The following is a 72,089-nucleotide window of genomic DNA, read 5'->3' on the forward strand; positions in this document are numbered from 1 at the left end:
TTGTGTAGGTGGGCTTGAAAATGAGGGAGTGGTGGCAGTTTAGAAATCATGTCCTGATTTGTCAGCTTTTGCCAGCTCACACTCTAGTTTTGAACATTTTGCCATTCATTCCTATGGGACCAATTTCGCCACAAGAACGACGATATTCGGTGAAATGTTCCGCAAAGTAATGCTATGAAAGAACACTTAATATATATGTGAGATAACATTAAGTAGTCTTGCTATGCAAGAACACTTAATAAATATCTCCCTTAATCTCCAGTGTAGCTCAATTCTGCAACAAAGTATCTGGAAAAACTGGATGAGTATAATGGCAGAGACCTTGTGATTGGATAACTCGAGACAAGGTGCTACAGCTATTAAAGAAAATTAATGTAAATAAAGCTCCGGGGCCTGATGGTATCCACCCACGAGTACTTAAGGAGCTAAGTGGGGAAATAAGTGAACCTCTGTATTTAATATTTCAAGATTCTTTTGTTTCAGGTATTGTACCGGAGGATTGGAGGAAGGCAGATGTTGTTCCTATATTTAAAAAGGGTTCAAAATCCTTGCCTGGAAATTATAGACCTGTGAGCATAGCTTCTGTGACTGGGAAATTATTTGAACGGTTATTAAAGCGGCACGGTCCTGGCCGAATCCCGTTTCTTTTTTTTAACCCCCCTCCCGCCTCCACTACATCTAACTGAACCCCTAGTCACCCCCAAATGCCCCTAAGCCCCCCATATTACCTATTTATTAATCTTTATTTTCTGCCCCGATCTATATTCAGGGCGCCGCCATCTTTGTGTGGGTAGGTGAAGTCCCTGTGGAACACGTCATCTGCCCACACTAGATAGACTGTGAGATTCCCGCACATGCCCAGTGAAACACCTGGACATGCGAACGGGAATTTCATCTATTCATTCATCAGACAGACGAATGAATGCACACTGTGTATCAGTGTTCGCTTGTTCGTTCAGTTTGTTACAAGGAGGGAGCCACCGCCACGCAGCTCCCTCCTTGTAATGTGTAAAGATAGAAGCAGCAGGGAGCAGTGCTCCCCGCCACTTCATAAGCCCCCCAGGTCCCCCTTTCACTCTATGGGGGTCAATATGACCCCCATAATAGCACAAGGGAGATTAAAATCTCCCAAATGCCCCTACTCGCTATACCGCTATATAAACAATAAAGGGGGGGACCTACTGTCCTCCCCCCTGGCCCCCACCCCTGAGGGGTGGGTTGGGGGCTCTAGAAAAACAATAAGGGGGGGGGACCAACTGTCCTCCCACCTGGCCCCCAACCCTGAGCGGTGGGTGGGGGCCCTAGAAAAACAATAAGGGGGGGCTTACTGTCCTCCCCCCCTGGCCCCCACCCCTGAGCGGTGGGTGAGGGCCCTAATAAACAATAAGGGGGGACCTACTGTCCTCCTCCCCCACTCCAGTGGAACTGAGCAGCTAGAGTGATTATAGCTTAGTCCCAAACATCAGCTGCAGCTTGATGAAGGGTAAAACAAGTACAACTTTTATTTGCAAACTCACACGTTTTTATACATACATTCCCAAGAGGGGGTCATCAAACAGAACACTACAATACCACAATGACGATTTGGTGTCTGGGGCATAACTTCATCAGAGGCCGGATAGTTTAACTACCTGACACTAAGGCACAATAAAACCGCATCCCAAAAACATTGTATTTCCAAACTGTTATCCCTAAGTACCATACATCCCTCTATAGCTCTGGTGTAAGACGGCAACTTTTCAAAAATCACTCTGACCGGAGATGTCAAGTCAGAGTAATCACTGGTTAAACTTTTTAGCAGGCCTGCTACTATCCACTGATCTGATGCAGACAGTTTGTTAGTCCTGGTCTTCATAAATGGCTTCTCAGAACCCCATGGAAGGGAGTCTCAAGTCCTGGGTGTAGCTGGATGAGTCCTCACCTCCTTGACCTCCCCTCCAAATTGCATTCAGATTGTTGGTGCTGGGACTGAGCGATACCCATTAGAAGTTTCACCGGATTGCAGTATTTTCGGATCGGGTGTATAGTTCCATGATGTTTCTGGGTACTCTCTGGTAAAGTGCTTGGTGCTCCGTTCTGCCCCAAAGAGTGTCCTGAAACTCCATAGGGATGGTTGTGATCCAGGCTGGACCAAACATGGCATGAAGGGGAAGGATAGTGATAATCGCTCTCTTGTAGTTTAGAGTCCAGGGCCACCAAACCGTTCGTCACACAATGTCTGATTATTAACATTTATGATAGATGGTAAAACGCAGACTACAAGAGTTGTTCTCGAAAAATTCCCCAACTCTGCCATAGCCATTATCTACTTGAACCTGACACATGCAAATCATATTTTTGTTTTGGAATTTAGTAAATAAACCCTTTTAGTGAATAACCCTACATGTTTTAGAATTGCGGGAAGAATGAATGAACAGATTTGTTTAACATGCTAGCGCATGCCATTTATGCATTGTGTAAGTAGAACATTGGCTATAACAATGTAATGGTGAAATTGTATTATGCCTGTACAAACATGTGGCAACAACAACAGACCATGCCACAAGGAAATCCATCTTAATAAAAATCCTAAGATGCTAACAAGTAACTATCATATCTCTCCAGGTATAATGTGTACAGAACTGTAAAATGGTACCATTTAGAGATGCTTGCATTACACCTGCTTACCACAATTGTTTTGTAGTTTAAGTACAGTAGGCCAGTACCCATTAACCTCTGACACAGCACGAGTTTTGCGTGATGCTCTGCTAGCCAGCTTCATAATCATTATGAGAAACAGAATCCACAAACCGTGCCACATGTTAGCAATCACTGCAGTAGGTTCTGAATCCATTGTCCCTGATGGTCTGGTAATACTGCTGCTAAGCCATTTCATTACAGCAGATAATTGCTGTATCAGAAATCTAAAAGGCTCCTGTACTCTCTTTTCTTGTTGCAGTTAAATAATGTAATAGGCCTGCAATTATTCCTTGCCACAAACCAAAGAAACTGGTATTCCTCCCCTCCACCCCCCAACACAACAACAACAAAAAAACATGTTAATGGTGGGTCATTGCAGAGAGTTTTAATAATAACAGTGCAGCTAGAGTTTTGTATGCACCAAAGTAGTCAGTGCCAGTTAGATTTCCAAGGCTGAATGTGCGTGGTCTGCACTGGAGAGAGTTGTGCATGAAGCTGGAGTACAAGGGAGGTCACAGGTACGCCCTCTGTAATTGGTAAAAACTGGCGTCTGTAATTAGGTGGCCTGGATTAAATGAGTCATGAATCTGTCACACAGGGTAGCAGGGAGGAGCTTTGGACTGATGACCATCATAATTACTCTTGGTCTAGTTGAACTAAGGAACCCAAGCTGGGAAACAGTGACACCGTGTGTTAAAAGAAGATAGTACACATGTACACAACTGACATAAAACCCAACAAAAAATTATAAAAGGAAGTAATTTAGTTCAGAAAAATCTTTGTGCATGTTGTTCAGTTTGACCATTCTGCATGATTCCCCACTCCCCTGTGTAAAGGATGAGTTAGTATAAGAAAGTAGCATGCTACAAGTTATGGACATAAACCCAGAAATATCAACATGGTGCTTGTGAGTTCAAAAACCTGATTCTCTTACCACCCCCACCTCCCCCCTCCTCTCAGCTGATAGGGTGGAGTATATTAATGCTGGCTAAGTGTCCAATCACCTCGCCCAATATGTGGACCAAGGAATGAATATTTATTACGCTTAAAAGTACATAGAATGGTCATAGGTTATTGTATATACTTTGTGTCATTTTAGGCTGAAATGTGTCTTATTATATGAAACATTTTTGACTAGTAGCATTGTTATAATTGAGCAACACTAGACAGGGGATCTCCTATATATTGGGGACTTCTTTTTTTTTGTAATTATAAAGGAACCAGGAGTGACTGGTACCTGGCTTGGGATCAAGATCTGCCTTGCTATGTTGTTTTTCCCCTTTTCCTCTGCCTCCAAAGACTGCCAAGGACATTTGCAACAACTCTTCAGTGTAAGGTCTTGCCCTCTGCCTACTGGACTTGCAGTATATTCTGTGAGGCAGGTATTGTTCCTCTGCTAAGACATCTCTTTAAAAATCTACAAAACAGTTTTGGCTCAATGACAGTGATACAGTTAGAGGGGCATAATAATACATTAACAAAGATAATGCTGGAATATGTTAGTCTCTCCATCCATGTTTAGGCACAAAGTGCAAAAATGTAGGAAACATTTTTGCCCTTCTCAAAAGTGAACATCAAAATAAATTAACTAAACAAGGTGAATAATAATTCAGTAGGTCACAATTATTATTCACCTGCAGACATTCAGTTACACTGGCCAGGGCCGGACTGGGAGAAAAATTCAGCCCGGGCATTTTTTTTAGCACAGCGGCCCGCTAAGAAGGGGGCAGTGCAGAGAGGGTGTGTTTCATCATCACCAATGACAAACACGCCCCCTCTCAAAGAGCTCTAGCATGAGAAAAAAAAAACCCTGTATTTGTTCTGCACAGTGCAAGCAAATTTAATAACATGCTTGCACTGTGTTTCCTTGCAACTTGGCTCTGGTTTCTCTATAAATGGATACCAGGAGACAAAAGGGCCAGGAAAGAGTATTGTGCATGTGTTTGGAGCTTGCTTGTGGGATTGTGCGTGTGTAGAGTGAGCGGATTGTGGTGTGGTATTGGGTAATAAGGTCGGTTTTAGTCGTGTTGTGTTTGTGGTGTAATGTAATGCATATGTGGCTAGGGGCTGTAGAGAATGTGTGTATAGGGGATGTAGTAAGTGTGTGCATACAGGCTTTAGTGTGTGTGTGTGTGTGTGTGTATATATATAGGTGATGTAGTATTTGTAGGGGTTGTAGAGAGTGTGTGTTTAGGGGTGTAGCATGTGTTTGTTTACAAGGAATCTAGTGTGTGTATAAGGTATCCAGAGTGTGTATGTTAGGAATGTAGTGTGTGTGTGTGTGTGTGTGTATACAGGCATCTAGTGTGTGTTTGAAGGACCCAGAATGTGTAGGAGATCTAATGAGTGTGTGTATATAACGGAATCAGAGTGTATATAGGGATCTAGTGTGTGTATATGATCCAGAGTTGGGTAAGGGATCTAGTTTGTGTCTGGAATGTAATGTGTTTAGGGGTGCAGTATGTGTGTGTGTGTGTGTGTATATATATATATATATATATATATATATATATATATATAAATATGTTTGAAAGTATTGTGTGTGTGTGTTGGGGTTCTGTGTGTATGTGTGTGATGGATGCTGTGTGTGAGAGTGCTGAGTGTGATGTGTGTGAGGGCGCTGAGTGTGATGTGTGTTAGAGTGCTGTGTGTGATGTGTGTTAGAGTGCTGAGTGTGATGTGTGTGAGAGTGCTGAGTGTGATGTGTGTGAGAGTGCTGAGTGTGAGAGTGCTGTGTGTGAGAGTGCTGAGCTGAGTGTGATGGGTGTGAGAGTGCCGAGTGTGATGGTGTGAGAGTGCTGTGGGTGACTGTTAAAGGGGATTGTGTGTTGGGGGTAAAAAAAAATAAATAAATAATTATATCCCTCCCTTCTTACCTTTAGCAGGGGGCTGGGGAGGGGGGGAGGGGTCCGGCGCGGTGGTACCTGGGAGGGGGTTCAGGCACTATCACATTATCCCTGGTGGTCCAGTGGTGAGTGAACTCTATGGCAACACACCGGATCTTGCGAGAGGAACCCAGCGGAGCTGCAAGATAGAGCTCCGCCGGGTCCTCTCCCTCCCTCCCCAGCTGCAGGTCTATCATAAGTGGGTCGGTGAGTGAGATCTTTGATATCCACACCGGCCCTTAATGGCACACAGCGGGGCCGGTGCTCGGATAGTGCCGGCCTTGCATAGACCGGCAGGGGAGATCCTGGGACCTCCCCTGCCGGCCTCGGCCCATGGCCTTTGCAGCCCACTGGGCATTTGGCCGGTGTGCCCGATGGCGAGTCCGGGCCTGATCACTGGCTAATATCAGTATTCAAAGGTCTACAGTAACAAAAACACGACAAGAGTGGAGTGCATGAAAGGATGCCAATGAGGTGACCAAAGCTTTTCAAGAAAAATATCTGCTGCCTGCCTGGCCAAGTTTGCAAAGATCACCTGGGAGATCCTGTAGAGTGTAGACAACTGGAAGAATATCAGGTAAACAAGTAAGAAAAAAGTAAACCCTTTTGGTAAAAAATTTAAACTTTATTGCTGGCAAAGATTAAACAACAACAACACATACTTCAGCACAGTCCTGGTTCTGGCGGAACTGTTCGAATTGTGGAATATCCCATCATCCCATGTTGGTTCTCTGATGTCTCCTGGGCAAAGGGAAACAGCAGAGGGATAGTCTCTGTACTATCATTAGACATGCGCTGTGCTGAATGGTGTGGAACCATGCACAGAGATCTTCAGCAGTGCCTTAGGCAAAGTCTGCCTTGAGTGGGCCCAGTCAGGGAGGATGTCCATCAGCTTGGCGTGCATTTTAAGTCAAGATAGCTGATAATGTTTGAGTTTTGATACATTTCACAGTTTGATTACTTTACCTAAAACTTGTGTAATTTGAAATCAGCCACAATGACTGGTTTGAAGGAACACCGTAAGTCTTGTAACTTTCATTTCATTCAAGTGGTTATATTGTCTCAGTGTGTGAGCACCATTCAAGGTGAAACTGTTTTTAATGTTTTATGGCTAAAAACAGTGACACATGTTAGCAATCACTGCAGTAAGCTTTGAACCCATTGTTCATGATGGTCTGGTAATACTGCTGCTAAGTCATTACACTACAAAAGATCATTGCTGTTTCAGAAATCGAAGAGGCTCCTGTACTGCCTTTGCTTGTTGCAGTAAAATAAAGTAATAAACCTGCAATTATTCCTTGCTACAAAACACAGAAACTGGTATATCCATAAACAATACATTATGGGTGGGGTCATTCCAGAGTTTTAAAAATAACAGAGAAGTAGTCATGCCAGTTAGATTTCAAATATGCTAATGAGAAATATTTAGTCTGAGCAGCAATGGGTGGCTGTAAATGCCTGAGAGTGTCAGCTGACCACTTACAGCTTATCATAGCTCCCACTGCTGGTATGATTTGGTATGGCTAAAGAATGTGTGCAGTATCTGCCTTACCTGCCATACCTCTTGGGGGGACGGTGTGACAGGGTGTGGGTAACCAGAGAACATTATTGAGTGTTAGACTGCTCAAAAATGGTTTAACATTGAATGGAGGGACAAACCTGAAAGGTTCAAGGCACTATAACCAATTCAATGAGATGAAATGGCTCTAGCTGCTACAATATACCACAGATATTAAATGGGAAAATAGCCCCTTTGTCTCCCTGAAGACTGGTAGTTTGTTGTTTTTGTATGCCATCACTTCACCTTGTCTTCCATCCTCAAACTGCAAATTGGTTAAAAAACAACATATGTATTATTTCATTCACAATAAAACATTAATAAAGCTATCAGTAACCAGCCAACAGAAGAAGCCTATCAGAAGGAGAAAGAGAGTTTAAAAATATGTCAGGGGTGTGGGATTAAAAAAAAAAAAAATCAATCTACTTCTCCATGGGGCTAAAGTGGTAGCCAAAAGTACTTGTCCTGGTGCAGAATTTTAAATTAGAAAGTGTATGTTATGTTTGCCTGGTGTGTGGCTGGTGTTTGTGCAGGCTGTATGTTTAACTATAACTTTTTCTATATACCTAGCCTAATGCTTGTTGCTTTTATTACTGATCTTATATTAAAAAAAACATTGCACTGATTACATTCTGCAATCTCATGTATTCATTGTTTGCAGCCCAATCATACTTTCTTATTATATGTATGTACAACTATATATAGGTGATAATATAGTGTCACCCTCAGATATTAATAGCTATTAATATACACATATATATGTACGTTCTGGACATAATTGCGTTTTCCTATCTTGGAATTTAACATTAATAAGTACAATCATAATTTCCCCTCATACAGATGTAAGCAGTGGATAACATAACTCTGTTGTGTCAGAGTGCTTTTATCAGTTGGATTTATGTTGGGTAATTCTGTCTTGACCAAGAAGAAACAGTACTTAATTGATCTAAAGTCCCAGACTGGTAACAAGTTAAGAAGCAGCTAACTGGACATTTTGGGACAGATTCACTTATAAAATATGCTGCCTTGAAAATGCAGAAAGTCATTAACATTTCCACAGTGAAAATAAGACACCTGCAAATAGCGAATATAGGAAGGAAACATGGAATATAAGCATTGGTTTTTATTTTCAAATTTTGTTTCATTACTTTTAACTTTTAAGGACCAAACTTCTGGAATAAAAGGGAATTATGACATGTCACACATGTCATGTGTCCTTAAGGGGTTAATGCAGTATTTATAAATAATGCATTGAAATAAGAGGGGTGGCATTTTTACCCCATAGCTTCCATTTAAATCCTGGAACAGCATAGGGATTTTCGGGGGGGGGGGGGGGGGGGGGACACTGGAACTAATTAACCATAAGGAGCAGGAAATAACCATGAGAGCTAGACTTGAATGTCTCATGCTTTACAAAACTCTGTAATATCCTATTGAACATTTACCATCAAATAAACAAGCCTCAGGTTTCATCAGACCTCCTGCATGCTGCCTGGAAGCGCAGCAGCACCGGTGCCAATTTAATAATAATATAATCCACACGTCCATCCTGCTGAAGATCTACAACATGGGGTTAGTTGGACAGCAGCAGATTCTTGTTTCAACAAATTCACACACAGAAACTGTGAGCTGGGTGGGTCATTTGAACTATGCTAAAGTTATATTCATTTCTCTTACAAAATATAGGATTTATAAAGCGGTGTAACATGCTAATATTTAGAAAAAAGGCATTTGGGAAACTGTGAAAAACTTAAGAAATTATACTTGGTGCTTTAAAAAATAATTATAATAATAATAATAAAAAAAGAGCAAATGTCAGCAAATTTCTGTTACACCGTAAATCTGAGTAAAATAAAGTCTTTATGACATATAAAGCAATATTTATGTAAAAATGGGTGACATTTTTCTAATCCTAGTCAATCCTATTTGACACTATCACTTAAGCCTCACATCTCTTAAAGATAATTCAATGAACTTTAAGGTAACAGACTAGACAATAAAAGAAGGAAATATATTTAAGCATTTGAGGCACAGGTAATTTGTGACTGATTGATGTTTAAGCCAATGAAGAATAAGGGTGTGGGAAACCTCCACAATGATGTCACTTCAGTGAAGAATGAGTCTGAAGTGTTTGCTAAATTGAGAAATCTGATTGGGAGGACCCAGAGACTATGAAAAAAGTTGAGAGCACATTCTTTCGTATGCTCTGAAATGATGTCCAACGAACAAGAGACACACGTTGGAACTTGTTAGGAATTGAGAAACATATCGATCTGCTGCTTCCTGGTTTATAAAATGCTCGCCCGAAGAGGTAAGAATACAGAAATCAGAAACTTTCAGGGCAGGTAAGGAGCACAGCATTCATACATTCATACTGACATGCAGAAGCCGCACCTAGCATGACTGGAACGGGAGGCTGAACAGCAAAGCTTGAAAGACTTAAGGATAAAAATCCACAGTAATGCAGATAGCACATGTACTGCCAACACGGCATAATAAGGAAGAGTGGCATTTATAAAGAATAAGAAAGTTTATAAGTAAGTACATGAAGTTTTGACAATGTTAGAAAAGAAAAGGTACTACTAAAACCAGAGGAATGCAGTATTTGTAATAATGTAAAAAAGCAGAGACAAATCTTCACAAAAAAAAAAAGTTACAATATGTATATATATATATATATATAGAGATAAAAAAAAACGTCTAGGTAATGTATGATTGTGACAATAGATTTGTAAGCAAATACTTAATATCAAATAGATGCAATAAGGTGAAAAATGATCATCATAAATGGCCAGTCAACACTTTTTTTTATATCGAGCACAAAGCAGAGAGAGAAAAAAGTGCAATAAATACCAAATGTTCCTCAATTTAACTGATTCTCAGTGCAAAAGAAAATTAACGATTATTGCCAGAAATGCCAAAATGCCAGGATGACAAACACTGGAATTTGTAAAGATTATGAAAATAAAAGTTCGGGTTATGTTAGAAAACAAATTATGGAAATGGCGCTATCAAGAGTAGTTTTTCACATTCTGATGTTGTAGGTACGATGGGCATCAGCTGAAGCCCCGAAGCTGTTATGGTCATTAGTATTAAGATGGAGGTAACAGCAGTTCTGGGATTATGTTTTGCATTGGCAAAAGCACAACTTCTCATGATTTGCCATCAGCATTTAGCTGTGATAAACATTCTAAAATGATTACATAGCATCATGGTCTAAGGACCATGCAAACACATTACACAAGCTATAATATTTAAGATGAGGTAAAATTAGTGTCCAAAAGGGCTATGCCAAGCTGTTGCTGAACTACATCATTGCAATAGAAAGGGATTTTCCTTAGGCCAACCTAGCTCTAAAACTCAAATGTTTTCAGGAGAGAGATGGCCAGGTGTTCTGAAAGTTAAAAACAAACTACAGGGGAGAGATGCAGCTGAGTGGCAAAGGATACAGCAGCAACTGACAATCAAACTATTCCCCTTTAGTGGAAGGAGGTAGGTGTGGCAGAAATGCCTCTGCCACGTGTTCTTGGAGGGGCCTGCTTGACAGCCTCCTGTCAAAAGACTATAGGGGGACTATGGGGGCCCTAAATACCAATAGGGGGGGGGACCTATTGTCCTCCCCCCGGCCCCCACTCCTAAGCAGCGGGTGGGGGCCCTAAATACCAATAGGGGGGGACCTATTGTCCTCCCCCCTGGCCTCCACCCCCTGAGCGGTGGGTGGGGGCCCTAAACACAAATGGGGGGGACCTAATGTCCTCCCCCTTGGCCCCCACCCCTGAGCAGCGGGTGGGGGCCCTAAATACCAATAGGGGGGACCTATTGTCCTCGCCCCCGGCCCCCACCCCTGAGCGGCGGGTGGGGGCCCTAAATACCAACAGGGGGGGGGACCTATTGTCCTCCCCCCGGCCCCCACCCCTGAGCGGCAGGTGGGGGCCCTAAATACCAATAGGGGGGACCTATTGTCCTCCCCCCTGCCCCCACCCCTGAGCGGCGGGTGGGGGCCCTAAAAAAAATGTCCCCACAGGTTAATCGAGGTCCCCAAACCCCTAGTCACCCCCCCACCCCAAAAAAATGATCCCCCTACCTACCCCCTCTCACCCTAAAAATAATGAGGGGGGACTTTTAACTAAGAACCTGTAAGAAAAAAACAAAAAACTTACCATTCGATCTTTTCTTTCTAAAATGTTCTTTTTTCAGCCCCAAAAAAGGCCAAATAAATATCCATAATAACCGACGCAATAAAATAAAATAAAAAAACGAGCGCAAAAAAAATTAATCCATCTTCACCCGGCGAGGGCTCCGCGCAGACTGCAATTAGGCTCAGAGCACTCTGATTGCTGGGTTTAAGTCATCAAATCAGAATGCTCTGACAGGTAAACGAAGAGACTGACAGGTAAGTCTCTACATTTACCTGTCACAGCACTCTGAATGGTTGGTTTGAAATCCACCAATCAGAGTGCTCTGTGTCATTTTACACAGGTGGGAAAGTTCTGTGGAATTTTCCCACGCTGTGTAATTTGACTCATAACACTCCGATTGGTGGATTAAGTACAGGGGAATATTCACTTAATACCAAACATTGTTATACAGGGGAATATTCACTAAATACCAAACATTGTTATACAGGGGAATATTCACTAAATGCCAAACATTGTTATACAGGGGAATATTCACTAAATACCAAACATTGTAATATAGGGGAATATTCACTAAATGCCAAACATTGTTATACAGGGGAATATTCACTAAATGCCAAACATTGTTATACAGGGAAATATTCACTAAATGCCAAACATTGTTATACAGGGGAATATTCACTAAATACCAAACATTGTTATACAGGGGAATATTCACTAAATACCAAACATTGTTATACAGGGGAATATTCACTAAATACCAAACATTGTTATACAGGGGAATATTCACTAAATGCCAAACATTGTTATACAGGGGAATATTCACTAAATACCAAACATTGTTATACAGGGGAATATTCACTAAATACCAAACATTGTTATATAGGGGAATATTCACTAAATACCAAACATTGTTATATAGGGGAATATTCACTAAATGCCAAACATTGTTATACAGGGGAATATTCACTAAATGCCAAACATTGTTATACAGGGGAATATTCACTAAATACCAAACATTGTTATACAGGGGAATATTCACTAAATGCCAAACATTGTTATACAGGGGAATATTCACTGAATACCAAACATTGTTATACAGGGGAATATTCACTAAATACCAAACATTGTTATATAGGGGAATATTCACTAAATGCCAAACATTGTTATACAGGGGAATATTCACTAAATACCAAACATTGTTATATAGGGGAATATTCACTAAATACCAAACATTGTTATATAGGGGAATATTCACTAAATGCCAAACATTGTTATACAGGGGAATATTCACTAAATACCAAACATTGTTATATAGGGGAATATTCACTAAATGCCAAACATTGTTATATAGGGGAATATTCACTAAATGCCAAACATTGTTATATAGGGGAATATTCACTAAATGCCAAACATTGTTATATAGGGGAATATTCACTAAATGTCAAACATTGTTATATAGGGAAATATTCACTAAATACCAAACATTGTTATACAGGGGAATATTCACTAAATACCAAACATTGTTATACAGGGGAATATTCACTAAATACCAAACATTGTTATACAGGGGAATATATAAGGGAATATTCACTAAATACCAAACATTGTTATACAATTGTTATACAATGGCTGGTTTAAGCCAATCAGAGTGCTCTTTGTCATTTTACACAGCGTGGGAAAATTCCAAAGAACTTTCCCACGCTGTGTAAAATGACACAAAGCACTCTGATTGGGTGGCTTGAAATCCATCGAATCACAGTGCTCTGTGTAATTTTACACAGCGTGGGAAAATTCCAAAGAACTTTCCCACGCTGTGTAAAATGACACAGAGCACTGTGATTGGATGGTTTTCAAGCCATCCAATCACAGTGTCACGGTTCTCGCCGCGACATCCAGACTGCAAGACGAGGTCGCCCCAGAAGTGCCCAACAAGGGATTTGAACCTGGGTACTTTACGGTCCTGGGCCTGTTGTTTCTCCTCAGAGCCACCTTACAGTTCTAGTATTGCCCATAGTCCAATCTTGCCTTGTATCCAGCACTGGGGGCTGGCCGTTATCTGTGGCTGCTCCAATATTCTCGCACACCTGAAGCTGATGGCCGTTAGCCAGGTATATAACACTGCCTCTCCCAGAAGGCAGTGTCAGTTCATTGACTCTGGTTCCTGTTATTTCGAGTTCCTGTTGTCCTGTTAGTTTTCGGCTTCTGACCTGGGCTTTGTTCTTGTTTATCCTGAATTCTGGCATCCTCTGACCACTGGCTTACCCACGACTATTCTCCTGCTCTAGTCCTTGTCTGTACTTCGACCTGGTTATCCTGAACAGCCCCTGTAATGGTAAATTAAGTAATTTCTTTATATTTATGAAGTTCTGAATTTCATAAATATGAAATAATACCACAAATAAAATAATAAAAGGTATACTGGTCAATCACATAAATATTAGTGAATATCTTGAATGAACAGACAAGAGGCAAAGTTTTGATGAAAGTATAAACAAAACTTTACTGGGAATACAATTATCAAGCACACAAAAAAACAAATACTTTTAAAAAACACACACTGCTATAAACAATACATTCAGGTAAGAAATCTACTTAGCTCTATTCATGGAGATTCAGCAGCTTACACAGGATAATTGAATCAGCATAACACACAGAACAATGAGGTGAGTTCCTTGCCACATGTTAAATGGATTTACATGGGCACCTCTAAAGACACCTGGCTTCTTCCGACCCAGTCATGAAACTGCTCTCAGGTTTCTGGTAACCCCTTGAATAACCTCCCATCTAGTATCCGCCCACAGAGGTAACATAACCAATACCTAATGGTCATCTCTAGGAGGCGGATACTACATGTGGTCATTTGTGAAAGGAAGTGACTTAAGAATTCTCAATACCTTCCTAAAGCACATGTCTCATTGACTATGCGGCAGCCATCTTTATTCACTCGACGTCATAGTGCTCACTAGGCCACCTATAGGTCACTTCCTCCCTAAAGCACATGTCTCATTGACTATGCGGCAGCCATCTTTATTCACTCGACGTCACAGTGCTCACTACACCCCCTATAGGTATCATAAGTTATTGCACATGAATGGGAACACAATAATAGAACATTTATCATTGCCCATAACCAATACAATCCACCTGTTGATCCCATTACATGAGTAATAACTATAACTCATATATTTCCCGGATAGGTCTTACTTTCTTCATAGCTTGCTTTCCCACACATATAATCAAATTTACAAAAAAATACAATATTATACATAAAACAACACCCACTACTACCCATTGCATTACTTTAAACCCTAAATTACCCAAGAACCCAAAAGGTCCACTATCCGGTGGATTCTGGAGCTTCTTCCTGGTATCATTTATCTTTGAAATATCATGTGTTATTGCGCCAGAGTTATTGACAATATATGAGCAGCACTCTGTCCCTACCAACGCACAAACGCCTCCTTTGGCGGCCAAGACATAATCTAATGCCAGTCTATTTTGCAACACCACTGCTCTCATTTGTACCTGCTCTTGGGATAGTTTGTTAATAGCATCCACGGTTGCATCTAAAGCTTCATCCACTAGCTTTTTTAAAGCTTCTATTCGAGTTAATGACCAATATACTCCCCAGCCGGGAAATACAATTCCAGAATTAGCTTCATGTTCTCCGATAAATGAACTCCACCGTTTATTTCTAATCATGCCTTCTGGAAAGCTATTTCTATGCCTTATGGCGGGGATGATTGATCCAATGTAACATTCTCCTTCCCATTGACTAGGTAACCATCTATAGGCCCAATTACCACACAGACAATACACACCTCTGGGAAGGACACTGTAACTATTATCTGGGGCCCCACTAAAACAAGTGTCCAGGAGTATAGAAATAAAGGGAAAGCTCAGTCTTTTTATTGCACCATGAGAGGTCATACTTATTACTCTCACCACTGGGCTGGAGTCTTTGACAGTCATTGCCCAATGTTGTTCATTACCATAGCCCTTTACCCAGGCAGATGTACAGTTAGAATATCCCATTTTAGTGGCATTGCCTCCGTTGTTATGTGAACTGATACAAATAGCACCTTCCTGGGGGCGGTTTCTAATATGCAATCTGTCCAATGATTGTGGCTTTCCTTCTTCTCGGTACCAGCCGAATCCTGTATTATTATATTGTTTTAACTCCTCCAATGTCCATGGAACACCAACATGCTCTCCTCGCTGAATGATATGGCCCCACAAATCCAGCAATCCGTGCTGTTTGACACTCTCGAATAACTTGCTAATAGATTCAGGTATGAGTTGGAGGACCAGGGATCCGACTTGTCTATATAGGCACCAATCTGTTGGAAGGAAAGAAAATAGGGTGAGTACCTCCACTTAGTAATACAACTTTAGTGTCACCAGGTCCATTGGACAGTATTTCTCCCTTCTGTTTGACCTGTTCACCTGCTCGTGGTAGCACCCATACTTTGGAACCTGTCTGTAAGGTATTGCTTTCCTCCCATGTCACTAATACTTTCCGTGGGATCCAAATGGATACCACGCCTAATACAGTGTGTGAGAAAATCTGGCCTGGACACCCCCTGGTCAATGGGATTTCCCACAAATCTGATAACACATTTACCATCCCTGTGGTCAACCATTTATCATCTCTTAGCTCCTCTGTTAGGGCGAAGGTCACTTCAGTCCCTTCTGGTAATATCCCACCCATGGGAAGGATGTATGTCATCCATTCATCACCCTGTACAATCTCAACTAGGTTCTGGCTGACCACTTTAAATTTGTTCTTCCCCACCTGTTGGGGGAAAGATCCCTTGAACCTTAATCGAACTGACACAGTTGGTGTCCCTACCTGTCCAGTCAATCTTTCATATGGTGAAAACTGTCCTATTGGTCTACTATTTAGTATCATAACTGCCTGCGTGATCACCCGGTCCCACCCCCTCAATGTCCTACTTGGGGATAGCTTCCGAATCTGTTCTTTTAAAAGCCCATTGCACCTTTCAATCAACCCCGAAGCTTGAGGATGATAGGGGATGTGGAAGATCCACTTAATCCCTGAGTCATTTGCCCACTGCTGTACGAGCTGTCCAGTGAAGTGGGTTCCATTGTCTGTCTGAATCTCAGATGGCAGTCCATAAGCAATCACAAGAGTCTGTAGCATCTGAAGTGTTGAGGCCTGGTTTGCATGTTTGCAGGGTAATACTTTCAGAATTCCGGAAAAGGTGTCTACAGCAGTACAACAATACATCAGCCCCCCTCTTCCTTTAGGCATGGGGCCAATGTAGTCCATCTGCCAGATCTGTCCTGCTATTGTTCCTTTATTTAAATGTCCACGGGCTTGCTTCGTGAGGGGCCATTTCTTCACCTCGTTGCAGGTCTCGCATACTTCTTGAGCTTGGACAATCATCTGGAGAGTTATTGGTAGTCCTCGGGCTCGCGCCCACTCTAGCGTAGCTGCTTTTCCTCTATGACCCGCGGTCTCATGGGCCCAGTCTGCCATCCTAAGTAATACTGGATCAACAGGTTCTGGTGTTATTTTTGCTTCTCGTATTCGGGTCAATTCATCGGCTATCTTATTCGCGTTCTCTTCTCCGGTACTATCTTTCACATGGGCATTAACATGTCCGAGGTGTATTAATCTTGATTGGGCTGTTTTCCATATATTTTCCCATAAATCTTCTCCTCCCCATACTGTCTTGCCATGTATTTGCCACCTGTTGTTTCTCCATGTAGGCATCCATGTAACACAAGCCTTGTACACAGCCCAGCTATCTGTATAGATGTAGAGCTCTGGATCTGTGGTTTCTTCTATCAGTATGACTATGGCAGTCAATTCAGCATATTGACTAGATCCTCCTATTCCCTTCTCTTGAATCACAATTTGTTGCTGAGGGTTGTAAGCTACTGCAGTCCAATGTCGTCCTTTGTGGGTCATGATTGCAGACCCATCTGTGAACCATGCGTTTTTCTTTTGTTCTTCACCCAGTTCTCCAAATGAAGGAGCTGTCTTGATGGGTGAGGGCTGTAAAATTGGGACTTCTTGTACATTGGGATGTGAAAGTGTATCATATGGCACTAACCCAGTAAGGAGTTTGGTCAGTTCCTTCACTTCACCTGCTTGGATCCCTCCTCTTTCCTGCAGGTACCACTTCCATTTTAATAATGTCTGACTTTGTGCCACTGTTGTCTTTGCAGATAATCCTTCATCTCGTACCCATCCTGCTATTGGTAAATCTGTTTTCACTGATACTATGCTTTTCTCAGTCATTGTCTCCACATGCTGCAGTGCGAGGTATGCTGCCAGAAGATTCTTCTCCAAAGGTGTGTACCTTTGCTGAGCCCCAGTCAATTGCTTGGACCAAAACCCAATTGGTACTGCCCGCTTGCCTTTGTCTTCGCTCGGTTGCCATAGTCCCCATGATGCTACGTTGTCGTTCACCATCACATCCAATATGAACGGAGCTCCAATTTGAATCGGGCCCAAGCCCTGATGCTGTAATACTGCTTCCTTTGCTGCTTGGAATGCTGTAGCTTGATCAATTCCCCATACAAATGCTGATTTCTTTCTGGTAACATTGTATATGGGGCGTAGCAGCAATCCTAGATGCGGTATAAATGCTCTCCAGTAACCAACTGCACCTAAAAACTTTTGGGCTTCTGTTAACGTCTTAGGTTCTGGAGAATTCTGGATTGTATCCAGCACAGGCTGAGGTATCTTCCGAACAGGCCCGGACCACATCATTCCTAGGAATTTAACTTCTTGGGTTGGACCTTGAATTTTGTCTTTATTTATTGCCCATCCCCGTCCAGTCATGTAATTCACTAGAACAGGTAATGCTTCTTTCACTTCCTCTTTAGATCCAGAGATCATGATGTCATCAATGTAGTGAAATACTGGAAGATGTAGAGTGAGGTGGCTTAAATCCCGTGCAACTAGTCCATGGCAAATCGTAGGTGAGTGTATATATCCCTGGGGCACAACTTGGAAGGTATATTGGCGTCCTTCCCAAGTGAAAGCAAATTGATCTTGCGACTCAGGTGCAATAGGAATTGAAAAGAACGCATTAGCTAAATCTATTACCGCATGCCACTCCCCGGCCTGTTTGGCAATGTTTCCCACAATGGTTATAATATCAGGGACAGCAGCACTCAATGGTGGTGCTACCTTGTTGAGTCCCCGGTAATCCACCGTCATTCGCCATGAACCATCCATCTTCTTTACAGGGAATACTGGAGCATTGAACGGACTGACAGCTGGACGAATTGCACCTGACTGTAAAAGCTTGTCGATAGTCTCACTAATTTCTTGACATCCTCCGGGCAAACGGTATTGCTTCAGTCTTACCGGGTTGCATGGAGGAAGAACAATGACAGGTGTCCAATTTGCATTCCCTCGCACAATGTCTTTTACTGGTCTGAGATAGTATGGCTTATGAGGGAATCCAAACGTGAACACCCCCCACTGTGTCTCAATACTCTGCCCTAGTAACACATCTATTCCCAAGATATTGTCTGGCAATTCTGAAATCAAAACTTTAGCACTGAATCTTGGTCCTTTGTTAATTGACATAGCCACAACAGTTTGTACTGCTTTGGTAATTCTACCTCCTAAACCTTCTATTCTCACACAGGGTCCTGATAGCCTTGATGGATTACCATGCAGTACTGTGACTTCTGCTCCTGTGTCAACTAAAGCTAAAATCTTTGTTGGTCCTGGTCTTGTCCCCCACCACACAGTCAAAGGTACATAAGGGCGTCGGTCCCCGGCGGTTAAAGGGGACACATGTACCGCCGGAGGCCCACCATTCTGTCATTGTACTACAGCACTGTCCCAATCCATCAAATCATGTGTCATCAGATCTTTTACAGGATACAAGGATCTGACTTTACCATCACTCTCTGGCAGTGCTTGTTTCTCACTAGGTGTAGTATGAGAGTAAGTCCTAGCACGATATTCTGTTGGAAACAGTGAGGACATATGTGGGTATGAATGTGGGGGGGTATTATCTTGGGCTTGAAGTGAGGGTGGGGGCACAGCATAAGGAGCACAATGTTGGAATAGAGGTATGGACAGAGGAGGTGTGTCTGTAGGCATGAGAGGAGTGTTTTTTAAATAACTAGGGGGAGGAGACTTTGGGACAAATGGGGCAGAGGGCATGGTATTGTCTGCCTGATCCTTGCATGCCAAATGCACCTGTACCTTTTTATTAGACTCTTTTTTTAGTTCTAACCATTTTTCAAACATGGCAGGTGTTGAAATTCCATTAATTTGTTCTCTAGGTACACCAGCCTCAATCAAATCATTCCACATTTGAAAACGATTAACTCTCAGCCTTGTTTTATTCCTAAACTTTCCCTGATTTTTTCCCTCTATTGGTTCCACCATCTCCTCCCTTGTCCTGTTAGCGGCAAAAACACCTTTCCTAGGGTTAGATTCTGACTCTAATTCCCCAATTTCAGCTAAATAAGTGGTGAGCTGATGTACCTTTACATTATTCCCCAAACTGCCCAGCAAAGACAATAAAGATGCCTTCATTTCCTGGGGTGCACTTTTTAAAAACCGAGACCGCATGCTGGCTGTGAATTCCTCCATGTCTGGACCTTCCCAGTTATCCTTGTTTAATCCCACCACACAACCCATAACTCTAATGCGGGTAATAGCATCCCTCGGTTTTGACCAGGGTAAACTGGGCTCAATGTCATTGCTAGATGGGAAGGCCACAATTATGGCATGCCGCACCATATCAAATAATGAAAAATTACCTCCAATCTCCCTCACCCTCCGTAATACCTGCATGAGCTGTGGATGCAGCGTCAGCTGCCCCATACATAATGCTTCCCTTGCATTCAACTGCACACTGTCAGCTCCTCCATCCCACATGCGCAATAACCATTCTCCCACATTTTCACCAACTTCATGCTTATACACCTTTGCCAGCTCCATGAGCTCTGTTTGTGTGTAACTTTTTACCACTTCATTCATCTCTTCATGTACACCATTTCTCAAACCATGCGCTCTATCTTGTAGTCTCCTTTTCCGCTGCTGTGTAATGATAGGACGGGCTTGTCGCCTGTCCACATCATTATCATCATCAGAAAAGGATACATACTCATCATCAGATGACTGTAGCGGTGCTTCAGGATCCCATATGGGGTTTGCAACCATTGCTCGCACTTTACTTACAGGCACTGGCTTTTTTCCTTTCTGTGACCTCCTGCGGTTAATCTTGCTTACCACTAAAGTAGTACACTTTTCTTCTAGGGCAGCCACCTGGCATGCATTACTACGCATACATTCTTTTGTCATAACTAATAAATCTTTTACATCCTGCAACTCTTTCTCGAGCGCTTTATTTCTTTGCACCTCGCGGCTAAGGGCCTGCACAACTATCCACCCTGTGGTGGCAGCGGCTTTCCGCACTTTTTTGGAGTATACTCCCAGGTCTAACCGTAATGCTTGAACACCAAGTTCAGTACCAGCATCAGGATAGACAGGAGCTGCATACTTGATCAGCTCCTCAGCAATGGGTTTCCAGTTTTCTAAACTGGCCCACAATGGAATTGTCCCATACTTAGACGCCTCCTTCCCTCCTGCTCTATTACTTTTTTTAAACAGAGTAAGCATCTTTACTCTCAGGGGGAACACAAAAATGCAAATATACCAATCAAAGACAATGCTTGTTAACTATATCTCTTTTCACTGTGCAACGTGACTGTGCTATAGGCTTATTCAATCTATACACACATTCAAATATTCTATATTTAGTGATTGTGCAGTATCCTGTTCACAGCGCCAGTTGTAATGGTAAATTAAGTAATTTCTTTATATTTATGAAGTTCTGAATTTCATAAATATGAAATAATACCACAAATAAAATAATAAAAGGTATACTGGTCAATCACATAAATATTAGTGAATATCTTGAATGAACAGACAAGAGGCAAAGTTTTGATGAAAGTATAAACAAAACTTTACTGGGAATACAATTATCAAGCACACAAAAAAACAAATACTTTTAAAAAACACACACTGCTATAAACAATACATTCAGGTAAGAAATCTACTTAGCTCTATTCATGGAGATTCAGCAGCTTACACAGGATAATTGAATCAGCATAACACACAGAACAATGAGGTGAGTTCCTTGCCACATGTTAAATGGATTTACATGGGCACCTCTAAAGACACCTGGCTTCTTCCGACCCAGTCATGAAACTGCTCTCAGGTTTCTGGTAACCCCTTGAATAACCTCCCATCTAGTATCCGCCCACAGAGGTAACATAACCAATACCTAATGGTCATCTCTAGGAGGCGGATACTACATGTGGTCATTTGTGAAAGGAAGTGACTTAAGAATTCTCAATACCTTCCTAAAGCACATGTCTCATTGACTATGCGGCAGCCATCTTTATTCACTCGACGTCATAGTGCTCACTAGGCCACCTATAGGTCACTTCCTCCCTAAAGCACATGTCTCATTGACTATGCGGCAGCCATCTTTATTCACTCGACGTCACAGTGCTCACTACACCCCCTATAGGTATCATAAGTTATTGCACATGAATGGGAACACAATAATAGAACATTTATCATTGCCCATAACCAATACAGCCCCCGTGCACAGACTCACAGGCCAGGTGAGTTCTTCCCTGACCACCTTGGCCTGTGTTTAATTTCAAGGGTGAGCATATCTCTGCACACTGGACTCCCACCAAGGTAAGCCGTGACACACAGTGCTCTGTGTCATTTCACACAAATTCCAAATTCCCACGCTGTGTAAAATGACAAAGAGCACTCTGATTGGCTTAAACCCACCAATCAGAGTGTTCTTAGCCTAATTGCAGGGCGGGGCAAGGCTTTATAAGCCTTTCCCCGCCCTGCGTAGCTCAGTCTGCGCAGAGCCCTCCATGGGTGAAGATGTATTATTTTTTGCGCACGGGTTTTTTCTTTTTCGTCAGGTGTTTTTTGCGCTCTGGTTTTTTATTTTATTTTAAGTTCGTCGGGTATGATGGCTTTTTATTTGGCCTTTTTTGGGGCTGAAAAATGAAGATTTTAGAAAAATGAAGACGTCAAAAAGTGTAATTTTTTTTTACAGGTTAGTTATTTTATTCCCCCCTCACTATTTTTAGGGTGAGGGGGTAGGTAGGGGATAGCTTGTATTTGGGTGGGGGGGGGTGACTGGGGGCTTGGGACACCTAGTCACCTTGATTGGGGGGATTTTCATTTAGGGCCCCCACCCGCCGCTCAGGGGTGGGGGCCGGGGGGGGGACAATAGGTCCCCCCCTTATTGATTTTCAGGGGTGGGGGCCGGGGGGGAGGACGGTAGGTCCCCCCACCATTATTATCTAGGGCCCCCACCCACCGCTCAGGGGTGGGGGCCGGGGGGGACAGTAGGTCTTTTTTTGGGGCTGAAAAAGGAAGATTTTAGAAAAAAGAAGACGTCAAATGGTAAGTTTAATTTTTTTTTTTTTACAGGTTTGTTATTTTATTCCCCCCCACTATTTTTAGGGTGAGGGGGGTAGGTAGGGGATAGCTTGTATTTGGGTGGGGGGGGGGGTGACTAGGGGCTTGGGACCCCTAGTCACCTTGATTGGGGGGGGGGGGATTTTCATTTAGGGCTTTTTTTGTGGGTTTTAAAATCCGCCTGCCTATTGAAGTCTATGGCGGTTCGCCGGGTTCGCCCGTTCGCGAACATTTGCGGAAGTTCGCGTTCGCCATTCGCGAACCGAAAATTTTATGTTCGTGTCATCACTACTAGTTAACCCTTTCGTGACTGTAGCCATTTCCCTTTTCTCTAATGTATCATAGACCACATATGTGGTAATAGTGAATCTGACTACATGGGACATACAGCAGAGATGGAACGTTAAAAAAAATAAAAAATAAATAAAAATTTTAGGGACTACATCCTCTTAATCTGACTTCATACATGAAGTTAAGTCCATGTGTTATTAGATTGATATTTATTTTTTTAGCAGAGCCTGTCCCTCCACTGTTATCCCCCCACACTCCCTTCATGACTCACTTACCTGATCTGTAGGCTGCCACCCATGCCTCACTTACCTAATATGTAGGCTGCTCCCTCCCCATCCCTCAGTTACCTGATCTGTAGGCTGCCCACCATGCCTTACTTATCTAAACTGTAGGCTGACTAACTGAGCTCAGGGTCTGGGCCCCTGGGGGCCCGCCTCCAAAACCGCCCACAGAGACCGCCTCCAAATCCCGCCCACAGGAATACACACACAGACACAAACCCATTCACTGATACAAAAGGACACAGATACACACACTGATACATACTAACAGACACACATACTGATACGCATATAGGCATACATACTGACACACACATACTGAGACATACACACATATACAGACACACAGGCGTACATAGTGACAGACACATACTAACATACATACATACACACATGCATAATGACATACAGACATACATTCATACAAACAGACATTCATAATGACATGTAGACATACATACACTGACATTCATACACACATAATGACATGCATACAGACATGCATACAGACATGCATACAGACATGCATACAGACATACATAGATACATACATTCATACTGGCATACATACATTCATATAGACACTGACATTCATACGCACATAATGACATGCAGACAGACAGACAGACATACACACAGACAGACATGCAGACATATACACAGACATACACACAGACAGACCGACATACATACATACACACAGCTCATTTTCCAGCCACCCTCCTGTTTCTTACCTTGTCTTTGCAGGAGGGTGGCTGGGGCTGATGGGACTGGCAGTCGGCTGGCTCTCCCTCTTCATGTCGGGCGCGAGCGCTCCTCCCGCGCGGAGTGAGCTGGGAGGAAGTGACCACTTCCTCCCAGCAGCACTTGCGCTGCGGCGGCATTTTTTTTTTTAAAAAGGGGCCCGGTCGCGCTATACCACGGCCGCAGTGCTGACCAGGTCCCTGAAGATATGGGGCCCATCGGGTGGCCCTAAGTGCATGGGCCACCCGATGGGCCCCAACAGCGCGCGGGCGCCGATGCAACTGCACCGGCGGCAGTTCCGCCGCTACACTATGGCCAGGCGGCCATTATGGTTGTCACCCCCTGAAGCAGGGATAACATGTAGCTTCCTATCCCTGCCTTTCTCCTACACAGTATTGCACAGTATTCTCAATCATAAGAAAAATACTGGCACAAACTGAAAAATCCCCCCCTTGCCCCGTCCTGCAGATGCTCATGTGTAAAGTGGATCCTTCTAGTGCATCATGCTTGTGATATGTGGCAGAGGTCCTCCCCTCCCCCTGTTCTCTGGGAGCGATTGTTTATGAGAGTACATAGTTTATTCCCTCCAAAGAGCGCTCTCCTGGCTGGTCAAGAAGTGGGGGAAAACAAAGGGAAAAGTTGGCCGGGAAAGCGGTTTAGTAGCGGCCGTGTCGGAGTTTCCAGAGAAGTTGTAAGTCCTGCTACTGTCCTCGTGGCTCTCTGGTCTCCCTGGATGACTAAGGGAAGATGTGCTCTTGGTGAATGAACTTGGAGGGGATGTTGAGGAGTGCTAGTGTTTTGGGACAAAGCCTCTGGAAAGGGATATGGGTATATGGGTCATAGTGATTATACCCCTTTTTGGAGTGAGGTGCGGGCTGTTCTTTGTTTTGGCACAAGTGCTTGGGTGGTCAGTCACACCATGTATACTGGTGACTGCTCTGACCTTACAAATGTGAATTGTTTCACATTTCCTGCTTGGGAAAAGCAAGTATAAAGGTTTTACACAGGTCTCCACATCACTACCATTTTGTTGGTTTAAAGGACCACTATAGGCACCCAAACCACTTTAGGTCAATGAAGTGGTCTAGGTGCCAGGTCCCCCTAGTTTTAACCCTGTTTACACTGCATGGTTAATCCAGCCTCTAGTGGCTGTCTCCCTGACAGCCACTAGAGGCGCTTCTGGGCTTTACACAGAGTAAATGGCACTTATTTGATGCTGGACGTCCTCATGGAGTCCAGCGTCAAATAAGATCCCCATAGCAAAGCATTAAGTAATGCCTTTCTATAGGCGGGTTTGAATGTGCGCGCGCCTCTGACTGCGCATGTGGCTCCACTCAGGAGCTGACGTCGGCGGGGGAGGAGTGGTCACCAGCGCCGAGGGAGGCCGGCGCTGGATTAAGGTAAGTGGCTGAACGGGTTTTAACCCCTTCAGCGCTGAGGGAGGTGGGCACTCCAAGAGCCTAGAGTGCCAGTGTTATAGGAATGCAAGGCTAAGAAGTACATAAGAGAATGGACACGGATTCCAGGAAGCAAACATTGATTTATTTGCAGCTGCAAATGTTCCAGTGCCATTATCAGTAACACGATGCACTGGACACAGATTAGTTTCCTAACAAAGAATATATACTGTAAATGACGTATTCCATACGTATACATAGAATACAAAACTTGCACCTACATTACTATAGTTACATCCAATCAGGGCCGGCCTTAGGCATTTAGACGCCCTGTGCGAAAAATCTTCACAGCGCCCCCCCCCCCCCCGTCATCCATGTATGCTGTAATGTTTGTGTTGTCTGTGTATGTGATAGTAAGTGTGATGACTGTGTGTGATATGTATGCTATGTGTGATATTTGTAATGGGTGTATTAACAGTGTGTGATATGCGTGTATTGGTTGTATGTGACACACACAGAGTCAGACGGCCATACACACACACACAGGCAGACAGTCATACACACACACACACACACACACACACAGACACACAAAGACAGTCAGTCATACACACAGACACAGACAGTAATACACACAGACACACACAGAGGCAGTCAGTCATACAGACAGTAATACACACAGACACACACAGAGGCAGACAGTAATACACACAGACACACACACAGTCATACACACAGACACACACAGAGGCAGATAGTCATACACACACGCAGACAGTCATACACACAGACACACACAGGCAGACATAGGCGTGCGCAGCGTGTGCACCCTAAAGCACAAACACACGCCGCGTGTATATGTATGTGTGTATATATATATATATATATATATATATATATTTATTTATACACACACACACACACACTGCTGTGTGGGTGTGTGTGTGTGTGTGTGTGCGTGTAAGGGCGCTATGTGTGTGGGTGCTGTATGTGGGTGTGGGTGCTGTGTGTGTGCTGTATGTGTGCTGTGTGTGTGGGGGTGCTATATGTGTGTGTAGGTGCTGTATGAGGGTGCTGTATGTGTGTAGGTGCTGTGTGTGTGGGTGCTGCATGTGTGTGTTTGCGCTGTGTGAGGGTGCTGTATGTGTGTGGGTGCTGTATGTGTGTAGGTCCTGTGTGTGTGTGTGTGCTGTATGTGTGAAGGTGCTGTATGTATGTGTGAAGGTGCTGTATGTGTGTGTGTGCTGTGTGAGGGTGCTGTATGTGTGTAGGTGCTGTGTGTGTGGGTGTGTGTGCTGTATGTGTGTGGGTGATTGTGGGGGGTGGAGGTGGGGGTACATGACTCAATATCCCCCCTCCCTTCTTACCTTATGTAGGGAGGGGGGATTCTTGTTCCTGCTGCCTTCCCTGGTGGTCCAGTGGAGGTGAGGTGAGGTGCCGTTTAGTTAATATCCCCCCTCCCTTGTTACCTTATGTAGGGAGGGGGGACCATGCTACCGCCATCCCTGGTGGTCCAGTGGAGAGTGAACTCTACCCTGCGGGGCTAGAGTTCACTCTCGCGAGATTTGAGCGTTGCTGCGGCAACGCTCAAATCTCGCGAGAGGAACCCGGCGGAGCTGCTGGCAAGAGCTCCGCCGGTCCTCTCCTGCCTCCCTCCCTGCCTGTGGGTCGGTGGGGAGGAAGGCTGAGAGCAGAGCCGGCGCTCGGATAGCGCCGGCTCTGCATGAGCCGACAGCGGAGATCCTGAGATCTCCCCTGCCGGTCTCAATACATAGGCGTGCTGCGGGGATTAGGGTGTGCCCAGGCACACCCCGTGCGCACGCTATGCAGGCAGACAGTCATACACACAGACACACACAGGCAGACAGTCATACACAGACACACAGAAGCAGACAGTCATACACACACACACAGACACACAGAGGCAGACAGTCATACACACACACACACACACAGACAGTAATACACACACAGAGGCAGACAGTCATACACACACACACACACAGACACACAGAGGAAGACAGTCATACACACACACAGACAGTAATACACACACAGAGGCAGACAGTCATACACACACACACACACACACACAGACAGTAATACACACAGGCAGAGAGTCACACTCACCTGACAATCACAGTTACCTGTGGAGGCAGTGCAGCTCCTGGTGACTGGTGGGGAAGCAGGGACTCCTTCCTGCTTCCCCTGCAGCAGTTTTCCGGCGCTTTTAGCTCCGCCCCCGCCGCACGGTAAGCTCCGCCCCCGCTGCAAATTTAAAAAAAAAAAAAAATAAATTTTTTTTTTTTTTTTTTTTAAACCCGGCTGGCTGTGCGGCCGCACGGCGCCCCCTGCTCCATGGCGCCCTGTGCGGCCGCACAGCTCGCACACCCCTAAGGCCGGCCCTGCATCCAATATTAAACTAATGCTTATCTCTTACATATGTTATCTAATAGTGGGCGTTCCTGACACACATGCGCCCTGGTCCAAGATAGTTGCACAGTAGTTTTAACCATGTGAGTACTGAAGTTTTCTTAAACATCCTGTAGCTTCTACCACACCTGGAAAACAGGTTTGTTTTCCTGGCACTATAGGATCCATTTAATTAGATTGTGTGTGTTGACTTCTTCAGTATTCTTGCTAAATGTGATGTGGATGTGCGTGTTTTATGTTGGTGTTAGGCGGGTGATGTAGTTGTTAGGGGCAGATAGGTTAAAGGAACACTATAGTCACCTAAATTACTTTAGCTAAATAAAGCAGTTTTAGTGTATAGATCATTCCCCTGCAATTTCACTGCTCAATTCACTGTCATTTAGGAGTTAAATCACTTTGTTTCTGTTTATGCAGCCCTAGCCACACCTCCCCTGACTATGACTGACAGAGCCTGCATGAAAACAAAAAAACTGGTTTCACTTTCAAACAGATGTAATTTACCTTAAATAATTGTATCTCAATCTCTAAATTGAACTTTAATCACATACAGGAGGCTCTTGCAGGCTATTAACATAGTAGGGGATAAGAAAATCTTAATTAAACAGAACTTGCAATAAAGAAAGCCTAAATAGGGCTCTCTTTACAGGAAGTGTTTATGGAAGGCTGTGCAAGTCACATGCAGGGAGGTGTGACTAGGGTTCATAAACAAAGGGATTTAACTCCTAAATGGCAGAGGATTGAGCAGTGAGGCTGCAGGAGCATGTTCAATACACCAAAACTGCTTCATTAAGCTAAAGTTGTTCAGGTGACTATAGTGTCCCTTTAACATTTTGCATGTTATGTACAAGGAGAAAAACTACATTGTGGCTTACTTAGTCTGTTTTAAAATAATAAGATAAAATGCCTGTGGACATGATACCTGTTAGGCTTGCACTTATCTTACAGTTGTACTCAACAAGAATTTGTTGCTTTCATGTTAAACTAAATTTTTACTATTTATCTACATTTTACATGCTTATAGGTATTACATACTTTAAGCAGGTTTATCCACAACTGCTTCATGTACCTAGCTGACATTTGTTATTTTCCCATGCCACTTAATCAATCCCTTATTCAATCAATTCTTATATGGATTTGAAATATTATTTGCAATTTGCTTTACTCTTATTTCCTTTCTAATCCACCTTGTTTATTAATGTGTTTTTCTATACTATCCCTTTCTACTAGTCTCTCCCTCTGTAATGTAATCACTATTTAATAACTGTCAAGGTTTCCATTTCCTCTGTTCCAAATTCTTGTCCCCTTCTCAGTTTCATCTGTCTTTACTGTAATTAATTCCTTTTCAAAATACAACCAACTTTACAATAAAATTCTTGCAATTTTTTTTTTTTAGGCATGATCACAGTCACAGAGGCAGCATCCCTTGCTGACTCCCAGGCCCATTTTAAGGCCCTGAAACCTTGGTGGGATGTCCTCATGGATTACCTTCTCATCATAATGCTTATGGTCTCCTTTTTCTCTGCCACGTTACTTATAACAATGGACAAAGTTGTTTGCATGCCAAAGCCTATAGATAAAAACAAAACAGATGACTTGTCTAAAGCTGGCTTCACATATTCATCAATTTCAAGAGAACCTGGTCACTTGACCAAGTTGGACTATCAGCAGTACTTGTATGTCAGTGTAGTTTGCTACCATAAAGTAGTACCATGGCAGTCCAAATATTTTCCCTATCTGACTCTCGTCAACACTTTGATTCTTCTGGTCAGCAGCAACTTCTGGTTTAAGTATCCGAAGACTTCATCCAAAGTTGATCATTTCCTCTCCATTCTATCTAAGTGCTTTGAATCTCCATGGACTACAAAAGCCCTTGAAGAAACAAGTGATCAACCACCTCCTGATCACACCCGTCTAAAGTCCAGCTGTACACGTTCTGTGGAATACTCTTCAAGATCACCACTCCTGAGGGAATTTCCATTCATACCCATACAACTACCAGCTTCTTCAATTCTTGACAAAAAAGAAGAGGAGCAGGCAAAAGCTTTGTTTGAGAAAATACGTCACTTTCGTTTATATGCCGAGGACTCTGATATAGTATATCAGGTTTATATGGGACAGACAATCTTTAAAGTAGTTAAAGTAACAATAGTAATAGGATACACATTCAGTCTTGTGGGATCCTTCAGTTTCCAACATATTTGTAAGCCTGATATACAGAACCTAATGGGATATACTCTGTTTATTTGCACTCACAACTTGGCTTACATCCTGGAGAAGCTTCTGCTGACTTATATACTTCTTGTCTGTCTGTATGCCTTTTTAGCAGCGTATGCCTTGTTTTGGCTTTTCAGCCATCAGCTAAAATGTTACTCCTTTGAAAAAAATCATGATGGTAATGTCTTTGGAGACATTCCAGTTGTTAAGAATGATTTTGCCTTCATGTTACACATGATAGATCGCTATGACTCTTTGTACTCCAGGAGATTCTCAGTGTTTCTGTCCGCTATAAGTGAAGGGAGGCTGAAAGAGCTAGCACTCAATTCTGAGTGGACACTGGAGAAGCTCAAGGAGCAAGTGAACAAAAACATCAAGGGGCACTGTGAACTGGTGATCTCAATGCTTCCAGTTATCCCAATAGCAGTTTATGATTTGACTGAAATTGAAGTCCTCAAGCTGGAATTGATCTCCTCTGCAAATTTTTTAGCAGCTGTGTCCAGACTCAAACGTTTGTCTGAACTGCATCTAAGGCACACTTTGGTTAAGACAGATCCTGATGCATATCGTTTCCTTCAGGAGCATTTGAGGATTCTTAAGGTTTGGTTTACTGACCTTGATGAACTCCCTGCCTGGATCTACTCTCTGAAGAATCTTCAGGAGCTGCATCTTTCTGGCAACCTTAACTCCTCAAACAACAAATCCATTCGTTTACAGTCCTTACGGGGTCTAAAGAACCTCAGAGTCCTATCTCTTACCAGTAATCTATCGTATCTGCCACCCACTGTCCTAGATATAGCAGGACAACTGCATGAACTAATAATTCATAATGGAGAAACAGTGCTCTGCTCACTAGGTCATCTGAAAAAAATGAGCCAACTCACAAATATTGAGCTTCGCCAGTGTCAAATCTCAAAGATTCCTGGAGCTCTCTTCAACTTGCCTACACTACAAAATATGGATTTGACATCAAACTTATTACAGAATGTGGATGAATTGGGAACTTTACAGCGACTCCGAAATATAACTACATTAAGACTGTGCCACAATGCCATATATTGCCTCCCTCCAACAATTGAGAACTTGTTCAATCTGGAAGAACTGACTCTTTCTCACAACAATCTGGACAATTTGCCAACTACTCTATTTAACTTGGTCAAACTGAGGCACCTTGATATTAGTCACAATCACATCAAAACTATTATTCCAGAAATAGGACACTTGTCACGTTTGGAGTTGCTGGACATTTCTGGCAACCAAATCTCTTTTCTACCAGTGGAGTTGTTTCGTTGCACTAGGCTCCATTCGCTTTATGCTGGCCATAACAAGCTTACCAACTTTCCTTCAGAAGTCAGACAACTATCTCTCCTGTCTACATTAGAACTGACGGGCAACAACTTAACCTCTTTGCCAGTAGACATTGCCTCTTGCTTGATGCTAAGAAAAGGAGCTATGTTTATAGAAGAAAATGTGTTGAACATGTCCCCCATGGAACTGAGGAAAAAATTTTCATGAATAAACAAGTATCCCTACCTATATAAGATTAATTGTTTTGTCTCTGTAATGTAAAGTACATTGAATTTAAAATTACCGTATTTTTCGCTCCATAAGACGCACCTCACCATAAGACGCACCTAGTTTTTAGAGGAAGAAACCCAGAAAAAAATATATTCTGAACAAACTGTCCCATAGTGTTTCTTACTATGGGACAGTTTGTTCAGAATATTTTTTTCCCCTGTCCCATAGTGTCCCCCCCTCCCATAGTCTTCACCCCCCTCCCCATAGCCTTCACCACCCCCTCCCCATAGCCTTCACCACCCCCTCCCCATAGCCTTCACCACCCCCTCCCCATAGCCTTCACCACCCCCTCCCCATAGCCTTCACCACCCCCTCCCCATAGCCTTCACCACCCCCTCCCCATAGCCTTCACCACCCCCTCCCCATAGTCTTCATCCACCCCCTCCCCATAGTCTTCATCCACCCCCTCCCCATAGTCTTCATCCACCCCCTCCCCATAGTCTTCATCCACCCCCTCCCCATAGTCTTCATCCACCCCCTCCCCATAGTCTTCATCCACCCCCTCCCCATAGTCTTCATCCACCCCCTCCCCATAGTCTTCATCCCCCCTCCCCATAGTCTTCATCCTCCCCTCCCCATAGTCTTCATCCCCCCACCTCCCCATAGTCTTCATCCCCCCTCCCCTCCCCATAGTCTTCATCCCCCCTCCCCTCCCCATAGTCTTCATCCCCCTCCCCTCCCCATAGTCTTCATCCCCCCCATCTCCCCATAGTCTTCATCCCCCCCCCTCCCCATAGTCTTCATCCCCCCTCCCCATAGTCTTCATCCCCCCACCTCCCCATAGTCTTTATCCCCCCTCCCCTCCCCATAGTCTTTATCCCCCCTCCCCTCCCCATAGTCTTCATCCCCCCACCTCCCCATAGTCTTCATCCCCCCTCCCCATAGTCTTCATCCGCCCTACCCATAGTCTTCATCCCCCCACCTCCCCATAGTCTTTATCCCCCCTCCCCTCCCCATAGTCTTTATCCCCCCTCCCCTCCCCATAGTCTTCATCCCCCCTCCCCTCCCCATAGTCTTCATCCCCCCACCTCCCCATAGTCTTCATCCCCCCACCTCCCCATAGTCTTCATCCCCCCACCTCCCCTCCCCATAGTCTTCATCCCCCCACCTCCCCATAGTCTTCATCCCCCCCTCCCCTCAGTCTTCATCCCCCCTCCCCTCCCCATAGTCTTCATCCCCCCTCCCCTCCCCATAGTCTTCATCCCCCCCACCTCCCCATAGTCTTCATCCCCCCCACCTCCCCATAGTCTTCATCCCCCCTCCCCTCCCCATAGTCTTCATCCCCCCTCCCCTCCCCATAGTCTTCATCCCCCCTCCCCATAGTCTTCATCCCCCCTCCCCATAGTCTTCATCCCCCCCTCCCCATAGTCTTCATCCCCCCTCCCCATAGTCTTCATCCCCTCTCCCCATAGTCTTCATCCCCCCTCCCCATAGTCTTCATCCCCCCCACCTCCCCATAGTCTTCATCCCCCCATCTCCCCATAGTCTTCATCCCCCCTCCCCTCCCCATAGTCTTCATCCCCCCTCCCCTCCCCATAGTCTTCATCCCCCCCTCCCCATAGTCTTCATCCCCCCCACCTCCCCATAGTCTTCATCCCCCCATCTCCCCATAGTCTTCATCCCCCCTCCCCTCCCCATAGTCTTCATCCCCACCTCCCCATAGTCTTCATCCCCCCCCACCTCCCCATAGTCTTCATCCCCCCCCACCTCCCCATAGTCTTCATCCCCCCCACCTCCCCATAGTCTTCATCCCCCCCACCTCCCCATAGTCTTCATCCCCCCCACCTCCCCATAGTCTTCATCCCCCCCACCTCCCCATAGTCTTCATCCCCCCTCCCCTCCCCATAGTCTTCATCCCCCCACCTCCCCATAGTCTTCATCCCCCCACCTCCCCATAGTCTTCATCCCCCCACCTCCCCATAGTCTTCATCCCCCCCCACCTCCCCATAGTCTTCATCCCCCCCCACCTCCCCATAGTCTTCATCCCCCCCACCTCCCCATAGTCTTCATCCCCCCTACCTCCCCATAGTCTTCATCCCCCCTCCCCTCCCCTCCCCTCCCCATAGTCTTCATCCCCCCTCCCCTCCCCATAGTCTTCATCCCCCCACCTCCCCATAGTCTTCATCCCCCCCACCTCCCCATAGTCTTCATCCCCCCCACCTCCCCATAGTCTTCATCCCCCCCTCCCCATAGTCTTCATCCCCCCTCCCCTCCCCTCCCCTCCCCATAGTCTTCATCCCCCCCACCTCCCCATAGTCTTCATCCCCCCACCTCCCCATAGTCTTCATCCCCCCCTCCCCATAGTCTTCATCCCCCCTCCCCTCCCCTCCCCATAGTCTTCTCTTCCATATTCTCCTCTCCCATACTGTCCCCCTCCCCTTGTCCCATAATTACTTACCTGTCTTGTAGCGTTTCTCGGCAGAACAGGGCGCACCGTGGTACTGGAATTTTAATTTCAGGTTCCGGTTTCCGGCGGGACTGAAAGGAAGTGTGCACACTGAGCTGAGTGCGCACTTCCTTTCAGTCTCGCCGGAAACCGGAACCTGAAATTGAAGTTCCAGTACCGCGGTGCGCCCTGTTCTGCCGAGAAACGCTACAAGACAGGTAAGTAAAGCTTCATATTCGCTCCATAAGACGCACAGACATTTCCCCTCACTTTTGAGGGGAAAAAAAGTGCGTCTTATGGAACGAAAAATACGGTAAACACTTACTAAGTGAATAAAGTAGGCCGTCCACTTTAATATGAGGTTATACACATCTCCAAAGGGACACTCTAAAAACCAAAACAACTTTAGCCTAATTAAGTGATTTGGTGTATGGATCACACCCTTGCAGTCTCACTGCTGAATCTTCTGCCATTTAGAAGTTAAATCACTTTGTTTATGCAGCCATAGCCACACCCCTGCCTGGGGCTTACACAGCCTCCCTACACACTACATGTAAAGAGAACTATTAATATCTTATCTTCTGCACTGTTCAATGCCTGCTGAAGACTCCTAAATGGCAGAAAATTGAGCAGCACACCTGCAGGGACATGATCTATACACCAAAATAGTTTCCTTAAAAGGACCACTATAGTGCCAGGAAAACAAACTCGATTTCCTGGGACTATAGGTCCCCCGCACCCTCATGGCCCCCTCCCGCCAGGCTGATGGGGTTAAACTCTTACCTTTCTCCAGCGCTGGGCTCCCTTGGCGCTGGAGAACTCTCCTCCCTCTTCTGACATCAGCGGCGAATGCGCGTCAAGAGCTGCGCACGCATTCAATCAGTCCATAAGAAAGCATTTCTCAATGCTTTCCTACGGATGTCCAGCATCTTCTCACTGTGATGAGACAGCCACTAGCGGCTGGATTAACCCTATTGTAAACATAGCAGTTTCTACGAAACTGCTATATTTATAGCTGCAGGGTAAACCCTAGATGGACCTGGCACCCAGACCACTTAATTGAGCTGAAGTGGTCTGGGTGCCTATAGTGGCCCTTTTAGCTAAAGTTGTTTTGGTGCTTGGAATATTCCTTTAAACTATAAAAAAGGTATAAGAAATGTGGCTAATTATATATATATATATATATAGTCAATAAAGTAGAAAATAGATCTAGATACTCGTACCCCAAAGTTATACGAAGTGAGGTGTCTTGTAGGATAAACCTCTATCACTTCTCTGTATGGAGCGAGTATATATTTAGCAACCCATTCACAGTCAACGTAGATTATCTAAAATATAACCTTTAATAAATCATTAAAATTAGTATTGAGAAATGTAGCTCTAGTAGAAAAAATATATATATATGCACAACAAAAACGAAAAAGGCTAAAAATAAGGCTGTAACGGCTAGCCTTTATTGCTGTAAGGGCTAAATAGCCTCAGTCTATTTGCAGCGGTGGTGGTAGAGGAAAACAATATATAATAGTAATAGTATAGAGGTAGTTAAATTGTCAAAGTTTTAACCCCTTCCTCCTACCAAAATCTCGCCACCCTTGGGGTAAACAAACCCAAGTCAATCCAGATTTGTCCCCCCTCTTGTTTACTGCAAAAATAGTCACGGCAGCTGGAACACAAAATAGTGATCAGCGTAACCCACAGGGCTGAATAGTGACCAGAAGAAAAACCCTGGTCTCAACCTTCAAATTACTACTCTCTGGCAAAGAGAGTGGTTAGGCTAAGTGTCCCTGCCGCCGGATACACAGAAACAACTGACTGTTTCAATTTCAGTTATTCAAAGGGTTCTCAGGAGGGTAAAGGAAACATTCTATCGGTCCCTAATTCCAAGCTCCATAAAGATTACAATCATAGGTAAACAGGTGTCCCTGCGCTAGAGAGTTAACTGGAAAATATTTATAAGAAAACTTCTATCTGTCCCAGGGACTCCCCTGGACGAGCCAAGTATTGGCGAAACGCGCGTCGGGACGCCTGTTTATTTTAGACTAAACACTAGCTAAAGATGGAGCTTGAAAACAAGGGACAGATAGAAGTTTTCTTATAAATATTTTCCAGTTAACTCTCTAGCGCAGGGACACCTGTTTACCTATGATTGTAATCTTTATGGAGCTTGGAATTAGGGACCGATAGAATGTTTCCTTTACCCTCCTGAGAACCCTTTGAATAACTGAAATTGAAACAGTCAGTTGTTTCTGTGTATCCGGCGGCAGGGACACTTAGCCTAACCACTCTCTTTGCCAGAGAGTAGTAATTTGAAGGTTGAGACCAGGGTTTTTCTTCTGGTCACTATTCAGCCCTGTGGGTTACGCTGATCACTATTTTGTGTTCCAGCTGCCGTGACTATTTTTGCAGTAAACAAGAGGGGGGACAAATCTGGATTGACTTGGGTTTGTTTACCCCAAGGGTGGCGAGATTTTGGTAGGAGGAAGGGGTTAAAACTTTGACAATTTAACTACCTCTATACTATTACTATTATATATTGTTTTCCTCTACCACCACCGCTGCAAATAGACTGAGGCTATTTAGCCCTTACAGCAATAAAGGCTAGCCGTTACAGCCTTATTTTTTAGCCTTTTTCGTTTTTGTTGTGCATATATATATATTTTTTCTACTAGAGCTACATTTCTCAATACTAATTTTAATGATTTATTAAAGGTTATATTTTAGATAATCTACGTTGACTGTGAATGGGTTGCTAAATATATACTCGCTCCATACAGAGAAGTGATAGAGGTTTATCCTACAAGACACCTCACTTCGTATAACTTTGGGGTACGAGTATCTAGATCTATTTTCTACTTTATTTACGTTTCATAGGGGTTACCCCCCAATTATCACTAGCAACCTGACACTGTCTCTCTACCTGAGTCTCTTTTCTATTATATATATATATAGTCCTTCCATTGTAGAGGACCAAATATATCTAGATAATTGGCAGCTCGTGTCATTATTGGCCAGGAGTGTATTATCACATTGTCACTTCATGCACAAGAATGCTAACAAAAAAACTAGAAGTGATTCTAGATTTGGAATTTGCAACTGGAGTCTGTTATTGAGACTGACAAAAGGAACACAAAAGATCAAGCAAAGAAAAAAAAATTACAATTGTGGACTGCAAAGGTGTTGTTTAATTTACCTCAATTAACCTATTAGTTTATAAACCATAAATGACTACTCCGGCACTATAACACCTGTATCAGAATGAAGTTGTTATGGTGCGATGAGGTTCCAGGCACGCGTGAAGAGGTTAACTCATTAATGAAAAGTTTAACACTAAAGGCTTAAATTTGGAACCCATCAGCTCTGCCCCATCATGTCCGTTCCAGTCTGAGGCTTCAATAAGCCGCCCCTCTTTCACAAAATGGAGTAAAAAAGATACATGCCTTTTTCCAATAAGGTTATTGTGCCTGGAGTTTCCCTTTAAACATTATATGATTTTTCTTAGCATATCATGGTTTCATGGTTATTGCACAGTAAGATGTCGCACTATTCATATCAATCAAACCATATTGGACAGAGTGACAATCAGAGTTATTCACTAAAGTGAGAATGCAAAGTGAATTTTATAGTTTTAGGCAAGAGTAACTGAACTGGATGCGCAGATGAATCAGAGAATTTTTACAATTTGGCTGGTAATGTGAAATTCACTTTGAATTTTCAATATAGTGAATAACACTGTCACTGTGCATAGCTTAGTTTAGTAGATATGCTACCAAGAGTCTTTGCGTGTTGTCTCCAATTTCTTGTCAAACCATTTGGTAGTGTTTTGACAAACATTGGGACTCTCTTCTGCCCACAGAGACCACCCCATCATCTTCTGCATTATTAATATTAGTAGTTTAGACCAGCGGTCTAGAATTGAGATCAATAGGGAAGTGTAAATTCTACATTATAAATCAGGTACTAGACACCTAGGGGATGGCCCCCACAGACTATTGACAGCATAACCACTATACTAAGCTGTAGTAGGCAGTGTAGGTTAAAATGTCCCTTTAAAGGACCACTATAGTGCCAGGAAAACACTTGTTTTCCTGACACTATAGTCCCTGAGGGTACCCCCACCCGCCGGGCTCTGGAGAGAGGAAGGGGTTAAACACTTACCTTTCTCCAGCGCCGGGCGGGAAGCTTTCCTCCTCCTCTCCTCGCGACGTCATCGGCTGAATGCGCATGCGCGGCAGGAGCCGCACGCGCATTCAGCCGGTCGCATAGGAAAGCATTTACAATGCTTTCCTATGGACGCTGCGTCTTCTCACTGTGATTTTCACAGTGAGAAGCACGCAAGCGCCTCGAGAAGCACGCAAGTGCCTAGAGTGGTCCTTTAAGTGTGCTTTGCTGATAAATATGTTAGATGGGAGTATGACTCTTAACACCATCAACATTCCCATTAAGTCCAAAACACACACACTTCACTGGGACCCAATGAATCTGAAAGACAGTTTAAATTTCTCTGAGTCTTGGCATTTCAGGTAGACAGAGATAAGTCTATATACCTCCTAGTGGTTTTAATGTCTCTAGAACAATCCAATAACAATACTCCATCATATACAGTTCACTGTTATGTCTTATGTGTGTATTTCATGGGAGAAAAGATTGCACAATCTACAAGCAGCTATTATGCCAAAAAAACCCAAAAAGAAACACCTTTTATCTCTGACTATCTTTCCAACGGAGGACAGGAATTTGCCTATGCCAGGCTTTGTTTGATTTACAGTGCTTGAAAGTCTTTCAATAACAATTCAATAAACTTTAAAAAGTTGAAAATTTTTTAAGGGAGGCAAAGTTAGCTAGGGGCATAAACTGCATTTTTAACAATAAGTTCTCAGCGACACCACTCAAGAATTCGCGACTGGGGCTGAAGCGTTCCATAGTCCCTGAAAGCAGCTAGGAAGTGGACTAGGTGGACATACTCCGCCCCCTGTTTTTCCTACAAAACTTGTTAAATAAACCTGTTACTAGTAAATTTTAAAAAATTGCCTTCCATTATTTTTGAGGAAATGTCAGGACCACTGCACCTTAGACCACTTATTTTACTGACAAAGTGGTCTGGGTGAGTACAGTGGTCCTTTAAAATTTCAACATTTCTCTATTAAGCTTTATCCTATAACTGAGCCGATCCTTTTCTGCCATTGAACATCAATATTATTGAACATACTGAATCAATATGTGTAGGAGGAGAAATAGAAAAGTTCCTGTTCCGTCTCCCCCAATGCAATCTGTATTCTAGCTGTGTGGGGGTACAAAACTGGATGGTGATGTCATATTATAAATCCTTAATATACATTTAAAAGAAAACAGAACACTTTTTAAAAACAAGTCATAAGTGATTTTCAATATTTTATTCAATGCTGTAATGTCCAGAAAAGTAATGATTCTCCTTTAAACTATAGGGACACTTTAAGCAAAATGATTACACAGTCCCGTAGAGAGCACTCACTCCAAACCCACCTGGTGACTAAGCCTCACCGGTAAAGCCGCAAACCTAGCAGTCACTTTGGCCAGCAGCGGACGATTTCCAATATGATGGAGCTAAACTTTAATTGGGTGGCGATTCAACACAGTGCGTGCGACAAGAATGCTCTTTTGACCGAAGGAGGTGGAGGGTATATAAGAGCTTACATTAGAGAGAGAGAGAGCGCAATCTGCTGGTGCAGGTAATGCGAGTTAATATATCAAAGCCCGACATTGAAAACATCATGTATCTCTGTGATATAAGATGTATTAATGCATTTGGGGATGATTTATTCTAAAGTGGACCTTTCAGGATAGGTTCAATTTAAATTTCTAATTCTATGTCAATACTTAGACTGACAACAGTATTAAAAAGACAAAAGCAAGAATTCAATGAGAATTATGTGAGAAATTGTGTCACTATTACTCCCCAAAATTGTCCCTGCCTCTTGCGTCATTTAGTTGTAAAATAGTAAAAATTCTGCACATCATGTAAATGACACTGCCAGGTTCCTGTGATGTTTTGCTTTCCCTTGTAATTAGTATTCCATACCAGACTGTGACTGAACATACTGCAATTTTATTAAAAACAGAAATTTTTACTTACCGTAAATTCTTTTTTTCTTAATATGGTGGCAGCACCTATGGGTTGTGCCTCCTTAATTGGGACAAGCATCTACAAGATGGAAGGGACTTTGAATTAACTCCTCTTTATCCCATAAAGGGCTTCCCCCGGTAAACCCACCTCAGTCGTAGCAAGAAAACACACCACACAAGTCAAATACAAGAAGTACATTTTTAATTCAAAGGGAGGAAGTATTGTACTGCCACCATATTAAGAAAAAAGAATTTACATTAAGTAAAAAAATTTTTTTTCTGGAATATGGTGGCAGTACCTGTAGGATATAGCAAGATTCCCATTGGGTGGGCATTACGCCACAACTGCTTGAAGCACCTTACGCCCAAATGCAGTTTCAGAGGATGAGAATACATCTAGCCTGTAATGCCTGATGAAGGTGTTGAATGATGACCAAGAAGCCGCCTTGCAAATTTCTACGGGCAAAGCAAGAGCCTTTTCTGCCCATGATGTGGACATTGCTCTTGTGGAATGTTCTTTAAGAGGTATAGGAAGGTTACTGGAAGCATACGCCATCTTAATTGTATCAATCAACCAACGAGCGATAGAAAATCAAGAGGCTCTTTCCCCTTTAAACTTCCCTTGGAAATTGACAAACAGGTGATCAGATTTTCTATGATTGGCAGTTCTTGAAAGGTAGATCTGTACAGCTCTTCTAACATCCAATGTATGCCATTTTAGTTCATGTGGCAAGGTGGCATTATTGCAGAAGGAAGGTAAAGCGATGGGCTGATTAACAGCTCTAGAAGCGATAACCTTCGGAAGGAATGAAGGCTTAGGATGGAGCACTACCTTATCGTGATGGAATATAGTGAATTTGTCCAATGAAGAAAGAGCTTGAAGTTCACCTACTCTTTTGGCAGAGGTGATGGCCACCAAGAAGGCAGTCTTGAGTGTTAGGTTCTTCAATGGGACCTTCTCCAAAGGTTCAAAAGGAGGTTAACAGGGCACTTGCAGGACTGAAGAAAGATCCCAGGAGGGAAAATATGACTTCTTGGGTGGTCTAAGAAGCCTTACTGCTTTGAAAAATCTCCTAATTAGAACATGCAATGCTAAATCCTTCACTAGAAAAAAACTTAAGGCAGATAGTTGGACTTTCAAAGTGGAAACACCCAGACCTTTGTGAAGCCCATCCTGTAGGAAGTGTAAAATAGAATCAACTAAAGGATGTACTTGAAGAAATTGATGTTCCTTACACCAATGTAGAAATTTCGCCCAAATTCTCATGTACAACTTTGAGGTGGAACGTCTGGTAGATTGAAGGAGTAATTGGACCCTGTCTTCCTGAAGACCTGGATGACGAAGGATTAGCCTTGCAACAGCCATGCCGTCAATCTGAACATCTGTAGAATTTCCAGAGGTAACTCCGTTTTCTATCAGAGCTTTTGAGATTGAAAGTTCACAATACGTGGAAGCCATTTCCTTCAAGTCCAAAATACAGCTCCTGTTTGGCCAGTACAGAACGATTGCTAGAACCACTGCCCTGTCTGTTCTTATCTTTTGAAGAATTCTTGGGACCAGCTTTATTGGAGGAAAGATGTAAGCTAGGGAGAAATCACATTGGATTGATAGACAGTCTATCCATTGAGGATGATCCGTCCTGAACAGGGAGGCAAATTTGGGAACCTTGGTGTTCTCTCTTCTTGCCATAAGGTCTACAATGGGCATTCCAAATCTCTTTATTAATACGTTGAATATCCTTGGGTTTAGATACCACTCTTTCTGATCCCATTTCCCTCTGCTGAGGTCGTCGGCGATGACATTGTCATCGCCCTTTATGTGGACCGCAGAGATGTCTTCTAAGTGAACCTGAGCCCAGCACATAATGTCGGCACATAGCCGAAACAGACTTCCCACTCTGGTGCCACCTTGTCTGTTGATGTAAGAGACCACTGTGTTGTTGTCTGACTGTATTCTTACGGGCCTCTTTTCTATCCAAGATCTGAATCGTTGAAAGCAGTGAAGAACTGCCTTAGATTCTCTGTAATTTGTTGACCTGTTTTTGTCTTCTGTGGACCAAGTACCTTGGCACATTAACTAATTTAGATAAGCGCATCTGTGGTGACGACCACCCATTATTTCGGTCTGAAGGTCAGACCTGCCGAAAGGAAACTTGAAGTTTTCCACCAGTTTAACCGAGCTTTCACCTGAGGAGATATCTGGAGATACGAATCTAAGTCTTCCTTTCTTTTTGACCAAGAAGAGAGGATTTCCCTTATTTCTGATTTTGCCCATTTGACTGCGGGAATTGATGACGTTAGATATCCCAAAACACTCATTACCGGTCTTATAGAGTAATCTCTTTTCTGTAAATCGGACACTTTTTTCCGGATTTTCTTTCTTTTGTCTGTAGTCAGATGTAGAGATAACATTCTTGGGTATATCTCGAATCCCAGGAATTCTATTTTCCTGAAGGAAGTAGAATCAACTTTTTTTAAGTTCAGTATCCAACCGTGTTCCAGAAGCACTTGGATTGTGAACCGAACCTTTTCCAACAGCAAACTTCTGGAATTTGCTACAAGCAGCCAATCGTTCAAGTAGGGAATGAGCTTGACACCCTGCTCCCTTAGATAAGCTGCTATAGGCGTAAGAACATTTGTAAATATTCTTGGGGTTGATGACAAACCGAAGGGGAGGGCTTTGAACTGGAAATGTAAAATCTCTTTCCCCCTTTTTATGTCGAATCTCCGGAATCTTCTTGAGGTAACTGCCATAGGGATATGAAGGTAAGCATCCATGAAATCCAGCTTCACCATAAAATACCTTTACTGAAGAATTTGAATCGGCAGAAAGGAATGGTCTGGTTTTGAGATTAGGAAGAGTCTTGAGTAGACCCCTTGGAATTCCTGGGTCACCGGAACCTTTCTATGACCCCCTTTTTTTAATAGCAGAACCGTTTCTGAAACAGAGCTTCTGATTTTCAAGAGGATGGATAAAGGGAAATGAGGAATTTTGGTTTGGGCAGGTTTGGAAAGTGCAATTGGTGCCCTCTTTTCACCAGATTTAGAATCCATGGATTGCTTGTAGTTTCTTCCTATCTTTCGAAGAAACACTGGATTCTGCCTCCTGCTCTCTTGCTGTCAGAAACGCCTACCCTTGTCAGATCTATCCTCTCTCCTCAAACCTCAGATCTTTTATTGAAAATAACGAGGCCTATCCTGGTAGGTTCTTCTATTCCTATACTAGAAATTTTTATAAAATGTTAAAACAAAATAAAATATTAGGTCGCGCCAAAGAAATATTAGACAAAGCGTACTTACATAAAATAAATTAGATAAATTAAAGTCCTGATAAAATGTATGAAGTAAAAATAGTCCAAGTTTGATTGTAGAGATAAGAAGTATGGTAGGCTTAATGGAATCCGAGGTAGTTTGATGTCCGGATAACGCAGAAACATGCAAAATAAAGGAAAAATACCAATAGTGTGGAACTGTGGTAGAGAGACAGAGGTTTTCTTCATAGTAGTGCTCCTACTCACCTATAGTAGAGCTATGGCCAGCTCAGGAATACATTTTTCAGTGGCGTTGATCCCCCACTGGTAGGATATAGGTGCAGGTTAGTAGTACAGATCCTCAAAATGGAGAGAGAGAAAAACAGAAACAAATAGTGCTCTCTGTATGCAGTAATAAAAATAAGTACATTAAAAAGGTATAGTACTCCCATGGGAGTGAGCAGAGAATGCTGCTCACTATGGTAGCGTAGGTGGTATAATCCCCACCTGGGATTCTTTGGTGAGTTAGGAATCCAGAGTATTCAGTTACAAGGTAAAAACAATAAAAAAATAATAAAATTGCTTTATATAAAAAAGGTATATGGCACAAGAACAAATTAAGGGGCCAATATTCCTTTAATAAAATGTGATAAAATACATAAAAAAGCAGCCAAACGCGTTTCACCAATTTATGGCTTCATCAATTGGCAACAGTACTTCTTATTGTTGTGTTTTGAGGGAACACCACATTTTAGGTTGCTGCCTTCTCTTTAGAAACCATCATTACTTAGTGGTCATTTAGCGCTGATCCATCTACCTATAGCATTCTAGACATTTTTATAACCAGGCTTCCAAGAAAATGTCTTGTCTTGAGGAAGGGCTTTTTTCGTCTCAGACATCTGTTTAATGAGCTCATCTAAAGGAGACCTGAACAGCTTAAGCCCATGATTCTGGAAGGCAACTTGAGCAGTTCATTCAGCATATCCATAATAAATGTATTAGATAATTTATAATTTTGTAGCAACTTAACCAGTTGCTTGTCTGGAGAGTCCAACATCATCTCCACTAAAGATTGCAACCACAAGTTACTAGCTCTGGATACTGCTGCCCCTGCCAGCAAAGCTTTACATTGGAAACCTGCAGACTGGAAAGCACGCCTGCAGGAGATCTCTGCCCTCTTGTCCATAGGATTCTTTAAAGCCGTTACCTCCCCTATCGGAATAGTGGTCTTTTTAGAACGCTGAGCCACCTGGATATCTACTTTAGGCAATTCATCCCATTTAGCATCATCCGTAGAGATGTCGCGAACATAACATTTTCCGTTCGCGAACGACGAACGCGAATTTCCGCAAATGTTTGCAAACGGGCGAACCGCCATAGACTTCAATAGGCAGGCGAATTTTAAAACCCACAGGGACTCTTTCTGGCCACAAAAGTGATGGAAAAGTTGTTTCAAGGGGACTAACACCTGGACTGTGGCATGCCGGAGGGGGATCCATGCCAAAACTCACATGGAAAATTACATAGTTGATGCCGAGTCTGGTTTTAATCCAAGAAGGGCATAAATCACCTAACATTCCTAAATTGTTTGGAATAACGTGCTTTAAAACATCAGGTATGATGTTGTATCGATCAGGTAGTGTAAGGGTTACGCCCGCTTCACAGTGACAGACCAAATTCCCCATTTAACGCACCGCAAACAGTCCATTTGCACAAGGTTGGATACCAAGCTAGCCATGTCCCGTTCCTTGTCCTCACTGATGTCATTGAAGATCTCTTCCTCCACCCAGCCACGTACAACACCAAGGGTCCCCGAAAGGTAACAACAAGCCCCCTGGGACGCCTGCTGTGTTTGGTCTTCCACCTCCTCAAAGCCACCTTCCTCCTCTGACTCCTCTTCTTCAGACTCCTCTCTCTGCGTTATTATAAGGTGTGTTAAGTAGTACTATTCTTATCAGTTTAATCCTTGTTACGTCCCCTATCAGGGGACGTGTATATGGCATTGATTTTAGGAACCGGGAGATGGAAAAATATGCTTGGTTGGTCCTCCTATTTCAAATTTGGGGCACTGGGCTGCAATCTAATGTGCCACCAGATAGGAGTGGTGTGTTAAGTAGTGATGTCGCAAACACAAAATTTTCGGTTCGCGAACTGCCGCAAACGTTCGCGAACCGGCAAACCGGGTGAACCGCCATAGAATTCAATGGGCAGGCGAATTTTAAAACCCACAGGGACTCTTTCTGGCCACAAAAGTGATGGAAAAGTCGTTTCAAGGGGACTAACACCTGGACTGTGGCATGCCGGAGGGGGATCCATGGCAAAACTCCCATGGAAAATTACACAGTTGATGCAGAGTCTGGTTTTAATCCATAAAGGGCAGAAATCACTTAACATTCCTAAATCACAATGGATATGGATTGACACCTGAAATATTGACACGTTGACATATGGATTGACACCTGTCCTCAGAGACCCTGATACACACTGACACAGAGCAGAATAGAGACTGTTCACCCTACATAGGGTCACTTGGCAGATATGGATTGACACCTGTCCTCAGAGCCCCTGATACACACTGACACAGAGCAGAATAGGGACTGTTCACCCTACATAGGGTTACTTGGCAGGTATGGATTGACACCTATCCTAAGGATCCCTGATACACACTGACACAGAGCAGAATAGAGACTGTTCCCCCTACATAGGGTCACTTGGCAGATATGGATTGACACCTGTCCTCAGAGACCTAATTGTGTAATAATGGTAATACTATTACCTATTATATAATATTGGCAGGTGCAAGGACATTCCCTCTAAATAGATGGGTATAGGCAGAGAGTATGAAGACCGGAGTGATAAAGTGTCAATAAGGTGATATAAAGTTAAATGTATCACAGACACACAGCCACCCTTTCTCTTAGCTAGTTTCCAGAAATGCTGGATAGGTAGAAGGGCTATAAAGACTCAGAGAGGTCTAAGAAGAATCCTCTGAATTAGCCCTAATCTCCTTAAACACCTTCAAGGGTGTTCTAAGCTAAAGCTCAATCTAACCGTTTAGATGACTGCCTGCTTTCCCATCACAGATGCTGGCTAGGAATAACAGTGTGCAAGACAAAGAGTGGGTCTAAGTGCCCATAGTGCAGTAAAGTGTCCCTAGTGAAGTGAAAAAGAGAATAACGAGCTGGCGCCCAAAAGAATAACAAGCTGGCGCCCTATCAGGGGACGTGTATATGGCATCGATTTTAGGAACCGGGAGATGGAAAAAGATGCTTGGTCGGTCCTCCTACTTCAAATTTGGGGCACTGCGCGTGCAATCTAATGTGCCACCAGATAGGAATAATACTACTTAACACACCACTCCTATCAGTTTAATCCCGGTTATGTGCCTTTTTTTGGTTTGGTTTTTGAAGCCACAGTGCAGCACCAGAGGGCCGAAAAATTAGGCATGTACACATGCCTGAAAAATTAGGTATTGTTGCAGCCGCTGCTGTAGCAGCAGCCATAAAAATTGAGGTTTGTTTCCCAGGCAGAAAGTGCCCTAAAACATTGCGGCTTGAACCCTAGTTGGTGGCGGATAAGTCACGCAAGTCAACCGGCATTCAGAGCTAAAATACAGCAGCGTGTGGACAATTTTTAGCCCAAGGCAGCTCATCTCATCAGGCCTTTTTTAGTCGAATGTATCGCCCAGTGTCAGTCCCTTCGGGATCCATCCCTCATTCATCTTAATAAAGGTGAGGTAATCTAGACTTTTTTGACCTAGGCGACTTCTCTTCTCAGTGACAAAACCTCCTGCTGCACTGAAGGTCCTTTCTGACAGGACACTTGAAGCGGGGCAGGCCAGAAGTTCTATCGCAAATTGGGATAGCTCAGGCCACAGGTCAAGCCTGCACACCCAGTAGTCAAGGGGTTCATCGCTCCTCAGAGTGTCGATATCTGCAGTTAAGGCGAGGTAGTCTGCTACCTGTCGGTCGAGTCGCTCTCTGAGGGTGGATCCCGAAGGGCTGTGGCGATGCATAGGACTTAAAAAGGTCCGCATGTCCTCCATCAACAACACGTCTTTAAAGCGTCCTGTCCTTGCCGGCGTGGTCGTGGGAGGAGGAGGAGGAGGATGACTTCCACCTCTCCCCCTGTTAGATTCCCGTTGTGCTGTGACATCACCCTTATACGCTGTGTAAAGCATACTTTTTAATTTATTTTGCAAATGCTGCATCCTTTCCGACTTGTTGTAATTCGGTAACATTTCCGCCACTTTCTGCTTATACCGGGGGTCTAGTAGCGTGGACACCCAGTACAGGTCGTTCTCCTTCAGCCTTTTTATACGAGGGTCCCTCAACAGGCAGGACAGCATGAAAGACCCCATTTGCACAAGGTTGGATGCCGAGCTACTCATTTCCCGTTCCTCCTCCTCACTGATGTCATTGAAGGTATGTTCTTCCCCCCAGCCACGTACAACACCACGGGTACCAGATAGGTGACAACGAGCACCCTGGGATGCCTGTTGTGTTTGGTCTTGCTCCTCCTCCTCCTCCTCAAAGCTACAATCCTCCTCTGACTCCTCTTCCTCACAATCCTCTTCCAGCGTTGCCGCAGGTCCAGCAAGCGATGCTGATAAGGCTGTTTCTGGTGGTGATGGTGACCACAACTCTTCCTCTTCACGTTCATCTGCGGCCTGATCCAGCACTCTTCGTAGGGCACGCTCCAGGAAGAAAACAAATGGTATGATGTCGCTGATGGTGCCTTCTGTGCGACTGACTAGGTTTGTCACCTCCTCAAAAGGACGCATGAGCCTACAGGCATTGTGCATGAGCGTCCAGTAACGTGGCAAAAAAATTCCCAGCTCCCCAGAGGCTGTCCTAGCACCCCGGTCATACAAATAGTCGTTAACGGCTTTTTCTTGTTGGAGCAGGCGGTCAAACATTAGGAGTGTTGAATTCCAACTTGTCGGGCTGTCGCAAATCAAGCGCCTCACTGGCATGTTTTTTTTTGCCGCTGGATATCTGCAAAGTGCGCCATGGTCGTGTAGGAACGCCTGAAATGGCCACACACCTTCCTGGCCTGCTTCAGGACCTCCTGTAAGCCCGGGTACTTATGCACAAAGCGTTATACGATCAGATTACACACATGTGCCATGCACGGCACGTGTCAACTTGCCCAAATTCAATGCCGCCAACAAATTTCTTCCGTTGTCACAAACCACTTTGCCGATCTCCAGTTGGTGCGGAGTCAGCCACTGATCCACTTGTGCGTTCAGGAGTGCTGGTCCGGTGTGACTCTCTGCTTTCAGGCAAGTCAACCCCAAGACGGCGTGACACTGCCGTATCCGGGATGTGGAATAGTACCTGGGGAGCTTCCGTTGATGTGGAGCAAGACGCAGAAGAAAACTCAGCCGAGGAGGTTATGGAAGAGGATGGAGTAGGAGGAGTAGAGAAGGTGGCAGCAGGCCTGCCTGCAAGTCGTGGCGGTGTCACCAACTCCTCTGCAGAGCCACGCATTCCATGCTTGTCAGCCGTCAGCAGGTTTACCCAATGCGCAGTGTAGGTGATATACCTGCCCTGACCATGCTTTGCAGACCAGGTATTAGTGGTCAGATGGACCCTTGCCCCAACACTGTGTGCCAGACATGCCATTACTTCCTTTTGCACAATCGAGTACAGGTTGGGGATTGCCTTTTGTGCAAATAAATTTCGGCCGGGTACCTTCAACTGCGGTGTCCCAATAGCTAAAAATTTTTTGAACGCCTCAGACTCCACCAGCTTGTATGGTAAAAGCTGGCAGGCTAAGAGTTCAGACAAGCCAGCTGTCAGATGCCGGGCAAGGGGGTGACTTTGTGACATTGGCTTCTTACGCTCAAATATGTCCTTGACAGACACCTGACTGTGGGCAGATGAGCAGGAACTGGTGGTGGCAACAGCATGCGTTTATTGGCGTGCTGTCTGGCTGATCCCGGGTGCCGATGCATGCTGTCTGACTGTGCCACTAGCTCCTTGCGACGACCTCCCCCTGCTTCCAACTCGTCTCCTCCTCCTCCTCTCTGTCTCCCCATCTGAACTTTCCCCCTGTTCTTCTTCTCTTCTAGCGGGCACCCATGTGACATCCATGGACGCATCGTCATCATCAACCGCTTCACTTGTATCTGACAACTCAGCATCACACCGTACGTCCATGTGTGTAATGCTGCCTGACTGAGACATATCCCTGTTATCTACATCCTCTGGCAATAATGGTTGCGCATCACTCATTTCTTCCAACTGATGTGTAAATAACTTTATTTGTCCTCTGACAAATCAAGTGAAGCGGCTGTGGTGCTAGTGTTGGTGGTGGTGGCAGACGGGTGAGTGGTATCTTGAGAGGTGCCCGAAGCTAAGCTGGAGGAGGATGGTGCGTCAAGGTTCCGAGCGGAAGCTGTAGAAGATTGGGTGTCCTGTGTTAGCCAGTCAACTATGTCCTCAGAACTTTTCAAGTTCAGGGTACGTGGCCTCTGAACACTGGGCATTATTCTAGGGCCAAAGGGAATCACAGCACCACGACGGCCCCTGCAGGGTGGCCTGCCTCTGCCTGTCATTTTTTTTTCGATTAGTGGTACTATGCGTGCAAGCTACTGTGACAACAGATATGAGTGGCACTGTGCACTGGCAGAAGTTGGCAGAGTAGATGCTGTAGGCCTGACACACACGCTTGCAGACAACTAATTGCCATTCAATCTATTACAGTCAAAATTGTATTTTTTTTCTAAATGTACACTACTGTTACACCAGATATGAGTTGCACTGGTGTGACACTGTGCCCTGGCAGGCCCTGAAACGCACACGTGTGAAGGAAACTGACTGCTATTATATTACAGTCAAAAAAGTGTTTTTTTTTTTTTTTTTTTAAATGCAAGCTATTGTGACACCAGATATGAGTGGTGGCACTGGGTAAGTGGGCACAGTATACGCTGTGAGCCTGACACACACGCTGGCAGGCAGGCAACTGCAATTAGATTACACAGAAAAAAAAAAAAAAGCAGACTGATGTTCTAGCCCTAAAAAGGGCTTTTTGGGGTGCTGTCCTTACAGCAGAGATCAGATGAGTCCTTCAGGACTGTAGTGGACACGGAATACACTAGCCTAGCTATCGATTTCCCTATTAAATCATTAGCAGCTACACTGTCCCTCCTCTCACCAAGAATGCAGCTTCCAGGGGGCGGGGCCTAGCTGTCATGGAGGAAAGACACACTTTGTGTGAGCTCCCCCAATCTCTCACTTTAAGCAGCTATAGGGGTGCACCGAAATGAAAATTCAGGGCCGAAACCGAAAATTCAGGATGCCCTTGACCGAAACCGAAACTGCCTTTTTGCCCAAATACTTTTTTTCCCTATGATTTTATTAATATAATTCTTTTTCATGATTTGGTGTCTTTTTCATCAAATTTGGTGTCTTTATCAGAAACTTTGAAATATTTCCAAACCGCTGACATTGTAAAGTCACTGAAAGAGGACTATGCCTCAGCTATAGATTTTTTTTAAAAAAAAGGAAAGTGACTTAAAATATATAAACAGATACATAGATATTATACACACAATGCCACCCAAAGCTGTTAGTTTAAAAAAAAATACTAAATTGATGGGGTAAAAGACCTTTAAAATATGATAAGTGCATTAGGTATTAGCCAGGTATTAGTGCATTATTGCCTTGGTATGTTATTTAAAGAAAAAATAAATTATAATATAATATTTTATTAATTATATTTATTTACATTTGAGTCTGAGTGCAAGGACTAGTCAGACTCATGGCACTATTTTCAGAAACGGCAAAATGTCGGATGGGCGCGAAAATTGTTAGAGCAATACACTTTATCTTCCTGGAGGCTAAGACACAAATAGCCTCCTGTACAGCAGGGCAATCATCACTTAATAGCGAATAGCAATAGAACAAAAAAAAGAGAAAATACTTTCTGTGTAAGTGAATGGCTTCCCACAGGATTGGGGATTCTTAGTGAATCTCTGTAATTAATTGTATTAAATATAATTAATTACCGCAGGCGATGTGGGTAGTTTTACAGCAGGCTGCCCCACTGCTCTCACGGCACGTCTGGCACTTCCGGTTAGAAGGTTGCGCGGCGGCAGTGTGCGGTCTTCTCACAGCGGTACCAGGGCGGATGGTGAGCTACTGGGCAGTGGTGTATACTGGTTTTGTGCTGCCCTCTTCCCCTGGCTGCTGGGCGGTCGGGGTGTCTCTTCCCCTGGCTGCTGGGCGGTCGGGGTGTCTCTTCCCCTGGCTGCTGGGCGGTCGGGGTGTCTCTTCCCCTGGCTGCTGGGCGGTCGGGGTGTCTCTTCCCCTGGCTGCTGGGCGGTCGGGGTGTCTCTTCCCCTGGCTGCTGGGCGGTCGGGCGGCACTGACTGGCAGGCGGCTGGCGAGGGAGCACTTCCTCTGAGCTGTCTGCTCAGCTCCCTCGCGCGCCGCAGAGTGAGGCTGGGAGCCGGAATATGACGTCATATTCCGGCTCCCAGCCACACTCTGCGGCGCGCGAGGGAGCTGAGCAGACAGCTCAGAGGAAGTGCTCCCTCGCCGGCCGCCCATCAGCGCCGCCCGACAGCCCAGCAGCCAGGGGAAGAGACACCCCGACCGCCCAGCATTTTCTGCAGATATGTGCCAATATCGGCCGAAATGGATTAGGTCCATTTTCGGCCGATACTTTCGGCCGCCGGAATTTCGGTGCACCCCTAGCTATCAACAAGCGAATTTCACCCCAGAAGGGGATGACCTAGCAATGTTGCTCCTACCTGACCGACCCGACATGCTTAATAGCGGTCAGCAACTCGACAGAGTCTTACTTACCTCCGCATGGCAAGTGTGGCCTGGTGCTCACCGGACGGGAGAGGCGGCCGATCTCCCAATCCTGGGATGCCCAGGAGCAGCTACTTCCTGGCAGGAGCTCCGTTACCCCCCCCCCCCTCGGACCGGTGGGGATTATCCCGGTCCACCCCTGAAAGGCTATCTGGAGCTAATGGACGCACAGAGCACAGCCGCCCAGGCTGACATACTCATCTGCGACTCTCCCAATATGGCGGCAGCCGCGTGTCCTCCTGGTACCAGCAAAGCATGGCAGGATATTGAGTCTAAGCTGGACAGACTGTAACGGAGTGGCAATATTAAATCCATCGATCTCAGCTGGTATTAAAGGTAAATCCAGTCAGCGCTGAAAAGTAAGGCAATATCCCAAATCCCCCAGTAACCGGACGAAACACAGTGCTGGGAGTCAACTGAGGTCTTTATTCAAAGCTTCCAGTATTTATGCAAGTCCCCATGCATGGGGTTTCCTTACTGACATAGCAGGGGTAATACAGTAAGGGACTACATGGGGGACTTATCATTTAGAGCATTTCTCCCATCAGGCACTGCTGCACGAGAGGGATACTCCCACTGAAATATACCGTTAAGTGGATTATCCCTCCGTGCAGCAGAACCGGCATTTCACATTTAAATCCATAACTCCAACAATATTAACATTATTTGCACGAACAGGCGTTCGGTAGATAGCTGGGGTCTGAGTGCACATTTTGTGTGAATACCGCACGAAATACATTTACTTAATTAGTTTAAAAGTACCGAACACCGATGGGGGAACCACAATAGGAGAAGACCGGAGCTCCCGAGCGGCCTGGAAGTACAGCGGTGTTCGTGTCGTCGAGTAGCCGTTTTTAGTTCCACGCGCTCGACGACCAAACACCGCTGGGGAAACAAAAGATCCAAGATGGCCGACCGCTGCGTGGGCGGTAGTCGAACGACGGCCACCTACGAACGCACTTAATTACCGATTGCAACAATGTTGCAACCTGGTAATTGGTGCCACACGACCCTCGTGTGTGGGCTTGGGTTCGGTACCTAATTCGTTCACGAACAGCCGGTAAAGTTGCTGTTCGTGAAACGACCATGTAAATGCCAGCGGCTTTCGGCTGCTAGCATACTAATACTACAAGAATACAGGCAAAACATACATTTCAATACAGAGTGTAAATTACATTCAAACACAATATGGCAGCAGTGTGTAGGACAACCTTTAGAGACCCAGTTCTATAGTCTTAAGTGGCTAGGTTTGCCACAGACTCTTTAATCAATTTTGGAAGCAAATAAGCAGGAAGCCCCAACAAGCTCCACCACAGCTAAGCGAAGCAGTCCCCATTAAAATCCACCAACGCAAAAGGCGTCGAAGACGGGACCGGAGGCACAAACAGAAATGCAGAGCCTGCCCCACGTCAAGCACTCGCCTCCACCTTAAGCCACCACAATCCCGCACCGGACGTGAAGCACCACCGGGACAGATCCGACCACCCGACAAAACAAGCTTCCACCACCTCAAGCCGCGGACCCGGCACTCAGCCAGAGACTTGCCTTTGTTGTTCCAGGTATCAAGGACTCCCAGGGTCTGCACCTGGCACCCAGAAGGGATCGGATGAGCACAAACAGTAAACAGCAGCCTGCCAAGCATGTCCCACTATAGCCAATCCTCCACACCATGCCTTTGATCACATGAACTGCTCTCTGCACATTAACTAATCGTAAAGTAGCAAGCGTTTAAACATGTCATTATTTCACCTCCTACAGAGTTTATTGTCGTAGTTCCTTACATGCCTTTACCTTAACCGTTCATGTATTATGTTATTCACTAGTATCATCTCATGGGGCGACTCACACTTGATTTATAACTAGTGGTGGAGCTGCTGATATAAATACACAGTTGATACCGTGCAAGCTACACCCTAAACATGACAGCCATCTTTCACAACAATGTACTGCTATATACTCATACCCTCAGTGCAACTAGCCATGATATACGCACATTCAGCCTAGCATGCTCAAATATAACACACTTCTGTCTAAAAAAAAAAAAATACAAAAAAGAATGCAGCTTCCGAATGAATCTAAAATGGATGCTGTCCAGGAGGTGGGAGGGTCTCCTGCTGATTGGCTGGAATGTGTCTGCTGACTGTGAGGTACAGGGTCAAAGTTTACTCAATGATGACGAATAGGGGGCGGACCGAACATTGCATATGCTCGCCATCCGTGGCGAACGCGAAAAAGCTATGTTCGCCAGGAACTATTCGGGACATCTCTAATCATCCGTAATCTTGAACAATTCTTTAATATGCCGTGAGATAAAGCCTCGCTTTTCCCATTCCCTGTAAATAAGGTCAACCAGGGCTTGAGGTACAGCGAAACCTCTTACCCTTAGCAGTATCTTCCTGCAACAAACTCTGATTCACTTCCTTAGTGAATTTCCTTTTTTCATCAGGTGGGAACCCAGACTCCACACAAGATGATGACCTAGAAACCTCTGAGTTGTGGTGGAATCTCGGTAAAAATAAATTTAGTAGGTCAAGATTACCACGTGGCATGTGTACGTGCATATGCTGACGTATCGATCAGTTGGTTGCACGAGGCAAGATACGATCAGTAGTGTACGGAGCATGTGCAAGAATACAGGATATAGTATTCCCCTCCTCCATTATGCTGGACAGGCCATGCGGTCAAGCAGGAAATTAATTCTTATTTGTATTGATTGGTCAAGAGAATGTGCGGGTGGAGCTTAATATGGGAGGAGTTATGTGCCTATATAAGGAACCTGCACTATTGTCCGGGGCTCAGAACTTTCTGTATTTTGGTGACACTATTCCCTCTGAGTCCCGATCGGTGATCCAATAAAGAATCTCTTCCTTCCTGAAGAAACCTGTGTCCATCTCTCTGTGCTTGGCTTCCGTCAGTTTCTCCGGTATCATTTGGTGCATTGGCCGGGAAGCTCATCGTTCAACGGTAGCTGAGAGGCAGAGGCGTGAGACGGTCTATCTTTGCCCACGTTCTCTACGGCTGCACCCCTGAACTTCTGCGTGGACCTCCCTTCGTCTCGGCGCCACTGGTCTGTTGTCCAGGAGATCATCGGCCTCTACGTAAGAAGTGCTGGGGTGTCCCCGTCGATGAGTGTGAACTCAGGTTCAGGAACGAGGAGGTAAGACAACTGCTGTTTTAGACGGCAGACCCACTAGGGGTATACCGATTGTGCGGTAGGCCCAAAAGGGGTTTAAATCTGTGTATGGAATCTGCCCCCTCTGTCGGAGGGAAGGAGCGAAGGCGCACCGCTCAATCGAACGCTCTTTAGTAAGACCGTTTGATTTGGTTTGGAGTCAGGCGGGGTCCTGTGTAAATAGCCCTAGCCGGACACCGGTGTCTTGTCTAGACTAGCGTTCTAGGGTGTATATTACGTTCGCTAGGTCGGAGGGACCGGGAGACTAAGCGGCGCCTGTGTAAATTCGGTTCGCTAGCTCTCAACCTATCTTGGCTAAGTGGGAAGGCGTGTAAATTTGGAACCCACTAGATTTTTGATAGAGTAATAGACTAAGAGGGTTCTGTTGTAAATTCCGCCCTCTAGTTCGCTATATGTGGTGCTTGGGCAGTGTGGCTAACCAAAACGGGTGTATATAGTTTTAGGTAGTCCATTCAAGGTACTGGCCAATAGTTTAGTTGGGATTGTAAATGTGTTAAAGATTGTTAGTAAAGTGTATATCTTGTTAGATAGCGCGAGCTCAGCCGTCTAGCGAGAGTGTTAATAGTGTGTTGCTGTATCATAGTGCACGGTACCATAACCCTGTATATTTACTGACACTGTATATAAGTACTAATCATTGTCGTCTATTGCATGTTTAACACCATAACCACTAATAATTGTATTGTGACCTTAAATTGTGCTTTGACCTATGCTAACCGTACTGTAACCGCTATTTGTAAAAGACGATGTTACTGGGGTGTGTTATAGACGGGTAATTCATATATAGAGAATTATAGCGTGGGTGACTGTATAGTTTCGCCAAAGGGCATAATATTGATTATTTAGTGACTGGTGTAACAGCTGTGTGTGTACGGGAATTCCCTGAGTGTTTATTGTGTTATTGTGTACGTTTCACTTGGTAACCGTACCACGTGGTGCTGTTGCCAGAGGAAACGGGTGTGACTGTTGAATAGAACGCGTGTATAGTATTCGTTGTCAACGACGTTCCATTGATAAGTATGGGCGCGTCGGAGTCAACGATTCCGGATCCCTTAGGTTGTATGGTAAAGAATTTTAAAAAGGGATTCAAAACATGTGATTTTGGGGTTAAAATGTCTCCTGTACGTTTGGTCACTTTGTGCACTAGGGAGTGGCCTACTTTGGTTGCGGCATGGCCGCCACGTGGTAGTTTGGATCCAACCCTGATACAGCGTGTACACGTGGCTGTATCGGGTAGGCCTGAACTTTACGGGCAGTTTCCATATATTGATTGTTGGAGACCGGCCGTAAACGACTCGCCAAAATGGATTCAGATATGCCACGAGGAGCAATGTCGCCTCATGGTGGCCAGGACTTGTTTGTCCACTAGGACTGTGGTTAGGCCCATTTTGGACACGCCCCCTGAGTCCGAGATCCCTTTGCCGCCCCCTTACTTCCCTACAGGAAGAGGTGACGCGAATGCAGGAAGTCCTGCACCCCTACCCTTATTGCCCCCATCCACTTCCGCTTCCTCCTCCAGTACAGAATCCACCCCCCTCGTATTAAATCTGCCCTTCCGGAACCAGGACCAACCCCTATTAGATCTAAATATCCTGATTTGGCGCCACTTCAAACTTCCGGTCAAGCTTCTTCTAGCTCGGCTCGGAGTGTTCTATTCACTAACTTTTCCCAAAATCAAGCTCCCACATCCTCATGCTCTATTACCCCCCGACCGGAACCTCTAACTGACGCCCCTCCATGTAGCCCTATACTAACCCGACAACTGACCGGTACCCAACAATTAAAACATTATCAGATGCCTCTTCGTCTGAATCCTAGGTCAGCCTATATCGATGCCACAGGTCAAATGGCACATGCTGACCCAGTCTTCGTATATGTCCCGTTCACGACTACCGATCTCTTGAATTGGAAGACCCATAACTCCTCGTACACTGAGAAACCACAAGCTATGACCGATCTGTTCACCTCGATAGTTCAGACACATAACCCGACATGGGCTGATTGCCAGCAGTTATTAATGACATTGTTTAATAATGAGGAAAGGACAAGGATTAATCAAGCGGCCATTAAAGCGCTAGAGGATAGAGCCCGTGCTTTAAATCAAGCCAATCCGGCAGCATGGGCTGCAACACATTACCCTAACACCGATCCCGATTGGAATGTTAATGGCGCTGATATGGTTCAACTCAAAGCCTATAGAGACGCTATAATTGCTGGCATGAAAGCCGGAGGGAAGAAAGCTATTAATATGTCGAAGACAGTTGAGGTGATTCAGAAAAGTGATGAAGCGCCCAGTGTCTTTTATGACCGATTATTGGAGGCATACCGCTTGTATACCCCCTTTAATCCGGAAGACGCTGATAATTCCCGAATGGTTAACTCCGCCTTTGTCAGCCAAGCTTACGGAGATATTAAGCGCAAGCTACAGAAGTTAGAAGGGTTTGCAGGAATGTCTATTACCCAACTAATGGAGGTAGCAAATAAAGTATACATGAACAGGGAAACAGAGACAAAGAAAGAGGAAGAGCGCAAGATGCGTAAAAAGGCTGATATGCTAGCGGTAGCGATCGCAGGCGTAGATAGACGGGGTCCAGATAGAGGCGATAGTAGATGGAATAGGGAGCCTTTGAGTAGGAATCAGTGCGCGTATTGCAAGGAAGAAGGGCATTGGAGAAACGAGTGTCCGCAAAGAGAGCAGTACGAGAGAGACCTACCCAGGGCAGGTTATGGAAACTTTAGAGGCAGAGCGAGAGGTAGAGGAGGCCCCGGAGGGAGCAATGGTAATAGAGGGAGTAATGGGAACAGAGGAAGTGTAAGGGAAGATAGGTACTATCCAGCAGCGCAAAGGTCCCGCAATAGAGAAGGTAGGGACTTTGTAGGATTGGCTGACACGGTCATGGAGGACTATTGATACCGACCGGGCTCCATCCCCCTTGGTCGAGCGGAGCCTATGGTCGATGTATCAATAGGGGGAAAAAGGAGTGCGTTCATGATCGACACTGGTGCTGAACATTCGGTGGTGACTGACCTAGTTGCTCCTCCATCTGGAAGAACTATTACTGTAATAGGAGCAACTGGGAGAAGTGCTGCAAAACCGGTTCTTAAAAGTCGACTCTGTACATTGGGGAACCACGTAGTAAAACATTAATTCCTTTATATGCCTGAATGTCCAGTCCAATTGCTGGGACGTGATATGCTATCCAAGTTACAAGCGCAGATTACGTTCCTACCAAATGGAACAACATCCTTAAAGTTTAATGGACCTTCAGGTATTATGACATTATCCGTACCAAAGGAAGAAAAGTGGCGACTTTATACAGCGTTGACTAGCCAAAACCCTAGGAGTGATGAATCCTTATTCAACATACCAGGAGTTTGGGCAGAGAACAACCCACCAGGACTGGCCCGCAATATTCCACCTATTAAAATCGAACTAAAACTTGGGGTTTATCCAGTGAGCCTAAGACAATATCACATCCCGCAGAAGGCTAAGAAGAACATCCAATCTTATCTGGATAAGTTCATACGGTATGGTATCCTAAAATTCTATACTTCCCCCTGGAACACCCCATTGCTGCCTGTTCAAAAGCCCGGTACAGATGAGTATCGACCTGTGCAGGACTTGAGAGCAGTCAATGATGCGGTTGTTAGTATACATCCAGTTGTGCCCAATCCATATAACCTGCTTGCTTTAATTCCGGGCGGGGCAACTTATTTTACAGTCTTAGACCTCAAAGATGCCTTCTTTTGCCTCCGAATTGCCGCAGAAAGCCAATGTATCTTCGCTTTCCAATGGGAAAACGCTGTGACGGGCTCAAAACGCCAAATGACCTGGACAAGACTGCCCCAAGGGTTTAAAAATTCACCTACCCTATTTGGTTCAGCTCTAAGTCAAGATCTACTGGATTTCGAGTCCATCCCAGGAGAGTGTGTATTGTTACAATATGTAGATGACTTGTTGATAGCAGCAGTTACCAAGGAAATATGTCAGCAAGCAACGCACAATCTACTACACATTCTCTGGAAAGCAGGATACAAGGTGTCTAGAAAGAAGGCTCAGTTGTGTTTGCCAACTGTCAAATATCTGGGATTCCATATCTCTGAAGGTCAAAGAATTATGGGGCCAGAGAGAAAAGAAGCTGTGTGCCAAATACCGATACCCAAGAATAGAAGACAAGTGCGAGAATTCTTGGGGGCAGCAGCCTTCTGTAGGATATGGATTCCCAGCTACGCGATACTGGCAAAACCTCTGTATGCAGCTATCAAAGGTACAGAGCACGACCCCTTCTTATGGACCCAAGAACAGCAAACGGCATTTGAAGATGTGAAGAAGGCTTTGATGAGTGCCCCAGCATTAGGTCTACCTGATCACACACGACCATTCTACCTGTATGTACATGAGCAAAGAAGAATGGCTGTGGGAGTATTGACACAGTACTTGGGATCATGGCAAAGACCTGTTGCCTACATGTCTAAGCAACTGGATGCAGTGGCCAGCGGACTTCCACCTTGTCTAAGAGCCGTAGCTGCAGCCGCCCTGCTAGTAGCTGAAGCCGATAAACTCACTCTGGGTCAAGAACTTTATGTACGAGTCCCACATGCAGTACAGACGTTGTTGGATTACAAAGGAAATCATTGGTTTAGTAACAGCCGTATGACCAAGTATCAAGCAATGTTGTGTGAAAACCCAAGAGTGCATTTAGAGACTGTTAATACCTTAAATCCAGCTACCCTTTTGCCACAACCTACTGAAAGTCAACATGATTGTTTGGAAGTAATGGATGAAGTATTTTCAAGTAGACCAGATCTTCGTGATTTTCCCATCCAGAATCCCGATGTTCAATATTACACTGACGGCAGTAGTTATGTGAAAGAAGGGATCCGCTATGCAGGATATGCAGTAACAACGATAGACAAGGTGATAGAAGCTCGGCCACTGGCAAAAGGAACATCAGCACAAAAGGCAGAATTGATAGCACTGACACGAGCGTTACAATTGGCTGAAGGTTTAAGAGTGAACATCTACACGGACTCCAAGTATGCGTTTTTAACCACTCATGCCCACGGAGCTTTGTATAAAGAAAGAGGACTATTGAATTCAGAAGGCAAAGAAATCAACTACGCAGCTGAAATCCTACAACTATTGGAAGCAGTGTGGGAGCCGAAAGAAGTCGGTATTATACATTGTCGAGCGCATCTGAGAGGAGATGGTGATGTAACCAAAGGAAATCGGATGGCAGACAGTGCAGCTAAGCGTGCCGCTGAATCGGGAAGACAGGAATATGTGGAGCATATAGCTGCTCTTATACCAACTCCACTGTCTCAATGGACTCCAGTTTATACAGCTCAAGAAGAGGAGTGGTTAAAGACTGAACCTGGAAAGTATTTGGAGAACAAATGGTATCAGTTAGAAGATGGAAGAATAGTCATTCCAGCATCACTAGCGGTAGAAATTGTCCAAAACTATCATAACGGGACACATTCTGGGAGAGATAGTACAGAAGAATCTCTCAGAAAACATTTCTACATACCAAGATTGTCCAACTTGACTCAGACCATTGTACGAAGATGTGTAACGTGTGCTAAAAATAATGCAAGGCAAGGACCAGTAAAGCCACCAGGAGTCCAGTTTACGGGGGGACTCCCCATGTCCGATTTACAAATTGACTATACAGTGATGCCTAAATCTGGTGGACATCGCTACCTGCTGGTAGTTGTGTGTACCTATTCAGGCTGGGTAGAAGCATGTCCTACTCGTACAGAGAAAGCAGGAGAAGTTGTGAGATTCCTGCTACGAGAAATAATACCCCGATATGGACTACCCTGCTCTATAGGATCGGACAATGGTCCAGCTTTTGTGCACCAATGCCTACAACTGACTCATATGCTTGGTATAAAGTGGAGGCTTCATACGGCATATAGACCCCAGAGTTCTGGTAAGGTAGAGAGAATGAATAGAACTATTAAGAATATGTTGGCTAAAATGTGTCAGGAAACCCAACTTAAGTGGAACGTTCTCTTGCCCATAGCTCTATTGCGAATCCGCAGTACACCTACCAGAAGGATGGGCCTCTCTCCTTTTGAAATCATGTATGGGCGTCCACCTCCCGTACTTGGTAACTTAAGGGGGGATTTGAGTCAGTTGGGAGAAGGAATTACCCGGCAGCAGGTTGTAGAGTTGGGTAAGACTATGGAGGAGGTACAGAAATGGGTACAAGATAGATTACCTGTGAATATTTATCCCCCAGTTCATAGTTACCACCCAGGAGATCAAGTGTGGATTAAAGAGTGGAATAATGTACCGTTAGGGCCCAAGTGGAGAGGTCCTTATGTTGTTCTTTTGTCTACCCCTACAGCGATAAAAGTAGCCGAAGTGACTCCGTGGATACATCACTCCAGGGTTAAACCAGCAGCAGTCGATTCTTGGCAAGTTACAGCAGATCCAGAGAATCCCTGCAAGATCCGGTTAAAACGCACGACTCAGTCGGAGTGACGAGGAACCTTGTGGATTACAAATTTTATTGTTTCAGAGATTTGGTAAGTGAGTGAGAAGGCCATAATAAAGCCTTTCCGCTCACCAACGTGTAGTATATAAGACAGGAAAATTCTCGAAGGGACTCCTGTGAAGACGAGCAGAACTCCATTCCCTGCAGCCCTTACATCCTGGAAGCTGAGGTGCCATCGCACGGACGAAGACTGAGGATGACGACGAAAGATGTATTCTTAATAATGTTTTTATATGTGTATTTTTATATTCAGGAAGGTGGAGGTACCGACACTCCTAGCTGTGAGGTATGCATTAAGACTACAAGAACAGGTAACCATATTTCCCAAACCCTAATTTGGCATTCGCAATACGAGTGTAAAGGAGATGTATCAATATGTAGATACCTAAATATAGAATATAGTGTGTGCCATTTAGGAGTAGGAGAACCTAAGTGCTTCAGTCCAGAGTATCAACCCCGTACAATTTGGTTGACTCTCAGGAATGGAGATCCTCAGGGGACCCTAATTAATAAGACGGTATTAGAATCTGTACATTCTTCGGGTGTTCTGCTATTTGATGCGTGTAAGGCGATATCAAGTGGTAGAAAGCCGTGGAATGTATGTGGGGATCTTAGATGGGAGAGGACGTATGGGTCCAATGATAAATATATTTGTCCCAGTAGTAAAAATAAGTACGTGAGTCCTAGATGCCCAAATAGAGATTATAACTTTTGCCCATATTGGTCTTGTGTGGGGTGGGCGACTTGGGGACAGACAGTAGACAAGGATATGATTGTGACTAAGTTGCCTACCAGTCCATATTGTAAGTCTATGGAATGCAATCCAGTCCATATACTTATAAATAACCCCGACAAGTTCTTAGATAAATATGGTAATTTATTTGGGTTTCAAATATATGGGATGGGTTTAGATCCTGGGACAGTATTTTTTATAGGGATAGAGACTGATACGATATCCTCCCAGACTCATCAAGTATACCATTCCTTTTATGAAGAGATGAGCATAGATAATAAGATCCCCCATAATGCTAAAAACCTGTTCATTGATTTAGCCGAAAGTATTGCCGGTAGTCTAAATGTTACCAACTGCTATGTGTGTGGAGGTACCAACATGGGAGACCAATGGCCTTGGGAAGCAAAGGAGGTAATGTCCGGTTCTGAGGCAGTTGACCAACTAATATCTACACAAGCCGATTATCATATGAGTATAAGAGGTAAATCTGAGTGGAGATTAAAGACCTCCATCATAGGTTATGTTTGCATAGCGAGGAAAGGAATGATGTATAATACTTCTGTAGGAGAATTAACTTGTCTAGGGCAAAAAGCTTATGATGATGATACAAAGAATACAACTTGGTGGTCGGCTTCAAATGTCTCAGAACCATCTAACCCGTTTGCTAGATACACCAATTTAAAGGATGTGTGGTTTGATTTATCCATCACATCTAACTGGAGAGCCCCGGCAAATTTGTACTGGATCTGTGGTAAGAAAGCCTATTCGGAGTTGCCACAGGACTGGGAAGGGGCATGTGTGTTGGGTATGCTCAAACCATCCTTCTTGTTACCTATCGAAACAGGTGAGACTTTAGGTGTTAAAGTGCATGATGTGAATCATAGGAAGAAAAGGGGACCCATAGAGATAGGCACCTGGGAAGATAATGAATGGCCTCCCCAGCGTATTATAGATTACTATGGGCCAGCCACGTGGGCAGAAGATGGTACCTTTGGTTATAGAACCCCAATTTATATGCTCAACCGTATTATAAGATTACAGGCAGTGGTTGAGATCATTACTAACGAAACATCACAAGCGCTCAATCTTCTAGCGAAGCATAATACCAGGATGAGGACAGCAGTATACCAAAATAGATTAGCCTTGGATTACCTATTGGCAGTAGAGGGAGGTGTATGTGGGAAGTTTAACCTGAGCAATTGCTGTCTTCAAATAGATGACGAAGGGCAAGCAATAGCTGAGCTTACTAGCCATATGGTTAAACTAGCGCATGTGCCTACTCAGGTATGGACATGGTATAATCCAAGTAGTTGGTTTGGTAGCTGGTATGAGTGGTTTGGAGGGCTTAAGGCAGTGGTAGGTGGAGTCCTACTGATTTTAATGTTGTGTCTACTCCTGCCGTGTCTTATACCCTTAGTAGTTAGGTCTGTGCAAAGCCTGATAGAAAATATAGCAGAAAGGAAGGCTGCTGCACAGATAATGGCTATATATAAATATAAGGCTCTAGATCAGGGAGAACCAATGCAGGAAGATGAGTGTTGAAGATTCACATCATAGATAAGTCTGGTCTGGTTCAAGGTAACTTGCGGTGTATGCAAACCAAGGTTAAGTGATGCCTCAAGTAATTGTGAAATATCAAGAGGCATCAAAGGGGGGAATGTGGTGGAATCTCGGTAAAAATAAATTTAGTAGGCAGAGATTACCACGTGGCATGTGTACGTGCATATGCTGACGTATCGATCAGTTGGTTGCACGAGGCAAGATACGATCAGTAGTGTACGGAGCATGTGCAAGAATACAGGATATAGTATTCCCCTCCTCCATTATGCTGGACAGGCCATGCGGTCAAGCAGGAAGTTAATTCTTATTTGTATTGATTGGTCAAGAGAATGTGCGGGTGGAGCTTAATATGGGAGGAGTTATGTGCCTATATAAGGAACCTGCACTATTGTCCGGGGCTCAGAACTTGCTGTATTTTGGTGACACTAGTCCCTCTGAGTCCCGATCGGTGATCCAATAAAGAATCTCTTCCTTCCTGAAGAAACCTGTGTCCATCTCTCTGTGCTTGGCTTCCGTCAGTTTCTCCGGTATCAGAGTCAGCAGTAGACGAACATTAGCCTGAAGATATGTCAGAATTAGAAGAAGACCTCCTTCTTTTCCTGCCTCTAAGGACCACCTCAGGCACTGCAGTAGAAACCTTATGTGACTCTTTAAAAGAATCCAAAGTCTGAGCCAGGTTATCCTAAAACCAGGACAGGAACGATTGCATTTCCTTTTGTTTGGAATTTTCCCAAGACATTGCTGCACATTGACTACACACTTTATTCCAAGTGCCATCCGGTAGGGGTGGGGGGGAACAATCATTGCAAACTAAATGTTTGGCTTTGGATTAGGCCTTCCTAGTTAGAGGAGTAGGCATGTCTTTATCCATTTAATGAGGGCTAGACATATCTGAAACATAACAAAAATATACATTTAAGACCCTAAACTGTTTAACAGAAAGCAAAGATTTTCGATCCAGCTGCCAGAGGGAAATCGTACAGCATTTATACGCTAATGGATTCAAATCCGGAGCCACTTCCAGGAAGTTCTGGTTCACGCGTGCAGCAGCATACCTGGAACTTCGGTGGAATGCACCACCACCCGGACATGCGTTTCACCGCTGTGCGCAGGCACACGGCCTGTAGCATCATGAAGGCGTCCCCTGGCGCGCCCATAATCACAAAGCCGGAACATACTCGGCACAACATAAATACCTGAATAGGCTCCGGGATCCCACGGTCTCCTCCAGAGACTTTAATACTGTGCGCGAGAGTATAACCGTGACGTTGGAGCTGTCGAAGATGAGCAGGCCAAGAAAGATTGCTGCTCACCTGCCCCCACCGGTGGTCAGAAAAATTCCCCAGACCTTAATTTAAGTTTTTTTGGGTTTTTTTTCAGCTATTTTGACCTAAAACGTGAAATTCACTTTGAATTTGTCTCACTGTAGTGAATAAACCCGGTTTTCTGCACAAACCAAAGAGCTGGAAACAAGAGCTGAAATAATCAAGCACTGACTATAACTGCGCTAGCTGAGGAAGAGATTCGTTTTATAACGGTTGATCAGTTTGTGGAGAGCGGTTGGGAGGGAGAGCGCGCGCTACTTGCCTGCCCCCACGGTCCCCTCCCTCGGGCGGCGCCTGCCGTACGCGCGACTCGACCACCAACCGCAAGGGGGGCGCGCGCGTTATTTATGCGCTGTGTGACGCCAAACAAAATCCCCCGCGCATGCGCATATATCACGCGTTGTGTCTCGCTCTTTATTTATTTTACGTCTTCTTTGTTAGCCCCGCCCCCTTTCCTGTTCACCGGCGTCGGGTCGCCTTGCCAAACGCGTGCGCGCGCAGATGGCGGCTGTCAGGCTGGTGGGCAGCGCGTGCGCACTGGTCCTGTTTATTTATTATTAGTGCGCGGAGGGAAGATGGCGGCGTCCTCCCTGGAACAGAAACTCTCGCGTCTGGAGGCGAAACTCAAACAGGAGAACAGGGAGGCGCGAAGGAGGATCGAGCTGGAGATCAGCCCGCAGCGTCCCAGGCCCAGTAAGGATCCCAGGGGCCCACAGGAGACCAGGGTTTTTTTTTTTTTTTTAAATGTGACAGGGTAACAGGGGCCCTGAGTTAGAGACAGTGGTGGTAATGGTGGTGGTGGTGGGGGGATGGGGGAAAGGGATGCAAGCTGTCTGCTGGGGCCGATCGGCAGGAGGCGTAGACCGGTATGCCGGGTGCAGTGGTTATGGTTAGTGTGAGGGGGCATTGAGAATGGATAAATAGGATTATCTGAGTCAGGGATGATGGCTAGCCTCTGGCACTGGATCTGCTGTGGATTCTGTTTCCTTTAATGCTAAGCCATCATTATGCCTTGCTGAGCATTGTGAGGAAGGGAGTCCCCCAGCACCATGTGTGGCTAGGGTTTGTATATCCATCATGTTTGTTTCACCAAGGTGAGCAGTGTGTGAAAATCTCTGCTATTGTAATCTCTATATAAGCAGTGGGGGTGTCTGTCAGGTCAGGATAGTGTGTTTTGGGATTCTTGATACCTTTTCATTATGTTGAATCTGAATATTACGTACTGCAGGGCTGCACTATTTATGCACTGCCCTACAAGGGCACACACGGATGATAAATGTCAAGAAAAGAGATGAGGTGAGCTAGATTTCACATTGCGTGTCTGTATCCTAGTATTCTAAGATAAAGTATGGACAATACTGTAAGGGAACGCGTGCACACACACACACGATGCCAAAATACCAGAGTATTGCAATATGCAATGATACCTTTTTTAAATTGGACTAACAATAATTAAAATACAAGCTCTTCTCCGGTCTGAAGCAATAGAAAGTGAGGAAAACTCTCGAAAAGCTTGACTTTTAAATATTGTTAGTCCCATAACAAAAGGTATTTATTGTATTTTGGCATCTTGTCTACTGGCGTTTTGCCATACATGCGCAATAGCCTCCCAATGCTTTCCTATGGGAAAGCATTAGATTGGCTGTGATCATCAAGATTGATCAGTACAGCGTGGGAGAAAAAGGTGAGTAAAAACCCCTTTTCCATGTGATTGGAGGGGGAATAGACATCTAAGCACACTCACTGACGCACACACCCACTGTCACTACAATAATCACACACATTTCTGTGACCACCCAGCCTCCCTACCTGGGTTCAGCTATCTCCCTGCACTGCTCCATAGAGTGCTGTTTAGTGATGCCGGAGCCAGAATGACGTCATATTCCGACTCTTGGCATCACTGGAGGGCGCGCGAAGAAGCAGAGCATGGAGGTTGTTACAACTCCTTCACGCGTCTGCCCATCTGCCTCAAACCTGCAGGAGCCTGTGCACACGCCATCGCTCTCACTCGCAAGGCTGCCCACCCACGCTCTTACTTAACTTGCTGACCGACCACGCACACCCATGCTCTTTATGAGCATGCCGGCCACCCGCCTCCACTAATAAAGAGCCGGCCACCTCGAGGGCTGAATGTGTCAGCAGATGCCAGGACAAAAATCCTAGTCGGCCTGGGAGTTGTCGAGCCCTGATGTAAGGAATGGCAAGGGTCTTCATTTGAGGGGCTTGATAAAGAAGTGGCATTGCATTTAGTATAGTTCAAGAGATTACTCTAGGCACACAAAGCACTATGTTCTATGGCAAGACCAGCGTTGGGAAAAGGTGAGTAAAATCACTTTTAATCTCTGGAGAGAGGGGGGACAGGGACCTAGTGCTGCATTTCAGCACTATAGTGTCAGGAATACATGCTTGTATTCCTGACACTATAGTGTTCATTGAAGGTATACACCTGTAATAAAGTGGAAGGGCTTGCTTGCAAAGGCTGCAGACAGGTGGTCTACAGCTCTTGTAAGTGTACCCTCAAAGAAAATAAGCAAGAAAAAAAATACATGCATGTTTTCTTAGGGGTATATCTATTTATATAGTAAAATACATATATAGTTTTAACCCCTTCAGCCCAGCGGGAGGGGGGACCTGAGAGTGGTGTGACCCAAGGACTATATAGTGCCAGGAAAACGAGTTTGTTTTCCTGGCACTATAGTGGTACTTTAAACATGGCTGCATGTACAATAAAGATATTCATTATGATAGATGTGCACTGCTGGGAGCAGTGCATATATTTTTTGAGAATCCACATAACTTTGTGTTTCCACTTACGTAATGTGTCCCATGCAATATCAGTTACTTTAGTTATATTATGCTAAATCTTTGCCTCTAAGAATGGTATAGTCAAAGTTGTGAATTGAAGCAAATTATTATTATTATTTTTTTTCCCCTCCCTTTAAGAGAGCAGTCAAAGATCCATAATAACTACTACATATTGATGCATCAGTGATGGTTATATTAAGCCGTCGAAATTATCCCCTAGGTCTGGGTCCCTTATGCACCCACATCCAAGCCCCTCAGTGGTTTACATGAAACGGATGTTGCTAAAGTGGAACTTATTTAGGGGCCACCAGTTTTAGTTAAACTGCCTATAAACACTTTGAACAAGAACTGAGATAAAAACCAGTGTTGTAGCACCTTAGCAGCGATATCAGCATTAGGGGATTGCTGAGCTTTGATTAAAGGGACACTACAAGCACCCAGACCACTTCTGCCCATTGGAGTGGTCTGGGTGCCAACTCCCACTACCCTTAACCCTGTAAGTGTAATTATTGCAGTGTTTATAAACTGCAATAATTACCTTGCAGGGTTTAGTCCTCCACTAGTGTCTGTCTATCAGACAGCCACTAGAGGGACTTCCGTGTTCTTAGAACCAGAAAAGTGATTTTGTGTTTTCGTGCTATGCATGAGGACCTCCAGTGTCGCCAGAATAACCATAGAAAAGCATTAAATAATGTTTTCCTATGGGGAGGTCTAATGCGTAATAAAATAATGGGCGGAGCCTTACCCAGCACCACGGATCTGTTTTCCTGGTACTGGAGAGTCCCTTTAATCCTTCAAATGAGCTTTTAGTGAAATGTTCGATTATCCAAAGGGCCTCATGAGCGCAGTAAGGTTCTACTTGGTCTGTGTGATTTAGACTGGGTTCCAAAATGTTGTTTTTTGTTTAAAATGTTTTGCAGTGAGCGGTTAGATCCAAGATTACAATTAGAACGGTGACTACAAATGCAGAGTGTTTTTAATTTTCCATGATGAAGGGATATAGTTGTGTTTGGTAAATGTATGGAGAAAATATTAGTTGCATTGAGGAACACCTGCTGGTATTTAACTGGAAACCTTTTTAATGGTAAGGATGGAATAGTTTGGGGAACAGTTTTCATCTCTTGTGGTCTTTGAAATTATCTTCTTACCCTCCCTTTTTATTTCTGTCTTTGGTTTTCTTTTTCATTACACTTTTCTTTTTGTTTTTTTTGTTATCATTTGAAATGTATCTATATCCTTCAAAATTCTTCATTCACTGTCCTCCTCTCATCTCCTATTATCCTCTGGGTTGCTCTGTATTTTATGTTGTTTTTCCCCTATTTCTTCCCCAGTTATTCTCATCACTCTAAGCCCCACGCCCGCTCCATCCCAGCGAGCAGGTACCGGACTACCCCTTACCTTTCTTTGAGCTGCTCCTGGCCCAGCTAATTGCCCCCCCCCCCACGTGGCCCTGTCACACCATTAACATGCAACCATCTTTCACTTTTACTTTCTTTCAATGTTGTCGCCCCTCACCATGTCCTTTCTGTATTCATTTTTCTTTCCCTTCTGTCATGCTTGGCACTGCTCTCCCACTTTTCCTCAGTCTCCATGCATGGATTGGGAAATACTGCATGCCGCGTGGGCTCCGCATGTAGGCTTTGTATGGAGCATGAACTCAGAAGAACCTAACACCAGGGAAGTGCACACAGGGAGGATGGCTTTTGTTTTATTTACTGCTGGAAGTCATTGTGGGAGGAAAGAGCAAAAGATGATGGTGAAATTAGATTATTAAAATCAGGTCATAGGAAGGGACAACATGGGAATGCATGACTTTAGTAGAATAGTAAATGAAATATATGATTGTGTGTCAGGGTTAACTAACATTTGAAGGAGAACCTAAATAAACGCATGGGACTATATATATGGATGCTTACATTTTCTTGTCTGTCCCTCTTCATTTCTTCTGCACACCACCTCTTCCCCACCTATTTTATTCTGTACAGCATTACAGCTTCCCCTTGCCGGCGATGGACCTCCTCGATCAGATGCTGCTCCACATCATACTGTCCCAATGCCTGTCCGGCCAAGAACAATGTTGGCACTGCCCCAACCCACCTACTTTACACAAAGAAGCCTGGAAAGGTGAGATATTTATTCCAAACTGTGATTGTATGACATCTACTTGGATTAGAGGTACCCAAATGGTAGCACTCTAGCTGGTATTGATGTACTACTTCATGATTCTTCCTCAGAATCTAATCAGCCTGATACCATTTGTTGATTTAGGGAACAGTAGGAGATGTCCATTTTGGCTACACCTGCTGGATGTATTTTCATATTGTTTGAGATGATTGTATACATTTTTGAACTATAACAAAAAATAAAAAAGCTCACAAATACAAATGAAGCTGAACAATTAAAGTTGCAGGCTAAGCACCACAACCACTATATTGCACAGTAGTTGCTGTTACCTGGTTCTCAGACAAACTGTTCGAACAATGTGGATTAGCAGTGTCATTTTCATTTATATTTGGCACGAAGCATACCACACTAGATCTGGGTTTTTGATACAATACCATCTATGAGGAAAGATCATTTTGCTTAAAGTTGGAAGATTCTGTCCTCTGATATTTCATCTGGTAGGATGCTGAGATTTGAAATCACTCTTGGTTGTAGTGGTTGCATGGTGCTTGGAGTGTTCCTTAATGGAGAAGAGAGACACTGCCTGAAAAGTTGTAGAATTCAATTATAGAATATAAAAAAAACTTTCATATCTTGCAAAGTTATTATCTGAATTAAGATTTAAAAATAGGCTAAACTTAAAGGGACACTATAGTCACCAGAACAACTACAACTTATTGTATTTGTTCTGGTGAGTATAATTATATCTTTCTGGCTTTTTGCTGTAAACACTGTCTTTTCAGAGAAAATGCAGTGTCTACATTACAGCCTAGTGATAACTTCACTGCCCACTCTTCAGAGGGGCTTGAGTGTGGCTTTAAAACAATGTGGTCAGAAATACATGTTTGTTTTCCTGACCCTATAGTGTTCCTGTTAATATGTATACATTGTATGGATCTTTGTCAATGATTTGTACTCTGTTTAAATATGTTTTTTTTTTTTTTTTTTTTTTTTTATTGCAGCAGTGAAATTGATCAGAAACTTCAAGAAATAATTAAACAGACTGGCTTTCTCTTAATTGGAGGGCAGGTATGTTGAGGTTTTATGGATTTACATGTTATCCGCAACCATTTTTGGTCATTTGAGCTCTGTCCGCAAATGTATAGTGTTTGCTGGATCAGGGCATCCCATAATGATTCATGTGCTGCTAGTTATTTGCTAACTACATGATAGTTTTAGGGTGAGGGATCTTATATTAGTAATTGATAGGTTTGAATTAGAGCAGTAACTACAGGACAGCTATAGAATGATGGATCCTATAAGAGAGCAATGATTAGTATGGGTAGTTTTATGGTGAGTGGTACTGTGATAAAAGTAAAAGCCTTTAACCCCTTAAGGACCAAACTTCTGGAATAAAAGGGAATCATGACATGTCACATATGTCATGTGTCCTTAAGGGGTTAAACATGTTATTAGGTTTAAAAAGTCATATAATATATCAGAGATTGTTACTGGCTAATTCGGGGGATCTTTCCTAATTTGGCTAAGTAATAGGTATGAGAGTCCTAGTAGACATATGACAGTAAGGGACTGTTCTTATAAAAGAGCATAATATGGATACATTTTAGATTGAGGGG

The 72,089-nt window shown here is 44.3% G+C and overlaps 2 protein-coding genes across 3 annotated transcripts in view; both read left to right on the plus strand.

Moving 5' to 3' along the window:
* Window positions 1-9,227: 9,227 nt before the first annotated feature.
* Window positions 9,228-31,629, plus strand: LOC134601287 (volume-regulated anion channel subunit LRRC8D-like). The gene is made up of 2 exons (XM_063445761.1): window positions 9,228-9,433; window positions 29,268-31,629. Exons 1-2 carry the CDS (start codon window positions 9,418-9,420, stop codon window positions 31,601-31,603), a joined length of 2,352 nt encoding a protein of 783 aa, XP_063301831.1. The 5' UTR covers window positions 9,228-9,417; the 3' UTR covers window positions 31,604-31,629.
* A 34,426-nt stretch (window positions 31,630-66,055) lies between these two features.
* MAP2K7 (mitogen-activated protein kinase kinase 7) overlaps window positions 66,056-72,089 on the plus strand; it is a 14,714-nt gene continuing 8,680 nt past the window's right edge. The window contains exons 1-4 of one of the 2 annotated variants that reach the window (XM_063449255.1): window positions 66,056-66,237; window positions 69,681-69,728; window positions 70,335-70,473; window positions 71,475-71,541. In XM_063449255.1, coding sequence (XP_063305325.1) covers window positions 66,120-66,237; window positions 69,681-69,728; window positions 70,335-70,473; window positions 71,475-71,541 — 372 coding nt within the window. In that variant the 5' untranslated portion in view covers window positions 66,056-66,119. The remainder of the gene's footprint in view (window positions 66,238-69,680; window positions 69,729-70,334; window positions 70,474-71,474; window positions 71,542-72,089) is intronic. The other variant, XM_063449256.1, reaches the window with a different exon arrangement.

This window comes from Pelobates fuscus, chromosome 3 (assembly GCF_036172605.1).
Source record: "Pelobates fuscus isolate aPelFus1 chromosome 3, aPelFus1.pri, whole genome shotgun sequence".
In the NCBI taxonomy this organism is placed as follows: Eukaryota; Metazoa; Chordata; class Amphibia; order Anura; family Pelobatidae; genus Pelobates; species Pelobates fuscus.